At 44.9% G+C, this 71,655-nt stretch overlaps 2 long non-coding RNA genes across 3 annotated transcripts; one reads left to right on the top strand and one right to left on the bottom strand.

Moving 5' to 3' along the window:
- Positions 1 to 33,261: 33,261 nt before the first annotated feature.
- LOC146399626 (uncharacterized) lies at positions 33,262 to 68,157 on the top strand. 2 transcript variants are annotated; one of them, XR_014818195.1, is made up of 4 exons: positions 33,262 to 33,592; positions 62,300 to 65,133; positions 66,045 to 66,469; positions 67,785 to 68,157. It is a non-coding gene; the product is annotated as an uncharacterized LOC146399626 (long non-coding RNA). The 2 variants fall into 2 exon arrangements; XR_014818194.1 differs by lacking the exon at positions 67,785 to 68,157 and having other exon boundaries at positions 66,045 to 66,492.
- On the bottom strand, positions 33,351 to 57,151 carry LOC146399627 (uncharacterized). Its single transcript, XR_014818197.1, has 3 exons — positions 56,844 to 57,151; positions 43,808 to 49,188; positions 33,351 to 35,392 (listed from the first exon to the last, which is right to left on the bottom strand). It is a non-coding gene; the product is annotated as an uncharacterized LOC146399627 (long non-coding RNA).
- Positions 68,158 to 71,655: the final 3,498 nt, after the last annotated feature.

Here is a 71,655-nt window from a genome sequence, read left to right as displayed (position 1 = left end):
ATCTTTCCGCCCCTGAGTTACAGTTTATACCAGGATAGACTGAAGGATGATCAAAGGTGTAAACGCAAAATAGAGACTTAAATTTTGTGGATGGAGAAAGGGGATGACCGCTTTCATATTAATGTGACAAAAAAAGCCAAAGCCATAAATCCTAAGACAGGTAAATTTTACCCAAGTACACAATTCGAATTTCAGCATAGAAGGGAGCCTGTGCACTTATGCCCAGGCACAGAGTTAAACACAAATGACAACAGGTAGAAATATTTGAAATATTCTCTAGGGAAAGAGGGTTAATTTCCCTAGCGCATAAGGGATTTTCGCACCACGTGTGAGTGAGTGAGCACACACCCAAATACACACAGAAGGGTGGGCAGCGGGCTTAAAAGCGCTAAGGAGAACAACATCTCTGGGACGTATAACCAGACATATTACCTGTTTATAACATCCAGTTTGCTAAGATCAAAACACTTGATTTTGTGTTGCGTTTTCCAGAGGGAGGAAAACGTGTGTGGTCACCTGTCCGTGGCGGGGTTGCAGACGGGGCCTCTTCCTCGGTATTTTGGCCGAAGCCTGCTGACCAGCACTTGCTCTTTGATCCAACAAAGCTGCGGTAGCACGTGATCTTCCGGCACAGCGGCCCGTGGGAAACCAGCGCTCCCGGGCACCGCGCACGCCCCGGGGTCCTCTCCCTCCTCCAGGCCTCGCCTCTCCGTCTCCTGGTTAACTCCTCCTCCCTGGAGGCGCTGAGCCTCCCCGAGGCTTGGGAAGCAGGGCACGCTGATGAGTGTTTGGATGGCAGCGTCAGCCTGGAGCGCGTCCCTCGATATCTGCCAGTTTCTCCTAATTTGTCAGTGGGTATGGGAACTACAGCGGCTCCTAAATGAGTCTCGATACCACAGCTCACCTCCCAAGGGCGACTGACAGCTGCCCCTCCCGTGTCTCGGCTCAGAGCTTCAGGGTTCCCCGACTCCTTTCTCTTCTTCGTTTCTCCCCCTTCTCTCTCGCTTCCCATGTAGAAGCAAAGCCACGGACACCCTGTCAGTAATAGAGTAAGTTGGTCCATTCACACGTTGGAATTTACGCAGCCAGTGACGAAAGGAGGCTGCCTAGTTAGTGCTGTGACACCAGCTCTGGGCCATTTAGCGGTAAAGAATCCCATGGTGAGATATTACATAACTTCCGCCGACGTAGCCTTAAAAATAACGATGATGATGGTGACACGTCAGTGTTAAAAATCAGGCGATGGTCGGTTTTATCGGAGGCAGTATTTTCGTGGTAAGATGGCGTAAATCTTCCGAAGCGTGTGGCAAAGGAAGGATTGTGGCTACTTACATATGGAGATGGGGGACAGGAAAATGAGACGTGAGGCTTTATCTCGAATACCTGAATTTTTTCTCTTAATGTTTGTTAATAAATGTGACACGGTGTTCATATTTGTTTACTCCATTTGACATCTTTATTCGTTTTTAGTCTAAATAGCATTCTCTTTAAAGTTACTTTTCCAACTAAGGGGTAAAAGAAGACAATGATGCTGAGAATACGAGACAGTCGCAGGGCCCAGACCAGACACGCGCCTCTTCAGTTGTATGTGTATTTATTCACTCAGTAAAACGTGTGTGTCACAGCACGGCACTGGCAGAAAGACGGACATAGAAACCCGTGGAATAGAATGAAGGGCTGAGGAACAGCCCAGTGCTCACCGGGAAATGACGAGGTGCCAGAATGACACAGTGGGAGGGAAATGAATTCGACTAGGAACCAATGAGGTTGCAGGTTCGATCCCTGGCCTTGTTCAGTGGGTTAAGGATCCGGTGTTGCTGTGAGCTGTGGTGAGGCCAGCAGCTGCAAGCTCTGATTAGACCCCTAGCCTGGGAACCTCCATATGCCGTGGGTACAGCCCTAAAAAGACAAAAAAAAAAGAAAGAAAGAAAGAAAGAAATCAGCGGTGGCTTAGGGCTCCCAGTTAGGGTTGAGGATCTGGTGTTGTCTCTCAGGTAGTGCTGGTTTGATCCCTGGTGTGGCACAACTATGGTGTGGGCTGCAGCTGTGGCTCAGATTCAGTCTCTGGCCCGGGAACTTCCATATGCTACAGGTGCAGCCAAAAAAAAATAAAGTCAAAAATTGACAAAGGCTTGATTAGACATTTCTTCGAATAAGATATGCAAATGGCCAACAGGAGTATGTATGAAGGGATATTCAACATTACCAACTGTTAGGGAAATGAAAAGCCAACGCCACACTAACAGCCTGTCCCCTCACACCTGCCTCTTCAGATGGTCACTATCAAAAGAACAGGAGACAGCAAGCTCTCGTGAGAACGTGTAAAACCAGAACTCTTGTGTGTCGTCAGTGAGAACGTGACATGGTACAGCCATCATGGATGACAGTATGAAGATTCTTCAAAAAGTGAAAGTGAATCCCTGGGGCCGACCAGTGGCCCGTGGGTGAAGGATCCGGCATGGCTGTGGCTGTGCCGCAGGCCCCCAGCAGGAGCTCTGCTTTGGCCCCTAGCCTGGGAACTTCTATACGCCACGGGTGCAGACATAAAAAGACAAAAAAAAAAAAAAAAAAAAAAAAAAAAAAAAAAGTAAAAAAAGTAAAAGATAAAATTACATAAAATCCAGTTATTTCAATTCTGGACCTCTTGAAAAGAATTCAAAGCAGGATTTCAAAGAGATGTTTGTTCACCGACATTCGTAGATGCGCTTTTACGAGAGCCAAGAGGTGAAGCAGCCCACGTGCCTGTGACAGGGTGAGTGAATAAAGAAATGTGGCGTAAACAGACCAGGGGGTATCATGCAGCCTTTGAAAAGAAGGGAATTCTGCCACGTGTGTGTGTGACGGCAGGGACGGACCTGGGGGACGTCACGCGGAGTGAAACGGCCTGTCACAGAAGGACACGTGCCGTAGGTCTGCCTCCCGACGTGCGGTGTCTGCACCCCCCCAAAGCACAGAAGTGCAGAGAGGGGAGGTGGTTGCCCTGGGCTGCGGAAGCAGGGCTTGGGCTTTAACAGGGGGCACGTTCGCTTTGCAAGATGAAAAAGTTCTAGAAATCTCTCGTTCAACAGTGGGAATGTACTTAACGCTCCTGAACCCTACGCCTGATCAAGATGGTTGAAAATGTGTCCGGCCCCAACTAAATGTTGGCGATACAGTGATGACAGGACAAACACGTTTCCTTTCTTTCGAAGCTTGTAGAAGCTGAGAGTAAGAAAGCACCCGAGGAGTTTGTGAGTGACGGCAGCCCTGCACAGGTGCTGTGGAGAGATGAGTAACAGGGCCCTGCCTCAGCCTGGGCGTCCTCGGTTCACCCTGCATGTTTTCAAAGCTGAACTGCGCTCATTGCTTCTCAAGCGTACAGCATGCACCTCTGTTGCAGTTGTTCAGAGATGCACCACGCCATTGCCTTTGGGCGTGGGACGTTACGCCGTGGTCCCAAGGCTTTGATGGGGGAGCATGAGTAAAGGAGACCCTGAGAACGGTAGCTGAGCCTAGGAGTGCCTTTGACGGTAGCAGCTTCTGTTAACATAAACGACCCTGGATGTTCAGCGCTGAAGTAACAGCTGCAGGGATTCCATGGTCATGAGCACAGGTGTGCCTTCGTCTCTGCCAAGGGCTTCGGATGGTGACCGGCAGGGAGTACATGCTAGGCAAGGTGTTGCTGTCATTACGCTTTTCACTGTTAGCACTATTGTGGTTATTGTTTGTTATTATTATTACTGTAGTTTGAACCATTCATTATGCAAAGAGAGCGTTTCTTAGCATTTCCACACCACCAGCAGGCAGCCGCCCCGCCTCCCGCCTCCCTTTAAAACTGTTTCTTCCGGGAAACCCCCCGTGCACCTGCTGTGGTTTCTGCCGCGCGTTCTCACCCCGCACTTGACCGCCTCGCCAACGCCAACACATATGCTCTTTCCTCTGTGACTTGCTTTGAAATAAAAAGTAATAGCTTTGTGTACAAATTTTTTCTTATCTCACTAAGTACATAGTAAATGAATTCCTATTCAGTCATGAATTATTTGAAATTTTGTCCCTTAATTGATCAAAATCTTCTATGTTCTGGCAAAGGACCACCAATTGCTTAAAATCTTTGATATTATCTTCACCTCTGTCGCTGTCTCCGGCAGTTGGATTCTTTATGTCATTTTTTGTCACTCCAGAACACGTGTGTGTGTGGCCAGCGAGGGCGGTCCCATTGGAAAGCAAAAGCCGGGTGGTCAGAGGGGTCGGCTAAGCATAAATGCTGAGTTCACTTTGATCTACGAAAAGCGACCTGTTACATACCTGTGGAACTCTTGAAGGCATCAAAGTTGGAGATAATTTTTGAATTCTAAATGTTTCTTTACATTAAAGTACAGTTGTATATATTCTAAACATTCAGCAAAATATGCCTTGCTTCCTTGGGTACATATGTCGACTGAAAAAAAGTACACAGTGTGAGAATTGTGAGTTCAGTTTTGTTCGGGGCAAAATGAGGACTATAGCCTGGGAGACAGCGTCTCAGGAAGCTGCGAGGTTCCAGCTCTGAAGAGGTGGGGAGGGCGGTCTAAAGATAGCTTTAGTGAAGGGGGACTGTGCCGGCAGCACGTGTTCTGGCAGAGGCTTGAGGCCAGTCAGAGGAGCAGAGGTCCCCGTGAATGATTTTAGTGCTTGTCTAGATACGAGGAGATGCAAGACGTGGGCTCCTGGAATCTTCTCCGCAAAATATCGAACTACCTGAAGGCCCGTTGTGCCAGTTTCCCCAGAGCCCAGGGCACCTCACTGCTGGTCTCCACCCTGAGCTCCTCTCGGGGGTGTCGGGGTCACCCCTGACGGTCAGCAGCTGCAGTGGCTTGGGACTTCAGCCTTGGAGAGGCCGTCGGCAAGCGCCAGGTTTTAGGTGGCACATATTTCAGTTTCCGAGTTAAAGCTCAGAACACTCAACCCGTTGATTTATTTCAGTCTAATCCAGAAAATGGCAGGAAGAAAAAGAAATCAAATGGTGAGAAATTACCGCAATGACTGAACATATTTGTAGCATCGATAGAGTAATGCTACTCAAATTAGAGCAGAACTTTTGGTTAAAAGTCTTCCAGACTTTTATTTCAGGTGGGGAAATGCTGATTTATGTTTTACTTGTTCCTGTGCTTAATGAAGTAAAAATGGAAAATATCCCGGGCAGACTAGTGCTTTTCTTTTTTCCCTACTTTCCTCAACACCGAAACACACAAGCCTGTTCCACCGGAGACTCAGGGACCCCACACCTCGAAGACACTCTGGCTCGTGTCGCTGTGACACTAAGTCCAGTAGACAAGTGGACACATGGATAATTATAATTCATGAATGATCCATCTTCATCAAAAAAGCTGGGCTAAAAACCAGGTGGGATCGGTAAACAGGACAGCGGAGCCGTGCCAGGTGGCAGGATGGCTGTGTCGTTTGGCAGAGCTAGGAAGGAGGGTGCGTTTCTGTTAAAGAGAAGAGATACAAAGGGAGACGTGGACGCTCGGCACAAGGTAGCTGGCAGGACAGAGTATTTTGAAAAGCATTTTATTGCTTTTCTTTTTACTATGCACAACATTTTATAGTATTTTTAGAAAGTCTGCGATTATGACTTGTCACGTGAACATGAGTTAAAAACAAAATTCAACACGAGGTGCAAATTTAGCGCTGCAGGAGGCAGAAAAAAATCCACCAAAAATTAAATACACACAGAAATAAAACATTGCTCATCTTCGTGGGCACCGATGCCGCCACACCCTCTGACTTCCGAACCTGCCGTGTGTGTTGTTGCAGTGAATTTCTACACAGCAAGGAAGGCTCTTGGAAAACACGGGATGTTGAGTTCCGTTTTAATCTGAGGGAATAGCATCGCTTTACGTGGGACACCGTGAGTGAGTCACACCGGTGTTTGCTGTATTTCAGCTCCCAAAGCATGAGTTTGAATAAAACCATCACACTGGGGACTAAAACCATCTGGGCAGCACGCGGAGTGGCAGGTGCATCTGTGCCAGGCTGCAGGTTTAGAGCCACTTGCCGGCTCGGTCGAGATTCCCGGCCGGGGTCAGCGCTCACGGACGCACCGGCCCGGCCTTCGCGGTGGCGGCGGGGGTGTCTTTCCACGGCCACGCTCACCCCCTGATGGGTGGGAGCCTTGCCCAGGCGGACCAGACCGTAGGGCGAAGCGGACCCTCCGAGGGAAACCCAGAAGGTGCCAGAGAGGAGGTGAAGCCCCTGCACGTTTCTGGAGAGAAGGCCCGAGGATGAAACACCTGCGAGGCGAAAAGACGGTTCGGTGAAAATGGGTGAAAGATCCAAGACCCTGATGAGGACGGAACTCAGAATTTAGGCAAATGGACGCATGTTTGGCTCCGTGGATTTATTACGTAAGAAAATCACCATGGCCAAGGTTTTTTTGTCTCGTTTTAGAAAAACACGATTTCCGTCGTAACCCGAAGCATAATTCTGTCTGACGTTGTTCAGCGTTTTGCTCATATTGTGATTTCCTCCAAGTGGGAAGAAAAGAAACAGCGTGTTTCACGGGCAGGACGCCCCCGGGGGCCAGGAAGGCGGGCGGCACCGGGAGTGGGAGCCGCCCCCGCCGCGTGTCCCACCCTGGCACGGGCTCCCAGGGTGAAGAGGGCCCGGTCAGCCTGCTTTGAGGGCGTCCCCGGAGCTCAGGCCGCAAGGGGATGAGCGGCCAAGGTGCTCGGTTTCCTCTTCCTTAACCAGAGGGGGCTTAGGAGAGGAAGGGCCGAGAGAGACGGGGGTGTCTCCTCCGTCTTCAGACGAGCAGCTTCCCCTGGCCGTGGAGGGCCGGGTGTTGGCCAGGCCTTTGTTTATTGGGAAGCAAAAGACCCGGAGCCGGGCCTGCGTGAGAAGGAGGCATCTGCTCTCTGCTAATGTAATTTCTTCAGCGTAATTGCTTTCTGACAGCAGCCCATGGATTTCTCAGAAGCCTTCTGTCCAATATTTAGCTGCAGAAGATTCTCCCAGACCTCTTATTGATGCCACAACCTAATACACCCCCCTTTTATTTACGCATTCGGGGGTAGGAGTATGGGCGTAGCTATGGACGAGCCCGCATGTGTGTTCTGCCCTCAGTCTGTGAATCACCACAGGCCAAAGGCGGAGTCAGAAACGTCTCTGAATATGTGTACAAACGGGGTCCTTGCCCTCGTCTGAAATCTTTATGCCGCACACACACGCACACACATGCAGCCCCGCTGTTCCGTCTTCATTTTTGGATCTGGAAGCTCTGCTCTAGTACGAGGGCTGTTTCCCAGCGGAGAATCGAGCAACGCGGTGAAATCATAATGGAAATTATGGTCGTCCAGAGGCACTACATGTTCTCTCGTAATTAATCCCAATGAAGAAATATATAAGGGCTTTATTTCTAATTCTCTCTGTAAAGAGAATGAAAAATATTAAATTATGGAACAACATTGGTAGGGTGCAGAAGAAGTTAGATTAAAACCACGTCCCACCTTTAGAAGTGTCTGGGGGCTTTTCAGAACTGACGTCTCTACAATTGCATCACAGAAGTGTCCTCGGCCCCTGCCCGTCTGTCCTAGATTTAATTTCTGCATAAACTCAGTTATATGCTGCGTCGGGCTCATCCGTTTCAGAATGCCAGAAAACAAAACGCCTGTGTTTCGGATTTTCCGTGAGTTCAAGAACACTTGTATTCTGGTGGTTTTCTGACATTCCGTTTCCCCATGTTTGACTTTAGGAGCAAATACCGCTTTTCTTCGGTGCAGAAGGAGTGGTGTGATGATTCATCTCATCTCTTGGTCCTCCCAGAACAAACGTCCACGTAAGGAACAGGACTGCTGCCACGAGTGATGGACAGCCGCACACCTGTGAAGTTAGGAAACACACACATGTGCACATGCACAACCACAGAACTGGGAAAATGGAAAGAGGGGAATTTTTATTTGTTCCTGTCCGAAGCAGGTGGTGACCTCACACCGTCATGGGTTTGGTAATCCTCCAGCTCTTCGCGCTTCCTGCAGCCCATCGCCTTGGGTTTCAGTTGCTTCACCTCGGAACAGAGTCTGTCGACTGGAGTTTATGATCGGACGTGCTTGTGAAATTATCCCTTCCTGAAGAGCTGGGGAGAATTTCCACCGCCTAACGGGGTGGGTGAAGGAAATCTCAGAGCGAAGTGATGGGGGAGTTGGAGCCCAACGGATGGGATAAGCCGTCCATGCAGACAATAAAGAAATCATGTTTGGGATATGAAGTTCGAGACGTGGAAATCTGGGTGCCTAGTCGCCTGACCCCCTAGGGAAATGCAGCGTATCATGAAAGCGAAGGAAACAGTGAAGAAAGAATGAGCAAGATCTCACAAAAATGTCCAGACTAGGTCGTCAGTGAATATTTAGTAGCGTCTATAGGGACTAGGATTTAAGGAATTCTGTTTGGAAAATGCGGTGCTAAACGCAGGCCATTAAACCTGGGGCCTGGGGGTGGAGGTGGGCTGCGGGGGTTCGGGGGGAGAAGGCTTGGATCCCACTGATTTTACCTCTGTTTTGAAAATACCGGACCATGCACGTGGGAGATAACATAAATATTGGGCTGGTTGAAATAAAATTAGTATATGTAGAGACTGATTTTCTGATTTGTAAACTCAAGAGATTTTTGTAACTTTTTCCTGTATTTCTTTCTTTCTAATGAGGTTATATTTTTAAAAACATAAAGATTAATGACAATGTCAAATTTGTAACAGGATATATTAGATGGTAATAAAAGGCAATTTTAACTTTTTAAGAAAGCATTGTATAATGGGATACAAAGAAAATATAATCAAAGCAGAAAATAAACTCACTAATTACTTTGATAATAATTAAATTGACTACATATAAATTATACAATATAATAAGTCCAAAAACATGTTGAATTTATTGTAGTAACATGCTCTTTAAAAACTGAAGTTGAAGTAAGATGCAGACAACCTAGAAGCGAAAGAGCAGAAATACTCAAAATAATAAGAAAAGAGTTTGGCATAAGGACTTAAGAAAACAGTAGCAATAACAAATGAATGGAATTAACTTAGAAAAAGTAGAAATTTGGGAATGAGATTAATAATATTAAGAGATTGGTATTAAATAAAATGCATGATTCTCTGGAAATGTATCATGACATGAAAGAATATAGAAGACAACCATATAAACTATTTTTTTCAATATTGTCCTACCCCCCAAAATACATAATAACAGTGCTAATTCTAAACATATATGTCTGAGAAGGAAATTTATTTTTGTTTTATTATGTGATACAGTGATTTTTCTGCTTATAACTAAATTATTTGAAAATGTATTAAATTTAATATTAATTTAAATGGATATTTTGCAAAGTAAATATGCAGAGAATCAAAATGTTGTACTCTCCACAAATAGCCAGTTCAAAATTGTGAGGGAAAAAGAGCTGAGTATTAGCAGTGGAGAGAACATTACAAGAAAACCATACCTAGGCACAGTGCATTGCTGCACAAACAACATAAATCGGTCAAGGCAGAGGTATTTTAACGGAAAATACTTGCTAAGTAAAAATGCTTTTTAAAATGAAGTCTAAGTTACAGCATCTCCAAACAAGTGAAAATGGAGAGAAATTGTCAACAGCAAAACTACTTTAAAAAGATACAAAAATGCATCCTGAAGGGAGAACTAAAGCTTTCCCTGAAAGGAGGGGAGAGAGGGTGCCCGACCGTGGGGTGGGAGGTCGCTTCCTCTCTGAACAGGGCCTGGGGGGCGGCCGGCGGGGGGGTCCTCACCGCCTTTGGGCCAGTGCCCTTCGGAGGATCGCATTGCCTGGGTAGATGCACACAAGGTGGAATATGCGGCCTGTAGTTCCCTCAGGAGGGGCCCCTGCAGTTGGAGGGAGGTGTTTTGTGGGTATTAGTTGTTCTGGTCACGCTAAGAATTCCGTTTTTCTCGGGCTTCCTTCCCTAAGGTGAGAATGCACGTCTTACCAACCAGCGTAGCCACTGAGATACCTCAAGGTGTACTAGTCAATGGAGAAAAACCAAAAGTATAGCAAATGCAGTAACCAGTGCAGGCGCCCAGGGAAAGGGATAAAAGGAAACACAGGCAGCACAGTTTTCCAAGAAAGCCGCCGCACGAGCAGTTCAGCCCCAGGGAGGGGTACCGCCACGTTGTCAGCCGAGCTCAGACAGCGTTCTCTGCGCATGCGCTCCGTGTGTCCGGGCGCCAGCGGCTGCGGCAAATACCGCAGACCGGGGCCCAAACAGGACTGTGGGCTTGGTGCCATGTTGAAGACGTCTTCTCTCGTTCCTAAATCCTGAACATTTTCTCCTGTTTTCTTTCTGAAGTTCTGTCTTTAAAGCTGTAATTTTAAATCTGTGATTATTCTGAATTAATTTTTTGAAAGGAGTGAGCTTTGAGGTGGATGCTCATTTTGTGCCATTGGTTGTCCAGGTACTCCAGCACCATTTGTAAAAAGGTGTATTTTTTTTCTACATGAACTGGTTTGGCACATTTCCCAAAAATCAGATGGTTAAAAAATCCCTTGGCCATAGCCGTGTTTTCATGATTGAGTTCCCTGTTACCTTCTTATGATCTGTGCTGCTCTTCCTCTGCTAATGCAAAACATGCTGGTTATGTGTCTGGGCAATAAGTCTTAAAATGGGGTACTGTAAAATCTCCTACCTTATCCTTTGCAGACTAGCTCGGTCTATTCTCGTCCCTTTGCCTTTTCATGTAAACTTAGAATAAGCTGGTCTCTAACGCTAAGAGTTTTGCTCGGAGCTTAGTAGGAACGACATGGAAACCATACTTCAGTTGGGAAGAACCGGCGTCTTGCACTATTTAGAGTCTTCTAATCCATGGCGAGCGTCTCCGTGGAGATATTCCTTGACTTCTTTCATGAGCATTTTGTACTTTTCTTCATATTAGCCTTTCTACATTTGCTTAGATGGATACGTAAATATTTCGTTCTTTTTTGAGCCATTGTGGTGTTGAGTTTTTAAATTTGGTTCTCATGTGTGTGCATTACTAGTACATAGAAAGACAATACTCCATAGTTTTGGATTTTTAAAAAGTCATCTTAGATTTTTCCTTCCATAGATGTATTCAACCCATTAGCATCTATTGTAATGCAAGAAATACTTAGTTGTAGTTTGTAAATGCATTCAGATTTTGTATTTTAATATCTTCTTCCTTTTTTGTCTGACATATTCTGTTTCTTTGTATTTTTTTTTCCTCCAGTAATTTTCAAGAGATACTAGGTGGACATTCAAATACTATAAATATACATTAACCTTTATAGTCCTCTGAGTTCAATATGGGAAATAAAATTGTTACTACTGAATTCCTCTAAAATATGCAGAGATTTTCACACCAATACTTAATACCATCTACCGCCTCAGTTATTTTTCCTCACAACGTGGTGTGATTTTTCTCAATTATTTTTATTGTGAAATTGTTTACGATGGCATTATGTCCTTGATTTTTTTTTTTTAATTTTTAAGCACTTGGACTGTTACATAGAGCTGATTTGAACAGCAAATGAGTTAATCTTCATTAAAGGCCTCTAACAAGAGCCCACCTGTGGCAGAAACTCAATATTATTACCAAACATATGTGGAATTTGTTCACAGTTATCCCCATCGGTGGCAATACCGTAATGCCACTAAACTCAACCAGCCACCCAGCAAAGCAATGGTAAGAACCGCAAACTCCCGACTGATCCCTCGGCCAACTGGAGTATAACCTCCGATGCGATGCGTGTTCCAGAATGAGTCTAGACACAGTGTACAGATAAAGCCTAAGCTATTGTAGTTATTTTATACAGTTTTTAAAATATGGTTTATACTATATTTTCTACTAAAGGATAACAATTATATTTTTATCTTATAAAACAGATGAAAATATTAAAATGTTTATAGTTTTATGCAGTATTATGTAGTATAACTTATATTACAATTGATATAAGTTGTACTATCTCATTATTCTATAAATATCAGTCTGTGGTCTGTCATCTGTCATCTAAAAATGGGCAAAAACACCCAAAAAAACCTGAGGCCAAACTTTTTTTTTTAGTTCTAAGGTATTGGTAACTAAAGTGTTACCATAGCAGAGAAAAACAAAACAGGGCTTCTCTCTTGGTTTGGTAATACAGCTTTACTTAGTATGATTTCACAACATGGACTGAATATATTTGTCTGTCGATTCATTAGGGAGTGAGATTTGTGTAATGTGAACAGCTATTAGTCAAAATGCAATTGAAATCAGTAATTAATACTACCATCTGGAACCAGCCCCAATTACCATGAAACAAAAGCTTCTGTTCAAGGAACACAGCTGCTGCGTTTGAGTGGATTTGTACTTTATCCTAACAAAGGGCACACATTTTGAAAGGAAGTTTCAACTCTACTGTGCTGGTAACCCGGTAGTGAGCAGAGCAGAAAAGACGTCGAAATGAGCAGAGCCTCGGTGGACAGAAAGACAGGGTTTATCGGAGTTGTAAGGCCATTAGCTATAAATTGTCTTTATTGAAATTCCTGCCTTATAAACTGAATTTGGGGTCCAAAATTTGCTAGGATTAACCCCGGTTTTACCATTGAAGCAATTGTTTTTATAAAACAGTTTTTCATTATAACATCTTTATAATGTATTACTTGCGTAATTTCAAATAATTTATGTGTCCGTTTGCACACTTGTGCTTACTGCCTAGTTCCCTTGGCTTTGGAAAGGGGGTGGCTTTCCTGCTGCCGGAGGCACCAGAGCTCGAGGAGGAGCTTTCTTAGATGTCTTGATTCGGGTTGTTGCTCCAGCCCAAAAAAGTTTTCTCTCTTGATATGTGTTTTGTTTTGTTTTTTTTTTAAATTCTTCCTTTTGCTACATTGAGCCTAGAAAGAATGCTGGTATTCCTATCACAGATTGGAGCATCTGCAGTGTGGATTAATCTTTTGTCGTTGATGCCGTGTATCCCCTTCATCCTTGCACTGCTGTCACTCGTGCTTCATCTCAGCCTGTGGCTGCTGTAGGTAACCCGTCCTTTCCTGTTTCACAGACCCCCTTCCTTTCCCTCCTAAGACAGGGCATCTCATCATGCCTTTTATGATAGAGTCTCTCCTAATACCCTGGCCTTTGGGGGGGGCTCCTTTTGTTGTATTTCTCTCTCGCCGTATTTGAACTGAGAAAATTTTTTAAAATATTAATGTTTATTTCAACATGACCATGGATTTTTATTTTTCCATATTTCCCTAATACTATTACACTTTTCTCCTTAGATTTTATGTTTTATCCTGATTGATGTCAGGGTAATAGTCCGCTTGGGCTGCCATAACCCAACACCACAGACTGGGTGCCTTAAGTAACACGTTTATTTCTCACGGTTGCAGGGGCTGGAAGTCCAGCATCAAGGGTTCACAGGGTCAGCTTCTGCTGAGAGCTTTTTCCTTGACTGGCCTCCTTGCAGTGTCCTCGAGGGAGGAGAGAGAGCTCTTCGAAGGCCCCTGATCTCAGCATTAGGGCCCCTCTCCTGGCCGTGTCCAATTCCTCCCAGGACCCCATCTCCTAACACCAGGAGAGGTGTCAGGCTGTTAGGGCTTCAGCAGCCAGACTTTGTGGGGATGGGTGGGGAGGGGCAACAGTCACATTCAGCCCACACGAATAAATTTTCTCCTTTGGTAGAATATAGTTTGGAAAGGAGTGAAAACTAATTTTAGTTTTGGATCGTTTCCAGTCTCTGTTCTCAATAAAGTCAGTTTCTTTGTGGCCTCTCCAGGCTTACTGTCCGCCTTTCTCTGGGCAGAAGCTCTGAGCCATTGATCTGAGCTGGGGTGGGGACGGTGGCTCCCTGAGGACATTTCCCACGGCTTTATATCATTGTTTGAAAATGATTTCTGCTAGTTATACTTGTTTCTCAAGGGGCGGGGGCGGAGGCGTCCATGCAAAAGTGCATTTCCACTGACATTTATGAAAAGGGGTTGGCAGTGCTTTCGTATTTTCATCTTTCGGAGAAGTCCCCAGGGACCATTTTAAAAACTTACGTCTTGGAAACCTTCCAGAGATAGAAGGTCCTAGAGGCTGTGAGAAATCAGTGAAGCTGACGGTAAGAACTCGGGCCTTCATGGATTTGTGTTCTTAGCGTGATAATTTTGTTTCTTGAGTCATATAATATAGACAAATGTGGGTATAAAACTTCATTCATTAAAAAATTGCAATCTAAATAAAAAATAGAATCCATAAGCTGTGTCTCCCTTTCACACCTGTTTCACCCCCCATTTTTACATACGTGTTTGAAGTGTGACTTCTAATACACCTTGGTTATATCAACACATGCCTTTCCTGTTCCACATTCCTTTCCCAAAATGTTTTTATTGTGTTAGTTTTTATTTTGTCTTTGTCACCACTTTATTCATAAGAACACTTTCATAAGCATTTCGTTGACCTACATGTTTTATTAAACTTGATGACATCACTGGTTTCGTGGATAAAAAAATGAACATTTAACCAGTTTCTTGATCTTGGTTATTGCAAGAGGTGCTGCAGTGACACAGGCATGCAGGTGTCTCTGAGATCTTGATTTTAATCCTTTTGGAGACGTACCCAGAAATGGGGTTTCTGAACCATGTGGCAATCCTATTTTTAAGTTTTCGAAGAATCGTCATACTGTTTTTCCGTCACCCCTGCACCATTCCGCATCCCCACTGGCTGTGTCTGACGGCCCCCCTTTCTCCACGACTTGCCAGTTCTGTGGTTTCTTGTCTTTATGATGATGGCCATTCTTACAGATGTAAAGTGATAGCTCCTTGTGGTTCTGATTTACATTTTCCCGGCGATTAGTGATGTCAGACATTTTTTCATGTCCTCATTGACCGTATCTGGGTCTAATTTGAAGAAATGTCTATTCAAGTCCTTAGCCATTTTTTTTAAATTGTGGGTTTTTTTCTCTTGAGTTGTAGGCATATCTTATATATTTTGGAGATTAATACCCTAGCAAACATATGATTTTATTGCAAATATTTTCTCTCATTCCAAAGGTTGCCTTTTCACCCTATTGAATGTTTCTTTAGCTGTGCACAACTTTTAAAATTACAACGGAATTCTGGAGTTCCTGCTGTGGCTCAGTGGTTAGCGAATCTGACTAGGAACGTGAGGTTGTGGGTTCGATCTCTGGCCTTGCTCAGTGGGTTAAGGATCCGGCGTTGCTGTGGCTGTGGTGTGGGCTGGCAGCTGTAGCTCCGACTTGATCCCTAGCTTGGGAACCTCCATATGCTGTGGGTGTGGCCCTAGAAAAGACAAAAACAAAATTACAATGGAATTCCACTTGTCTGTTGTTCCTTTAATTGTCTGTGGTTCTGATCATGACCATGAAATCATTGCCAAGAGGAATGTCATGCTTTTCCCCATGTTATCTTCTAGGAATCTTAGAGTTTCAGGGCTTGTGTTTAAGTCTTTAATTCATCTGAGTTAATGTTTGTTAATGTGTGGTGTAGGAGCAGGGTCCAAATTCACTCTCTAGCATATGGATACTCAGTTTTCCCAACAGCATTTCTTGAAGACGCTGTCCTTTCTCCATTATGTATTCCTGGCACCTTGTTGGTTGACTCTATAATCTGACTTTATATCTGGGCTTCCTATTCTCTTCCATTGGTCCATATGTTTGTCTTTCCCCCAGGATGCTGTTCTGTTTGATATGGATTGGTAACATATTTTGAAATCAGGAAGTGTGATGCTTCTAGATTTTCTCAAGATTCACTTGGCTCCTCAAGATCTTTTGTGGTTCCATATTAATTTTAGAGGTTTTTTTTTCTCTACTTCTGTTAAAAAAATACCAATGATCATTGATATGAATTGCATTGAATCTGTAGGTTGCTTTGGGCACTGCGGGCATTTTAGCATTATGTCTTCCAATTCATGAACACTGGATATCTTTTCACTTTGTATCTTCTTTATTTTCTTTCATCAGTGTTTTATAATTTTCAATGTCGAAGTCTTTCACCACCTTGGTGAAGTTTATTTCTAAGTAATTCTTTTAGCACTGTTGTAAATGGATGTGTTTTTTACATTTTCTTTTCAGATAACTTTCATAGCTGTATAGAAATGCAAATGATTTTTGTCTAAGTTAATTTTGTATCGTACAGCTTTACTGAATTTTTTATTAGGTCTAACAGTTTTTTGGTGGAGTGTTTGGGGTTTTCTATCTAAAACATCATGCTTTTTGTAAGCAGGGACCATTTTATTTTTTCCTTTCTGACTTGGATGACTTTTTATTTCTTTTTCTTTCCTAATTGCTCTGGTTAGAGTGCCGGGTATTATATTGAATGGAAATGGCGAGCATGTACTTTCTTGCCTTTCTCCTGATCTTGGAGGAAAAAACTTTTATTTATTTTTTTAACGTTGAATAATAATTTAGTTCTGGGCCTGTCGTATGTGATGTTTATTATGTTGAGGTTTTGTTTTCTTTCAATGATTTGTCAAGAGGTTGTATTATGAGAAGATGTTGAATTTTGTCACATGCCCTTTCTACATCTTAAGAAACGATCATGTGAGTTTCGTCTTCCATTCTGTTAACGTGGTGCATCATGTTTATTGATTTATGTATGTTGAACCATCCTTGCATCCCAGGGATAAATTCCACTTGATCATAGTTTTTGATCTTCCTAATATGCTCTTGGATTCATTTTATTGGCAGTGTGTTGAGGATTTTGCATCTCTATTCATCATGAATGTTGGCCTGTAGCTTTCTATTCTTGTAATATTTTTATCTAGCTTCTGGTATTGGGGTAATGCTGGCCTCATAAAAAGAGTTTGGAAGTGGCCTCTCTCTTCAGTTTTTGGAAGTATTTGAGAAGGATCGTTGTTAATTCTCACTTTGTTGTAACCAGAAATTATTACAACCTTGCAAATCAACTTTTAAAAAAAAAAATAGATAAAGCTTGTAAGAATTCACCAGTAAAGTCATCAGATCCTGAGATGTTTCTCTCTTGGGGAGATTCTGATTACCGATTTAATTTCCACGCAGTTAGAGGTTTGTTCAGACTTCCCTTTTCATGGTTCAGTCTTGTGAGGTTGCATGCTTCTGGAAGTCCCTCATTTCTTTTGGTCCAGTTTGTTGGCCGACAGTTGTTTATGGTTGTCTCATCACCTTTTCTTTTTCCTTGGTGTAAGTCGTAATGTCAGTTCTTTCATTTCCAATTTTATTTATTAGTGTTTTCTCTCCTTTATACTTACTCCAATTAAGCTGTTGAAAATTCAGTTTATTTTTTCAAAAAAACACTCTTAGTTCAGCTGATTTTTTTCTATTCTCTGTGTCTTTTATTTCTACTCTAATCTATGATATTTCCTTCCTTCTGCTTTTTTGGTCTTAGTTTGGTCTTTTTTTTCTATTTCCTTGGGATATAAAGTTAGATTGCTTATTGGATATATTTTCTCTTTTTTTAATCTAGACTTTTATCATAAGAATCTTTCTTCTTAGTATAACTTTGTGGCATCCCATCAATTTTGGTATGTTGTGTTTTGGAGATTTGTGTTTTTTGTTTTTTGGCCATACCTGTGGCATGCAGGAGTTCCCAGTTCAGGGATCAAACCCATGCCATAGCAGTGACCCTAGCCATAGCAGTGACAATGCCACATTCTTAACTGCTAGGCCATCAGGAAACTCTGGTATGTTGTGTTTTCATTTTTAATTTCTTGAGTTTTTTTTTTCTAATTTCCTTTTTTTATTTATTCTTTGACCTCTGGGTTTTCAGGAGTTTGCTTTTTAATTCCCACCTTTTTAAATTTTCCAGATTGCCTTTTGCTTTTGATTTCTACTCTCATTCCACTATGGTTAGAAAATATGCTTGGTATGATTTTAATTTTATTAAATGTATTAACACTTGTTTTTTGACCTAATGTGTGGTCTATACTGGAAAAGCTCTCTATACACTTGAGAAAAACGTATATTCCTCTGATATTAAATGCGATGGTCTGTGTGTGTCTGTTGGGTCCACTTGGTTTACAGTGTAGTCCGTTGTTTGCTTATTGATTTTCCGTTTTAATGTTCTATCCATTAAAAGACAAGGAAGCATATATAATGATGAATGGATCAATCTGCCAGAAAGATACAGTAATTATCAATATATATGCATTCAACATCAGAGCACCTAAATACATCAAGCAAACATTGACAGAACTGAAAGGAGAAATAGGAAGCAATACAGTCATAGTAGGAAACTTCAATACCCCACTTACCATAATGAATACATTTTCTGAAGCCTTTTATGTCTGAAATAGTGTTTCTTATGGGTGATAATTTGGTTTGATATGGAATTCTGTCTTGAAAATTACCCTCCCTCTGAAATTGAGATAATGTTCCTTTACCTTAAAGAATGAATATTGCCAGTGTTGTCAGTCTATTTTTCACTCTTTTGAAGGTAAGTTTTTCTTTTTTTCTTTCTGAAAAGCTTTTAAGAGCTTCACTTTGTTTTTGGCATTCTGAGTGTAGCTCATTAATTCATAATGCTTGTTGCTGAATATGCCCTTCAACATACTGAAAACTCATGTTTCTTTAGCCCTTAAAAGTGTTATTTTTATTTAAAAATAGTTTAGCCGTAATGATTTATTCTTATACTTTCTCCTTTCTCTCCTGGCATCACTTGAAAAATGTGTATTTCCATTCTATGAGTATTTTTAAATTTATAATGTGACATTCTATTGATTTTAAAATTTTGATAATTATCTTTCCAAATATAATTTTGATTTCTCACTAATCATTAAAATCTCTGCGTAGTTCCTTTCTTAGCACAATCTATTTTTATTTATTGTATGTTTACCTTCCTCAAGTTTTCTATGAAATATTAAATTAAAATTTTAAGAATTCTCTTGATTCCTTGGCGACAGTTTTTCTGACTTCAGTACTTTTTGCTATTGTTTGTTTTCATGTTTGTCTGTTTGTTACGATTATTACCCTAAAATTTCTGGTGATAGATATGTCCTCACACCTTAACATAAGCAGCTTTTAAGTTCGTGTATGGTGCTGCCCTTTATTTCCTTCCCCGCCCACAGTCTGGTAAATCAGGTATTTATAATAAATGGGGAGGCATGGGGACACTCTCTGGAGAGAAGTTGCCACGCGAATTGAAAGCTTCTGTACAGTTGGCTACACTGGGGGTTGGTGAGTTGGCTGAGACCTCTCTCACGAGCCAGGTTAAGGAGTGGTCACCTCCCCTGGGAACAGAGCCCTGCACAGCAGATGAGCCAGTGCTTTGAATCGTTTCTTGATCATGCATGCTCGAATTTGAGCACTGAAAGGCATGTGTATAAAAGAGAACCTCTACTGGCCTTCTGCAAACAACCCACTCATTAAGTAACCATCCTGATTACGTCTCTACCCTCTCTATACACCAGAAATAAGTTGGAAACTCTGAGTTTTCATTTATTTGTGAATATTTGAGACTGATTCTCTCTTCTCTGGTTGATCCATTAATATAGTCTAATGTTCTTTCTATGTCACACAAATTTGCCAAAAACTCTAGTCTACCCAATACCCATTCCCCTGTTCTCAGAGCCATGAAGGATGCAGTCCCATTTGTACATTTTATTTTTATTCCAGTTAGCTTTGGAAAAAGTCAGGATTGGATGTGTATGATGAATTGTTATTTAGGATCATTGTTTGTTTACTTTCCTAAAAACTCTGACATATGTAATACATTTTTATATGAACCCTAGTCACCATGTTGCGCGTAACTCCCTAGAACTTACTCTTCTTACAACTGGAAGTTTGTACCCTTTGGCCATCATCTCCCCAGCTGCCCGTTCCACCTTCTGTATCTGTGATTCTTTTAGAGTCCACACGTACGTGACATAATATAGTATTTGTTTTTCTCTGCCTGACTTATTTCATTCAGCATTATGCCTTCAAGATCCATCCATGCTGTCACAAATAGCAGGATCCTTTTTAAGACTTAATAATATTTCGTTGTATATACACCGCATTTTCTTTATCCATTCATTCAGCAGTGGACACTCGGGTTACTTCCATATCTTGGCTGTTATGAATAACTCAGTAATGAGCGTGGGAGTGCAGATATCCCTTTTAAATAGTATTTTAATTCCCTTTGTATATTACCCAGAGGGCGCCATGCTGGATCATATGGTAGGTCTATTTCTAACTTTTTGAGGAACCTCTGTGTTTTCCATAGTGGCTGCATCAATTTACATTCCCACCGACAATGCACTAGAGATTCCTTTTCTCCACCTCTTATCAGCATTTGTCTCTTATCTTATGATGATAACCATTCTGACAGGTGTCAATCTATGTCTCATTATGGTTTTGACTTGCATTCACTGATGATTGGTGATGTTGAGCATTTTTTCCAAGTACCTGTTGGCCTTTTAATGTCTTCTTTGGGATAAAGTCTATTCCAGTTGTTTGCCCATCTTAAACCAAATTAGTTTTTTGTCCATTGATTTATATGTCTTCCTTATATATTTTGGATATTAAACCATTACTAGGTGTATGGTTTGCACATATTTTCTCCCACTCCAAGGTTACCTTTTTTATTTTGCTAATTGTTTCTTTTCCTATGCAGTAGTAGCTTTTTAGTTTGATGTAGTTTAACTTGTTTATTTTTGCATTTTTTTGTGTGTGCTTTTGGTGTTATCCAAAAAAATTTTCTAAGACCAATGTCAAGGAGAATTTCCTGTGTATTTTCTTCTAGTAGTTCTGCAGTTTTGGATCTTCAATTGAAGTCTTTAACCATATCAAGTTAATCTTTTTGAGGGGTGTCAGGTAGTGGTCCAGCTTTATTACTCTGCATGTTGTGTCCAGTTTTCCCAGAATCTTATTGAAGAGACTGTATTTTCCCCTTTGAGTCTTCTTGGCTCCCTTGTCAGGTATTGGTTGACCGGATGTGCATGTGAATATTTGTAGGCTCTATTATAGCTTCTCCATTCGTCCATGTGTGTGTGTGTGTCTCTCTCTCTCTCTCTTTTTTTTTTTTTTTTTACTATTTACAGGCTGTTTTGATAATTATAAGTTTGTAAAAGTTTGAAATCAGGAATTGTGATGACTCCATCTTTCTTCTTCCTCAAGATTGCTTTAGCTATTTGAAATCTTTTCTGGTTCCACAAGAATTTTAGATTTTTTCCTATTTCTGCAGAAAATGTGTTTGGAAATTTGATAAGGATTGCCTTGAACCTACTGAAGGCTTTAGGTAGTATGGACTTTTTAACAATATTATTTTCTTCCACTTCATGAATAGGAGCTATCTTTACATTTATTTGTGTTGCCTTCAACTTCTTTCAACAATGCCTTGTAATTTTCATTGTATAGATCTTTCCTTTCTTGCTTATATTTTTTGTATTTTTAAAACTCGAAACAAATATGAACTGTTTCTAATTATAGTAATAGAAATATAGCTATTTAATGTTATTTGAATTTGTTTTTATATTTTTCAAATTTAACCTCCAAAAACCTCTCCATATTGCTTATAAAGGTTATTTATTTTTCTAAGGATTTGAAATAAATCTTAATTTATTTTTTAATATGTGTGTTGTTTTTGTTCATAGTTGAAATTGATACTAGGTTGCTATGTTAGTTGCCTGGTGTATTTTCTCTTCATTGCATCAATAAAGTGATAAAGTAGAACTTAGTAAGACGATGCATTTAAGCAGATTTCCGTTAACAAAAAACTGAACTGTTACAGAGAAAGAAAATGCTATCAAAGTACACGTATATGGGCTTAAATGATAATGAATTTATTAAAGAAGCAGGTATTACAGTCAATGCCTAACACCTGAAACTTAAACGAAGCTTTCTTTACAGAGGCGTGTTGTCATAAAGTCGTCTTTCTGGCTCTTGAGTGTATTTTCTATCCAGAGACAGGAAAAGAGTTGATCCGTATGTGGACAAAGCTCTTTATTCTCTTTTGCCCGTATTTGCATCAACCCGAGTTAAGTACATCGATGGAGAATTCTGCAGTGTTAAAAGCATTCACAGCATTCAAGGCCTGCTGTGGAGAGTCACAACGTCCCGGTTTCTAACCTTCTTTCCAGAAACACCCTGACATAGCAACTGGGTCCTTTTCCAGGTGTGACAGGGTGCAAATCCCTGTGACTGAGCGTTATCACCTCCCAGTGCTGTCCAGCCCTCCTGGAAAGACCCAAACACAAATTTGGTGTTCCAAGTGAACCGTTCCACACAGGAGCGGAGATGCTGGCAGCTTTATTTAAATTCACAGGACATAACTATCAGATCACATTTTAAAGTGAGCATTTGGGGGGAGTAGCTATTCTTCTGCCTGATTTCATAAATTCCCAAAGACAGTGAGAGACAATGCAGATGAGCTTAATTATTATCTGCTGCTGCTTGGGCATGCCGTGAGAAAAGATTAAGGGAGGGGGAGTGAGAGATGAAATATCCATGACACAAATTAGTGTTTCGCGTACATTTGAATCATGCTGTCTCTGCCAGCGTTAGCGCTTCTCTCTCCGGACACAGAGCAGACCCAAGCTCTTCGCTCCTAGCACGACTGCGTTACCGCCTACTTTGAAAGCACAGTTTCCCCCGGACTACTGACATCTCCAGATGTCTTGCATTATGTAATTCTGCAGGAAAGACTTAAACATGATTAGGGCAAATCATACTGAATCCTGCTGTAGGGGCTAAAATATACCCCTTCCATGCTCACCACTGTGCTTTGGACATAGCGTTTCCTATGTTTTGAGCTTAGCAGTTAACTAGGAACTATGATGTCATCGAATTGCCACATTGAATAAGAAGTCTGTCCATACAGTATGCAAAGCAGGTCGCTACATTTAGAGATCTATTTCAAATCTCATAGAAATAACTTGATGAAAGCACGCTGTTTAGTGCTAAAATCTAAGAATAACGCAGAGGAATGCAAGCCAAAAATTACACACATTCGTGTCAACAGGCATATTTGGAATCAATGCACTCTTTCAGGACTGAACGTTTCCTAAGAGTGGCTGAGGTTCACACAAGCTGTGTCCAAGGCAGAGGCAGGAATGCGCCAGAGTCCTCCCTGCAGCCCTGTTTCTGACCTGAGCCTTTGTCCTGAAACCCCTTTAGGGTCTGCAGTGCAGGGACCTTTTCTCTGTGTGTCCTGCCAGATTCTTTGTATGTCCATGACCCAAGGGTCCGAAAGACTGAAGAATAAGCCTGTGCTCAGGCCTTGATAGCGACTGCAGGAGTTCAGACTTGGGGTCTGGAAAGTCATAGTAGCTGAAGTTATTTCAGATGTTGGTTGAGTTTCTGTGACTGGAAGGAAGACTCAAATGTGCCTGAAGTAAATGTGCGACCTTCACAATCCATCCTCATACCCTCCTCCGGGACCCTCCAGTTGAGAAAGTGACTCATGCAGAAAGCTGAATTTTTTGCTTTGGAATTAACTGCCACTTACACACCATTGTTGTCTCTCTCTCGCTCTCTCTTTTTTTTTTTTTTTTTTGTCTTTTGTCTTTTGAGGGCCATACCTGTGGCATAGAGAGGTTCCCAGGCTAGGGGTCCAATCAGAGCTGTAGCTGCCGGCCTACACCACAGCCGCAGCAATGCAGGATCCAAGCTGCATCTGTGACCCACACCACAGCTCATGGCAACACCGGATCCTTAACCCACTGAGCGAGGCCAGGGACCGAACCCACGTCCTTATGGATACTAGTTGGGTTCATTAACCGCTGAGCCACAACGGGAACTCCTATACCTTGGTTATCTCTTTTATCCAGCACCAGATCCCTTCCAAGCGGCTTCTTGCACACTGCTCTCTATCCGGGAGCAGGCCAGTGAGTGGACCGTAGGAACTTGAGAGATGGAGCGAAGCATGTATGTGGCCATCCCTCTACCCCTCTGCCCCCTTGGGGCACCTCCTGTGACAAGGCAGCCGTGCCATCTTCCCTGATGTACAGGAAGCTGTGCTTCTCCTTGGAGAAGGAATTGTAGAGTTCTGGGAGTTCCCATTGTGGCTCAGCAGTAACTAACCCGACTAGTTTCCATGAGGATGCAGGTTCGATCCTTGGTCCTGCTCAGTGCATTAAGGGTCCTGCGTTGCTGTGGCTGTGGTGTAGGCAGGCAGCTGTAGCTCTGATTTGACCCCTAGCCTGGAAACCTCCATACGCCATGGGTGCAGCCATAAAAAGGAAAAAAAAAAATGAATAATTGGAAGTGAAAATAATTACACTCAGAAATTCACCCAAGGTAGTGATTAGCTTACAGACCTTGATAAGATTTTAAATACCGAGTTAGGAGACCATACGGGGAAATTGCTCTGTGACATAAAGCAAAATTATTAAGAAAAGTGAATGTTAGGAGTGAAACCTGAAGCCATGGAAGAGAATAAAGCAGGGCGGGTGAAGATGGAGTAATCAGAGAAGTGGGAACACAATGAGAAAGCAGCTTTCTGGGGTAAAAGCACCCTGGGTTTTCCAAACCGAAAGGGCTCACTGAGGAGAGGGGAGATTTGGAAAGAAAACTAGACATACGTACCCTAGAAAAGTGCCTCATTTTACCAACGAGGAGAGAATCAACAAGCTTCCACAGAGAGAAAGCAAATTGTGCACAAGAGGAAGAAGATCAGCTCAGCATCAGGCTTCTCAGCTCCGACGACAGTAACACACGTTGCAGGAAACCACAGGGGCTGAATGTGTGTCAACATCCCAGCTCATGGACTGGCAAACCCACGAACCTGCGCAAGCTCTGTGTTTATTGTTGTTATGAAGAAGGAGGAATTGCCGCGGCAGAGCGAAACGGGTTCCGTACCACCCGGAGATGGCGGAATTGTGACCTGAGCATAAATTTGGGAACAGCTTAAAGTGTTCTTCATCTCTTCGTAGGAAAAAAGACATTTCAGACAAACAGGGAACAGACACACCTTCAGAACAGTAGACACTTGGGAAATAAGCATCTGAAATCTGTCAAATTACAACTGAATCAGGAAAAAAAAAAAGCCACAGGGAAGGGCTGACATGACAGAGTAAGAGCGACGGGATGAGTGCATTTTCGATGTTAGATTTAGAAAAATTGGTAACAGTAATCTTAAGCCTAATGAGGTTGTTGGTGAGAAGCTCTTACATTTTCGTAATAAATACATTATTAAGGTGAATAATCACCCGGCACTAAGAGTGTGAGGAAGTTTCATAAAGTGAGGCTCTGAGTGTGGGAGAATCTTAGCATGAGATCTGCTGAAAGGCTCCTGATGGTATGTTACGTATTTATATCTATTTCTGGATTTCAACAATTGTGTTTATGTTTAATTATGGTTCACTCAAATCAAAACAACCCAGCAGTGAAATAGAAAGAGTAAAAAACACTTATGGAGATATTTAACAACTCAGCTAGAGCAAGGGAAAGAAAAATGAAAACACAGAAAAAATGATAAAAAGAAAATATAAAACACGCATGAACAAGGCCTAGAACCAAAAAATGTACAAAGGGAATTTTCTGAATACAGGAATAGGAAGATTTATAATGTCATATTATATCCCAGGTGAGGAGGGAATTGTCTTTATGCATCAAAGACAAAAGGACAAAACTGTTGCTGTTATGTTTTCCTTCACTAGTTCTGGGTGGAAAATAGTCTATTTTATTTTTATTTGTATGCAGTTTTATTGAGATGTGATTAGAGTATACTAAACTGCACCTATCGAAGCTGTCCAATTCGATCAGTTTTGTTTTTTCCTGTAAAACCAGCACTAAAATCAAGATAACCCAGTCTGGGCATTCCCGTCGTGGCGCAGTGGTTAACGAATCCAACTAGGAACCACGAGGTTGCGGGTTCCATCCTTGGCCTCGCTCAGTGGGCTAAGGATCTGGCGTTGCCATGAGCTGTGGTGTAGGTTGCAGACGTGGCTCAGATCTGGCATTGCTGTGGTTGTGGAGTAGGCTGGTGGCAACAGCTCCGATTCGACCCCTGGCCTGGGAACCTCCATATGCCGCCAGTGCGGCCCTAGAAAGACCAAAGGAAAAAAAAAAGATAACCCAGTCGGTTCTGTCTCAGGGCGTAAACCGCGGTGCTGCAGCCATAAATCCCTCTGCCGGGATGGGACGCGCCGTCCTGCCTTTATCCCGTCAGGCGCATCAGGTTCGCCGTTCCCGGGGCTGCCTCCGAGGGTCCCGCGGGCGGAGCCTGAGCCGCGGGCATCATCTCAGTGCCCAGCTGGAGCCGGGCCCAGCCGTCAGGACGGCTCCTCCTGAGCCTCTTCCCGCGGCGCGAGGCACGTCTTCTCTGTGCCTGTCTCTGTGTCCTGTGGGCACAAGCCTGTAGGCTCAGGACCCACCCTGATGGCCTCACCCAGTCCCCCGTGGAGACGCTGTCTTCAGTGACGCCCATTCCGAGGTCCCGGCGGTTAGAGATTCACCTGCGACTTTGGAGAGGACACGGTTAAACCCGGAGCCGCAGAGAGTCCCCGAATCCCAGTTCTTTCTTTCCACCGCTCAGCTTCATCCCCAGCGACTCTGATGAGAACTACACGTCACCCACTCATGTCTGTAGCCTGCGTTTAAGGCTTCTTGTGCCCTGTGTCCGAAGGTTGCTGTGGGTCTGGGGGACGGTGGACGCTGAGGGGAGGGATTTACACTTGGACCCTGAAGTCAGACCCCCTCTCTGCAGCGGGGAGCGGCAGGCGGGGAGCACCCCCCAGTGCTGAGAACCGGCCGGGTGACTCAGCCCTTGCAGTCAGAGGCAGAATGCTCAGTGGTGCCGACCCGGGTCCAGGGAGCGAGGTGTCGGCACGACTGAGGCTTTCGCGTGCGGGCCTGGCTCTGGGCCTGGAGAGGAGGATGGAGGAAAACCTCTGAGCAAGTTGTTGGGACCGCCGAGGAAAACGTGGAAGGACTGTCACCAGAGGCTGCAGAGCAGTGAACCCGTGATACGCTTCTGTCGTTTGGATTAACTTAGAAGACGGCAAATATACCTAATGAACTTTTAGAGTTGGCCAACAAGACCTGCAGCCAAAATACTGAAAGAGCTTGATTTCAGGTGATGATTAGAGGATTGGAAAAGCGAAGATGAGTGAAATCGGGAACGGGCCGGTTTTCGATTCACATTTAGAGGGGTGTCTAGAGGTCTGGTCTGGAGGGTTTGAAGGATAAAGCAGTTCCTCATCTTTCATCTCTCTGCAGCCAGCGAAGGGCTCTCAAAATAATATATAGCCTGGGGGCACGGACCAAATCGATGGTGTGGCAGTAAGAACCTTTGTTAGGGTCTCTGAAAGATGTGAGGCAGGCCTAATAGACACTTTCAGCTAAACAAGAGACTTCAGAGGGCTGACCCCAACAGCCCGATGAATCCAGAAGAGCACAGATCAAGACGAAAGAGAGAAGTTTGTTTGGAAAAGAATTGTGAGTTTGTCTTTTTTTCAGATGGATTGAAACTGAATCAGATACAAAGAAGTCTGCAGGGTTTTCATGGGAATTTCACAGGCTCAAGGGCCACAGACATGGACTGAAAGGCACTAAAATTGTCCAAAACCAGAAAGATCTCGGGCTCCCAGCTTTCCTTGGGCAGGAAGCCCACTGAGAAGTGTACTCGGCCACCAACATGACCCACTTCTTTAGAATTAGCCGTTTAAGGCGATGGGGAAGGGACCTCTCAAAGACAGAGTTCAAGACCCATGGGGGCCATGTCCAGGGCCAGCAGGACCCAATCCAGGCACACACCCGCCTAGAAGGGGGACGGTGTGGACATGTGCCCTGCAGGGCTTCCGAATTCCTGACGACCAGAGACGGCTTTCTGTGATTTTTCCCTGTCCTCCTTCCTCCTTTCAAGCAGGCTCTTGAGTCGGGCACATCCCCGTGGCTGCTCTGTCTCATCATCATGTGTTTGGGGTGCAGCTTATCCTTCAGTCTCCAGGCCCTTATAGACCATGGCATGTCTCCAGACAGCAGGGCGCATGGGTCTTTTCCCAGCTTTGTTTTCAGGGACTCGTGCCTTGAAATTGGCCATGGCAGGGATATGTCCATCCCAGAGACCCGCCGATGCTGCAAGTCAGGGTTGTTTTCCCGCGGAGAATTCATTGTGCGGTGGCTGAACCTGCTGAGGGTTGTGCGAGCTTCCCCTCCCAGCCCAGCAGGGATCGGGTGAGATGTTGGAAGGTCTTGGGAGCGTGTGTTTACAGGAGAGGGAGTGCCTAGTTGAAGCCAGGGGGCGGGTGACAGTAGAACGTTGGCATTGGTGGCTGTCGATATGGCCTCCTTGTCTCACGCCCCCCCCAGGCAGAGTCTCTCCCCCCCCGCCCCGCAGGCCCTGCTCTCTTCTGTGGGCTGACTTGCTGGGTCTTGATTTCCGCTGGAAACCTTTCCTCCGACAGCTCCCAGAGGATCTGCTGGAGAAGGTGTCCCCACAGGTATGGCCAGGCCATCTCAGCTGAGGCTCCTAGAGGACCCTTCCAGTGGCCTGCCGGGCCCAGACGGGGTCAGCCAGGGTCAGCCAGGCCAGACCCAGACGAACAAAACAAGCTGACCCACAGAATCCTAAATTTGTACAGATAATAACATGAACATTCTTGGATTCTTGGGGTAGTCTGTGTCTAACTGGATCCCCAGTTAGTATATTTTAATGTCTATTACTGATGTCACTCATGTTGTGGAAAATTGTGAGCTGTGTATGCATTCACAGAGTTTCACGTGTGATTTGCAGGAAAATGGAGAATATTCTGAACCGCATTTGAAAGTTTTGGAATTTTGTACTTATTAGGTTTAAATGTTAACATTTAAATGTTTTGATACTTATTAGGTTTAAATGTTAACATTTAAATGTTTTGATACAATGTTATAAGTACAGTATTAAAACGATTAGTTTTTTATCTAATTTGTGTATTTTCATTAACAGTTAGTGAGTTAAACTTACCTACCTATTCTATTTGCAGCAAACAATAACAGAGAAAAATATAGCACAGATGTGTGTGTGTGTGTGTGTGTACACACAGATCATGAGCTGGACACGGACATGCCGTGGAGAGCACAGAGGAAGGCATGGGGCAGGAAGGCTGTCCCGGCTCTTGCAGAAATTGATGATTTCAGGCTGCCTTTAGGGAAATTTTGATATACATAAGAAAAACCTCAGTTCATTACGGAATTTTTTCTTTTTGTTTTTTAGGGCCGCACCCGCAGCATATGGAGGTTCCCAGACCAGGGGTCAAATCAGAGCCGAAGCTGCCAGACTACACCACAGCCACAGCAACGTGGGATCCTCAACCCACTGAGCAAGTTCAGGGATCGAACCCCAGTCCTCATGGATCCTAGTCGGATTCTTCACCCGCTGAGCTACAATGGGAACTCCTATCATGGAAGGTTTTCTAGGAGATTTAATGTTTCTTGTCCCAACGTGAAATTGTATCTTCTAAAATGTGCGCTCATTAGCACCACAATAAGCAACATCTTTTATTTGACTCATGAAATAGAGGACTATTCATATACAAAAGTTTAAGTTCTGCCACGTGAAATCCTCTCTTTAAATAGGCGGGATGGTATCGTTACTGCCACTGCCAGTAGCACGAGCGCCGGCACTAGTGTTCTGGTGACAGTGCACGCTGTTACCCAGGGGAGCACCAAGCACGACCACATCACTGCACGTTGTTTCTGTGTGTAATATAAAGCATCACATGACCACATCAAGTTCCCTTTCTCACAGGGATGTTCTTAGTGTCGGGGTTACAATCACACGTTTTCCAGCAAAACTGAACCCAGAGGGTTTTTTCCCCTCTTTTAGCTCATTGTTACCTGTGAGTGAATTACTTCAAATCTATAACCCTTATTTTGTATTTGAAGTCGTTGAAATAATAATAATAACAGCTACATAGAAGAAACGTTGAGTGATAAATTACATATATAAACAAGATAAAATATAGCAAAGTATTTACCAGCAAGGGGTTGAAATAAAAGCCCAAATAGGTATTTTCTCAAAAAAAAAAACCCACTAATGAAATTGAGAATAGTGAAAAACAAGAATAGAGTAAAAGCGTATAATGCTTTGTATTTAAACAAAAAAACTCACGGCCTAAATATACATGTTTTCCCTTGAATTTCTTTGTAAGAATGGACTCTTAGGACATATCTTGTTATGAAGAAACACTTCCCTGAAGTTCAACTATGCTTCCAGTTTAACCTAATTTTTATCTTAGAGTGGACTTCACGGACGATGAAGTGGCGGTGTTCACTGCCACCCAGACCCGGCTCCACCTGCTAGTGGAGGCTTCCGCCCTCCCTCTCCGACACTGTCCAGCTGCCCCGCAGGTGCCATTTACACAAACTCGAACACGCAGGAACTGCTTGATTAATAATGACCTAATAAAATTGTAAAACTCGTACTGGAATGGGGGTGATTTATTATTTCTTGCTTATATTTTACACATAGCTTGAATCTCTACAAAGAGTTTATGTCCTTTTTTTGAAAATAAAGGCTGCTTTTCTAATAAAAATTAGGTGGCGGTTATTATTAAGACGTAAGCGTCAAGTTAGTCATTTGGGAAGGGTTCTTTTTTCCTCCCTTCGTGCTCCTCAGTGTGGCGCGGAGTCCTCCTCCTTCTCTCCCTCCGGTGTGTCGTCTGGTCTCACTCCTGCCGCATCTGTGCGGAGAACCGAGGTGACGTCAGGAGAGGCAGGAAATACAGTTCGTGAGATGAAGGTGGCCGAGTTTAGTGACCTCCTTGCTTCTCAGCCTACTCATTCCATAGTTTTCAGGATGACTTCTCAACACTTTCTTTTCTTAAGTTCTGTTTCTATGGCAACATTTCTCCTAGCTTGCCATCTATATGCCATTTATTATTCTATTACCTACATTTACTTGTTACCTGCTATTTTTTTTAACATCAGTCCATTACTTCTTTTTATGTTTCATCTTACCTGACTCCTGGGTCAGGGTTTGAAGAATCTGGCTGTCTGCACTCCCGTAGTTCCGTCGTCGAGGTTTCTAAGTGGGGCACATGCTTCTGTTGGGTCAGATTCTTCTCTCCTTTCTTCTCCAACTTCTCCACTAATAAAAAAATATATTGTATCCATATAATTGGCTTCAATTTAATTGAGCTTGTTGCTAGCTCAGTTTATTCTCAGTTTATTCTCTTTTGAAAAAGAGTCCCAGCGTAGACACCTAACGACAGCACCACCTTTCTCCTCGTGGTTACTAAGAAACACAGCTCTGGATTTCATGTGGTTCAATTCTTGACTCTCAGAGAAATTATTTTCTGCTGAGCACTCTTCTCTTTTCCAAGAATAGGGTTTTTAATGTTTCCTTTTTTTCCCTCTAACATTTTGAAGAAGAAAAGCTCCTCGTCTGTGACAGATTTCCAGCTCTTCGAGTGAAGGCATGTCAGTGAGTTCTCATTAACCTCCCGCGGTCTGAGTCTATGCAAATGGCTTAGCGTGACTCATGATCTTGAACTTTCACAGGGTGAGGTTGTTTGGGACCATAACCACACATGCTAAATATAGTCAAAGCTCTTGTGCGTCCATTACAGATTCAAGCATGAACACATCTGTATCCTGTTATTAGATGGTGCCGGTGAGTGGAGGCGTTGAGAAGAGAGCTGACCTGGTGCTGAGAGCCTCCGAGAGACCCGGCCTGTCGGGAATCTGCAGACAGAGGTGCGACCCCGGAGGGCAGTAGGTGATCACTGTGCGTGGCAGGAATGACCACACTTAGGACAGTTATGGCCAAAGAAAACGCCTGGGGGAGAATGGCCCCAAACGAGAGGCGATGATAAAATCAGCCCACCATCCGATGGGTTACAGTGTCCAGGAAACAGCTCCCGTCACTTCAGCGACCTCTGATAGCTGAGCTTGTCTGCATGGTTCTTTTTAGATTCAGGTCTTACAGTGACAGATGGGTAAGCAGTAGTGGGTACTGCTGGGCAGCCCCCGTTTTCAGGAGGCTCAGATAAGCAGGGGGAGTTTGTGTCCCAGGAAGTACTGGGCACATGCTGTTACGAATGATTTGTCTTTCTCTTGACTCTTCTGCCTTCCATCGTCAACCTGTCGTCTTTTATAAGTGATGGGAGGGGAGGGGAGAGATGGGGGAAGAGGGGGGAGGAGAGAGTTGAGGCTCCTCATTGAACCGGGTCTGGGCTGTTGACAACTGTGCAGTGACACCCGCCACCTGGAAGTTAGGGGCAGCCGTGGGAGCCGCTTGACCAACTATACGTGAACGAATACGAAGGCCGTGACTTTCAAGGGGTCACGTTAGAGCTGCCTAGTGTTTGCCATATTCCCTTTTCTTGGTTGACAGTGGGACTCGTGTACTGAGACACATACCCTTTCGTCGTATAAACCCATTGGGATTTGGGGATTGTGACTGCAGCCAGCTGGGCATATCCGGACTGCTCCATCATCTTAGGTTCTCAACTCACAATTGCTTGTTCGGCCCCAGTGGGATGCTCTGACCTCAGTCTGGTAAAGGGAGACCTTAACTGCAGCCCCCCAGAGGCACCCCTCCCCTCCTGTTGGCGGAATCCTGGTCTCATTGGGTACGTGCCAAGCCATCGTCTTGACGGCCTGGCCCGGTCTTTGAGAAAAAAGTGGCTGTGCCGGAAGGAGAGTTTTCTTCCACTGTGACGCGGTGAAGCGCAGCGCGCGTTGGGACGGAAGAAGGCAGAGGTCCCGCCAGGCGTCCCCGTCCTGCGGCCTCACCTGGCTGCTTTCCTCCCTCGCGGGTGCCGGTGCTGCCAGGCCTGACGTCTGGAGCGCGGGTGTGCCCTGTGGGCAGCGCCCGTTCGGGACAGGGCACGCGGCCTCCGTCCGCCCCGAGAGCCAAGACCGGACTTCTCTCTGGCAGCTCCCTCCTCCGGGTGCCGCTGGCGCATTTCCTTTGTTGGGTGGTTTTCACGGTGTTCTTACTCAGACAGCAACTGCGAAGCATCATGAGCAGCAGTCTGAGGGAGCTGAGGGGGAGAAGACATATCTGCCACGATTCCAGTGAAATTATTCCGTTAGTAAAAATCCAATCCGCTCTTATGTAAGGTACGCTAAATTCATCAAATGTGGTCTTTTGCTATGTGTCCGAAGGAACCGCAGTGTTTTCAGGCTGGACCTCTCCTCTGGATGCCTTATCTGCCGCAGTTGGCTTGGCTGGAGCCACGTGTCCTCACTTCCATTTTAGGAGGTGTCATTTATAAAATGTGCAGTTCCCTGCTATTTGGGAAAACTTTATCAGGGGATTATTAATGTAATTTGTTCTGTAATAACACCTTCGGATGGGTACAACATGCATTTTCTGTGCGTATTAGCAGCAATGAGGAACAGGCATTATAACGGTGCTCCATCAGGGACAGATAAAACGCCCCATTGGGCTTTCAAAAGGAGCCCAATACAAATGTGGCATTTGCTTAACTGTAGAGGCGTGAATGGTGTGCTCCAATTATGTTAAGAGCCGGAGAAGTGTTATTAAAATCTTCTAAAACAGCCAGTCTCCCACCCTCTGGCTGTTGCTTTGTCCTTCTGCAAATCCTTTCTGCTGCAGAGTGGCTCTGGCTGCAGCCGCCAGCCCCAGGCCAGGTGCTGCTGGAAAAACTGGAGACGCTGGCAACGCCGTCGGGAATCTGAAGCAGTTGATTTCCAGGAGAAAAATCAAGTTCCTTCTAATCCGTGTTGAGGAGCCATGCGTTTCTTTGTCCACGTCTCTACCGCGGCGATTGTTTGCTGTTCGCAAAAGCTGGTAAACATCCCTCTTTGTCGACGTCGTTTGGGGTGTTTGCTTTGCATTTACTTTGATAATTTTTTTGGTTTGCTTTTTGATTTGCCAGCCTTATCATTTTATAGTACAGATAATCCAAGAGGGTCTTTTTATTTTGAATATGGCGTCTAATGGCAACTGGATATACTCCAAATATCTTCTCATGAAGAGTCACCAAAGTGAGCAAAAAATACAACCAAGTCCCCTTTCGTTGTGTCTCTGGCTGGAAAGTGCAGCCTTGTTGAGACTTTCTCAGGGAGTGTACTGGGAGTAGAAGAGAGACGGCAGTGCGCAGCCTGCGCATCCACCCGCCACATGATTGCCCTACGTTATTTAAATTAAAGTTAATGGTCATTGGCCAAATCAAAATTTTTGAATGAGTGAGGAGCATTAATTTTTATGTTTGTGTTTTACAGTTAGTTTTGCAAGTTCTGAAACCACTTGTAATATTTCTCTCTTATTTGGTCCTTTCAGGAAATAATATCTTGTGTTTGCATTAGTGGGATTCTAAGATAATTTATTTTCAATAACACTGAGAAACAGGGTCAGTATTGCCATGTGTTTGTTTGTAGGTTGGTTTTCTACATTTATAGGAAGAAATTTGACTGCATTAAATCAGTCTAATTAGGTTTTATCTAAAAGAGGGAGCAGTGGGGGGGTGTACACATTATATTTCTCTTTGATTTAAAGCGCAGTGTCCCCAAGAGCTACTTCTGGGTTTGTATTTTATCAACTTTGTGGTGTTTTAGGTAAATGAGGATTTCCAGTGGTCACTGTAGACCTTAGTAACAAAGAAGATAAAACACCCCAGAAAATCAATACCTGAGCATTCCTCTCAGCTAATTTTAGACTTTACTAATTTCAGTCAATCTCAGATTAATATCACTAATAAAGGAGCCATTACATTATAATAGTAGTAATACCTATTGTTGTAAAATTTTTGAAAAGTTTTTATTTTTTCCTATCAATATATTGTGTGTGGCCTATGAGATCTTTGAGGAAAGTGAAGTTTTGACCTCAAAATGAGTTAAAAGTTATAAATGCACTTGCTTGCTTGTTATTAATAGTTATTAACTGATGATAACTCTGTCGTCCCAAAGTGTGAGGTATTGAGATGACAGGGTCCCCAATACTGTTCATTTTCTTTTCCTTAGGAAGGACAGGTGACACCGAGATGAGGCCGTTTGCCAGGCCAGGAACTCGGCGTGTCTCAGTTCCTTCCTTTCTGAGGCCAAGCCTTCATAGCCTTCATTCACGGCTGGGGCCCCCTTCCTGGCCTCTGACCGGCACCCCGGGAGAAGGAGGGCTGTGACGGGCCCTTCACCCCCCGGGACCAGGAGAAGCAGCACCGTCCTGGTTGGACGTGCGTTTGCTGCAGGCCTTGGGAACAGCCCATGCCTAGGCCTTTGAGGAGCAGATGAGAAAGGAGGCCCCTCTCCGTCCTTGAGGGGGGGGTATGTGCGTCCCACTCGGCTGTCTCGGAATGAGGCTGTTTCTGCCTGACGGACAGTGAGAGGTCGCCCTTGCATGGGCCTCGGGATGCTCTTCAGAACTTGGTCCGGATGTCCTGTCAGCTCCGTGGAGATGTCCTGATCTGGCACCCGGATAACTGGGTAACTTAGCAAACAACGGGCGACCATTGTCTCACTGTTCCTATCGTCCGTACTTACAGCCTCATCATCTGCATCGGTATCTATCTGTCTGTCTAGACCTGTATTCATCTACCCGCAGATAGACAGATAGACAGACACACACTCTCTGTGTCGATTCAGAAACATTAAACTATTTTTTTTCTTTTTTTTTTTTTTTTAATTTTATTTTCCCACTGTACAGCAAGGGGGTCAGGTTATCCTTACATGTATACATTACAATTACACTTTTTCCCCCACCCTTTCTTCTGTTGCGACATGAGTATCTAGACATAGTTCTCAATGCTATTCAGCAGGATCTCCTTATAAATCTATTCTAGGTTGTGTCTGATAAGCCCAAGCTCCCGATCCCTCCCACTCCCTCCCCCTCCCATCAGGCAGCCACAAGTCTCTTCTCCAAGTCCATGATTTTCTTTTCTGAGGAGATGTTCATTTGTGCTGGATATTAGATTCCAGTTATAAGTGATGTCATATGGTATTTGTCTTTGTCTTTCTGGCTCATTTCACTCAGTATGAGATTCTCTAGTTCCATCCATGTTGCTGCAAATGGCATGATGTCATCCTTTTTTATGGCTGAGTAGTATTCCATCGTGTATATATACCACATCTTCCGAATCCAATCCTCTGTCGATGGACATTTGGATTGTTTCCATGTCCTGGCTATTGTGAATAGTGCTGCAATGAACATGCGGCTGCATGTGTCTCTTTTAAGTAGAGCTTTGTCCGGATAGATGCCCAAGAGTGGGATTGCAGGGTCATATGGAAGTTCTATGTATAGATTTCTAAGGTATCTCCAAACTGTTCTCCATAGTGGCTGTACCAGTTTACATTCCCACCAACAGTGCAGGAGGGTTCCCTTTTCTCCACAGCCCCTCCAGCACTTGTTATTTGTGGATTTATTAATGATGGCCATTCTGACTGGTGTGAGGTGGTATCTCATGGTAGTTTTGATTTGCATTTCTCTTATAATAAGCGATGTTGAGCATTTTTTCATGTGTTTGTTGGCCATCTGTATATCTTCTTTGGAGAAATGTCTATTCAGGTCTTTTGCCCATTTTTCCATTGATTGATTGGTTTTTTTGCTGTTGAGTTGTATAAGTTGTTTATATATTCTAGAGATTAAGCCCTTGTCAGTTGCATCATTTGAAACTATTTTCTCCCATTCTGTAAGTTGTCTTTTTGTTTTCTTTTGGGTTTCCTTTGCTGTGCAAAAGCTTTTCAGTTTGATGAGGTCCCATGGGTTTATTTTTGCTCTAATTTCTATTGCTTTGGGAGACTGACCTGAGAAAATATTCATGATGTTGATGTCAGAGAGTGTTTTGCCTATGTTTTCTTCTAGGAGTTTGATGGTGTCCTGTCGTATATTTAAGTCTTTCAGCCATTTGGAGTTTATTTTTGTGCATGGTGTGAGGGTGTGTTCTAGTTTCATTGCTTTGCATGCAGCTGTCCAGGTTTCCCAGCAATGCTTGCTGAATAGACTTTCCTTTTCCCATTTTATGTTCTTGCCTCCCTTGTCAAAGATTAATTGACCATAGGTGTCAGGGTTAATTTCCAGATTCTCTATTCTGTTCCATTGGTCTGTCTGTCTGTTTTGATACCAGTACCACACTGTTTTGATGACTGTGGCTTTGTAGTATTTCTTGAAGTCTGGGAGAGTTATGCCTCCTGCTTGGTTTTTGTTTCTCAGGATTGCTTTGGCGATTCTGGGTCTTTTATGGTTCCATATAAATGTTTGGATTGTTTGTTCTAGTTCTGTGAAAAATGTCCTGGGTAATTTGATAGGGATTGCATTGAATCTGTAGATTGCTTTGGGTAGGATGGCCATTTTCACAATATTGATTTTTCCAATCCAGGAACATGGAATATCTTTCCATTTTTTTACATCTTCTTTGATTTCTTTGATTAAGGTTTTATAGTTCTCGGCATATAGGTCCTTTACCTCTTTGGTTAGGTGTATTCCGAGGTATTTGATTTTGTGAGGTACAATTTTAAAAGGTATCGTATTTTTGTATTCCTTTTCTAATGTTTCATTGCTGGTATACAGAAATGCAACTGACTTCTGAATGTTAATCTTATATCCTGCCACTTTGCTGAATTTATTAATCAGTTCAAGGAGTTTTGGGGTTGAGTCCTTAGGGTTTTCTAGGTATAGAATCATGTCATCTGCATACAGTGACAGTTTGATCTCTTCTCTTCCTATATGGATGCCTTTGATTTCTTTTGTTTGTCTAATTGCTGTGGCTAAGACTTCCAAAACTATGTTGAAGAGCAGTGGTGAGAGTGGGCATCCCTGTCTTGTTCCAGATTTGAGTGAGAAGGCTTTCAGTTTTTCCCCATTGAGGATTATATTTGCTGTGGGTTTATCATAAATGGCTTTGATTATATTCAGGAATGTTCCCTCTATACCCACTTTGGCGAGGGTCTTGATCATGAATGGATGTTGAACTTTGTCAAATGCTTTTTCTGCGTCTATTGAGATGATCATATGATTTTTGACTTTTTTTTTGTTAATGTGGTGTATGATGTTGATTGATTTGTGTATGTTGAACCATCCTTGTGAACCTGGGATGAACCCAACCTGGTCATGGTGTATAATTTTTTTGATATGTTGTTGGATTTGGTTGGCTAAGATTTTGTTGAGAAGTTTTGCATCTATATTCATCAATGATATTGGGCGATAGTTTTCTTTTTTGGTGGTATCTCTGCCTGGTTTTGGAATGAGGGTGATGGTGGCCTCATAGAATGTCTTTGGGAGTATTCCTTCTTCTTCAACCTTTTGAAAGAGTTTAAGGAGGATGGGCACCAATTCCTCTTTATATGTTTGATAGAATTCACCTGTGAAGCCATCTGGTCCTGGGCTTTTATTTGTAGGGAGTGATTTTATGACCTCTTCAATTTCATTTCTAGTGATTGGTCTGTTCAATTGGTCTGTTTCTGCTTGATTCAGTTTTGGCAGGCTGTAAGATTCTAGAAAATTGTCCATTTCTTCCAGATTGTCAAACTTATTGCCATATAGTTGTTCATAGTATTCTCTTATGGTTTTTTGTATTTCTGCTGTATCCGTTGTGATTTCTCCTTTTTCATTTATAATTTTGGTGATTTGGGTTCTTTCTCTCCTCTTTTTAGTGAGTCTGGCCAGGGGTTTATCAATTTTGTTCACCTTTTCAAAGAACCAGCTCTTGGTTTTATTAATTTTTTCTATTGTTTTCTGAGTCTCTATTTTATTGATTTCTTCTTTGATCTTTACAATTTCCTTCCTTCTGCTGACTTTAGGACTTCTTTGTTCTTCTTTTTCTAATTCATTTAGGTGGAGGGTTAAGTTGTCAATTTGGGATCTTTCTTCTTTTTTGAGAAAGGCCTGGATTGCTATAAATTTCCCTCTGAGCACTGCTTTCGCAGCATCCCATAGATTTTGAGAGGTTGTGTCTTCATTATCATTTGTTTCAAGATAGTTTTTAATTTCCTTCTTGATTTCCTCATTGACCCATTGGTTTTTTAGTAGCATGTTGTTTAGTCTCCATGGAGTAGGTTTTTTCTCTTTCCTTTTCCCATGGTTGATTTCTAATTTCATGGCATTGTGGTCAGAGAAGATACTTGAGATAATTTCTATGCTCCTAAATTTATTGAGATTCGCTTTATGTCCCAATATGTGGTCGATTCTTGAGAATGTTCCATGAGCATTTGAGAAGAATGTGTATTCTGATTTTTTTGGATGTAGTGTCCTGAAGATATCAATTAAGTCTAACTTTTCTATTGTTTCCTTTAGGATCTCTGTTGCTTTATTGGTTTTCTGTCTAGAGGATCTGTCCATTGATGTGAGGGGGGTATTTAGGTCTCCTACTATGATTGTATTCCCATCAATTTCTCTTTGTGTCTGTTAATATTTGTTGTATGTATCTGGGTGCTCCTATATTTGGGGCATATATGTTGATGATAGTAACATCCTCTCCTTGGATGGATCCCTTAATCATTAAATAGTGTCCTTCTTTGTCTTTCTTTATGTCTTTTGTTTTAAAGTCTATTTTGTCTGATATGAGCGTTGCAACTCCTGCTTTTCTGTCATGTCTATTGGCATGAAATACTTTTCCCCAGCCTTTCACTTTCAATCTATATGTATCTTTTGTCCTAAGGTGAGTTTCTTGTAGGCAGCATATTGAAGGTTTTTGCCGTTTTATCCACTCAGCCATTCTGTGTCTTTTGATTGGGGCATTCAGTCCATTGACATTTAAGGTGATAATTGATAGATGATTATTTATTGCCATTTGATCCTCGTGTTCCAGTTGATTCTATGGTTCTCCATTCTTTTTTTTTTTTTTTTTTTTTTTTTTGGTTGGATGGTCTCCTGTTATTATCTGCTTGAGTGTATTTTTTTTTTTCATTTTTTGCAAATGCAATATTTGGTTTTGGCTTGTGGTTGCCCTGTTTTTTAAGTATGCTAACCCCTTCCCATAATTGTGTGTTTTAGCCTGATGGTCCTGTAAGTTCAAACACTTCATTATTATATTAAAATTAAGAAGAGAGACATACATACAAACAAAAAGGATTATTTACCTCCTAACATCCCTTGCCCACATTTTATGGTTTTGATGACTCTTTTATTTTTTTCTTTTTAATTTTATTTTGTTTGAAGCATGTTCATGATTAAATCTGTATGCTGGCTTATTTGAGTGACTGCTCTCTGATTGCATCTTCCTCAGTCCTAGTTCTTCCTCTTCTTCTTCTTCTTTTTTTTTTTTTCTTTTCTTTTTTCTTCCCTTTCCTTCCTTTCTTTTTGGTTTAGAGAAGCCCTTTCAATATTTCCTTTAACCTGGGTTTTGTGTTGCTGTATTCTTTAAGTTTTTGTTTGTTGGGAAAAATTTTTATTTCCCCTTCTATTTTAAATGATATTCTTGCTGGATAAAGTATTCTAGGTTGCATATTTTTTCCTTTGAGCACTTTAAATATCTCTTGCCATTCCCTCCTGGCCTGTAGTGTTTCTGTAGAGAAATCAGCTGATATTCTTATGGGGGTTCCCTTGTAGGTAACATTCTGTTTTTCTCTTGCTGCCTTTAGGATCCTCTCTTTATCACTAACTTTTGCCATTTTTATTATGATGTGTCTTGGTGTGGGTCTGTTTGGGTTCAGTTTGTTTGGGGCCCTCTGTGCTTCTTGTATCTTGAATCCAGTATCCTTTAGATTTGGGAAGTTTCCAGCGATAATTTCTTCAAATATATTTTCCATTCCCTTATCTTTTTCTACTCCTTCTGGAATTCCTATTATGCGTAGATTGGCCCGTTTTACATTATCCCATAGGTCTCTTATATTGCTTTCCAATTTTTTGATTCGGTTTTCTGTCTGTTGACCAGATTGAGTGATTTCCATTATTCTATCTTCCATATCACTGATTCGTTCTTCTGCATTATTCATTCTGGTTTTTACTGCCCCTAGTTCAGTTTGCATCTCTGCAAATGAATGTTCTAGTTTTTCTTGGCTCCTCCTTATATTTTCTAGCTCCTTTCTGAGGGTATCTGCATTGCTGTTCATATCTTCTCTTAATTCCTTCAGTATTTTCACTATTTCTCTTTTGAACTCCAGGTCTGTCAGACTGCAGAGATCAGTTTCATTGTTGACTGTTTTAGGTGAGTTCTCCTGTTGGTTTGACTGGGGGTGGTTTCTCAGCTTCTTCATCTTGCTTGTTGTCTTCTTTCTCCTGAGGGTGTTGTACTCTCCTTTATCGGGTAGTGTTTGCCTTGTCACTGCCGTGGAATATTTCCTGAGGGCTGTCGTTGTTGGTCAATCTTTTTTGAGGCAGTGTGGCTTTTCTGGAGTGTTGATGGGACTAACAGTGTTTCTTTGAAGCAAAGGAGGACTTCCTGAGGGCAGACAGGACTGGGAGGTCCACCCCACGATGGTAGCAGATTTCACTTGGTTCTCAGCACCCCCTGGGGTCTTGGGCGGGTAGCAGGGCCCTTGGAGACTCAAGACGTTCCTCCCCAGGGCAGCCCGACTCAGAAAGACCGTCTGAGATCTTTTCCCGATTCGGCCAGGCTTGTTGCAGCTTTTCTGGGCTGCAGGGGGTCCTGCCTGGAGCTGGCAGTCCTATGCAGCTGGTCCACTAGGTCTCAGCACCCCTTGGGGTCTTGGGCAGGTAGCAGGGCCCTTGGAGACTCAAGAGGCTCCTCCCCAGGGCAGCCCGATTCAGAAAGACCGTTTGAGATCTTTTCCCGATTCGGCCAGGCTTGTTGCAGCTTTTCTGGGCTGCAGGGGGTCCTGCCTGGAGCTGGCAGTCCTATGCAGCTGGTCCACTAGGTCTCAGCACCCCTTGGGGTCTTGGGCGGGTAGCAGGGCCCTTGGAGACTCAAGAGGCTCCTCCCCAGGACAGCCCGACTCAGAAAGACCGTCTGAGATCTTTTCCCGATTCGGCCAGGCTTGTTGCAGCTTTTCTGGGCTGCAGGGGGTCCTGCCTGGAGCTGGCCGTCCTATGCAGCTGGTCCACTAGGTCTCAGCACCCCTTGGGGTCTTGGGCGGGTAGCAGGGCCCTTGGAGACTCAAGAGGCTCCTCCCCAGGACAGCCCGACTCAGAAAGACCGTCTGAGATCTTTTCCCGATTCGGCCAGGCTTGTTGCAGCTTTTCTGGGCTGCAGGGGGTCCTGCCTGGAGCTGGCAGTCCTATGCAGCTGGTCCACTAGGTCTCAGCACCCCCTGGGGTCTTGGGCGGGTAGCAGGGCCCTTGGAGGCTCAAGAGGCTCCTCCCCAGGACAGCCCGACTCAGAAAGACCGTCTGAGATCTTTTCCCGATTCGGCCAGGCTTGTTGCAGCTTTTCTGGGCTGCAGGGGGTCCTGCCTGGAGCTGGCAGTCCTATGCAGCTGGTCCACTAGGTCTCAGCACCCCTTGGGGTCTTGGGCGGGTAGCAGGGCCCTTGGAGACTCAAGAGGCTCCTCCCCAGGACAGCCCGACTCAGAAAGACCGTCTGAGATCTTTTCCCGTTTCGGCCAGGCTTGTTGCAGCTTTTCTGGGCTGCAGGGGGTCCTGCCTGGAGCTGGCAGTCCTATGCAGCTGGTCCACTAGGTCTCAGCACCCCTTGGGGTCTTGGGCAGGTAGCAGGGCCCTTGGAGGCTCAAGAGGCTCCTCCCCAGGACAGCCCGACTCAGAAAGACCGTCTGAGATCTTTTCCCAAGTCGGCCAGGCTTGTTGCAGCTTTTCTGGGCTGCAGGGGGTCCTGCCTGGAGCTGGCAGTCCTATGCAGCTGGTCCACTAGGTCTTAGCACCCCCTGGGGTCTTGGGCATGTAGCAAGGCCCTTGGAGACTCAAGAGGCTCCTCCCCGGGGGAGCCCGTCTCAGAAAAACCGTCGGAGAATTAGTTCGATCTATTCACGGCCTGGCTAGGCTTGTTCTAGCTTTTCTGGGCTGCAGGCCTTTTCTCGGGGGCTGGTGGTGTTTGGTGCTGCTCTGTGGAAGTGTAGCCCCTCCAAAGGGCAAGCAGGCCTGTGCAGGGAGAGCCCCTGCGGTGGTAGGCTTCAGGCAATTGTTGAGGCCAGCCCTCCTGGATGGCAGGCAGCCCCAGGTTCGGCGAGAGCATAGGGGGTGGCGGGGGTGGGGGGAGGGAATGCACTGGGAAGCACAGCTTTCTGCTAGCTAGCGGGCCTGTAAGCTTGCTGTGGCGTGGGGGGTATTCTATGGGGACCCACCCCTTCTTCTCTCCCCTCCCCAGCACGGGCGCAGACCAGGCTCTTCTCCCAGGTTCCCTCTGAGGCGGCTTTCCACTTCCCCGCCCCTAGAGTATTGCTCCCTTCCTCTGCGACAGCTTTGTTTTCTAGTCTCCCAGGCAGTCTCTGCCCCGTCAAATGGTTTAGAGACCTCCCAAGCAGTTTCCGCTCTTCCCCGCCCCCCTAGCCCGGGGACTAATCTCTGGAGCCGAGGTCTCGGTGCCCAGCCCCCCCCCCAGGCGTCCCCCGGCCCTTTCTTGGGGACTAACCTTCGGAGGCGAGGTCTCGGTGCCCAGCCCCCACCCAGGCGTCCCCCGGCCCCCTCTCGGGGACCAACCTTCAGAGCTGAGGTCTCGGTGCCCAGCCCCCACCCAGGCGTCCCCCGGCCCTTTCCCGGGGACTAACCTCTGGAGCCGAGGATTCGGTGCCCAGCCCCCACCCAGGCGTCTCAATTTTTGGTGACTGTGCCCGTAGTTCAGATGGTCCGTTGGGTTCTTGATCGTTTTTCCGTACTCCGACTTACTGCTACACTCTTCTCTGCATCTGGAGATTCCTCCGGTTCGTTTGATCTTTCCCCCGGTAGGAGACTTTCCAGGGTGCGGGATCCCTTTCTCCTCCGCAGTTCCCTTTCGGGAGCGCCCGTCCCGCTCGGATTCACCTTCTCTCACTCTCCTCTTTTCTCCCATTCTGCCCAATAATGTCACGAACTTCTTGCCGTTATTGGAGTTTAGGTTCCTCTGCCAGCGATTGGTTGTTGTTCTGTGCGAGTCATTTCTTCTGTAGATGTGCTTTTTTTGTTGTGTTTGTGGGAGAGGGCGAGCGTGTCCCCCTACTCCTCCGCCATCTTGTCCTCTCCCTAAACTATCTAATGAATCCAGACATGCACACAATCTTGTGATAACTCTGCTCTAAGGAGAACTTTCTTTGCACGATTTGTCTTGGGTTGCCTACCTCTGGGATTCTAATTAATGTATGTTGACATAGGATAGTCATACATCCTGGCCTCTGCCTAATGTCTCAATATCTTCTCTGGTTTAGAATCTGCTCCGTTTTATTTTAAAAATTGTTTTAATAAAATGTTGTTTGACGTTTCATTCAAGTAGGTAGACCAGGCCTACTTGAGTTCTACTTTGTCGTTCTGGTTTCCGCTGGGAAGACAGATCTTACTCTTAATTCTTGATGCGCTCTCTGAAAGAGCATCAGTGCTGGGCTCGTCCCCCGCTCCTCAGATTCCACAGTAACTTTCTGTGCGTGACCCTCGTGGAAGCCCGTGCCGTGCATCCAAGGGGCAGAGGAAACCAGGAAATCAGGGGTAAACTTATCTTAAAATAGGCAAGTGGAAGCTTAGCCAGTGTAGATAAAACAATCTGACATTCCCAAGACAACAGCACTGCCATTTATTACGTGGTATAAATCTGTAATGACTAATTTAAAACGCTCTTTGGGCAGCAGTGAGCTAAAAATGAAAGCATATGTTTAGGCGGACATTACGCACTGTGTATCTTCTCCTTAAAAAGCACACAGGATAAACAGCACCCTGCAAAGAATGTTTTTTAGCAGTTGTCATCCGCCGTTACACACAGTGACCCACGGAGCCCAGAGGGCGTAGGTCTGCGGACGCCGTGTCAGGGTGGATGGCAAAGGCCACCCCTTCTTAGAGGAGCTCTGCGCTCAAAGGAGGCCGGTCAACGCGCGCGGCTGCAGAAGACGCGCAGGTGCCATCAGGCGGCGTCTCTCTGTAAAGCGTGACTCCGCCCGCGTTTTTGAGAGTTCTTGTGGCCGACCGTGGGCATCCCGATAGGGGATTCCAAATATCTCTCGCGAACTTCTCCCAGCCTCTCTCAGCCTCTGTGGAAGGTCCCCTGAAGTGTGTCCTGAGCCCCGTGCCCCTCCCCGCCCATCTCGGCTCAGGCCCAGCCGGAGGCCAGCCTCCCGCTGCCTGGGGTCGTTGATGCCCACTCCCGTTCCTCCGGTTGTCAGAAATCTGTTTACTTCTTCTACCTCCATTCCCGTGAGAGTTCATCAGGGTTGGGGCAGTAATCTGAGTTTAGTCAGTTGTCGTGAATTGAAAGCCTGTCTGTCTGTCTATCTGTCTATTGAAGATTCTCTGATTTGTTTGTTTGTTTGTGTGTTTTAATTTAAACTTCTTGGATACAACATACATGCATTGAAGTGCACAGTCCTAGCCGCTGGGCTGCATGGATTGGTCCTGCAGGTAAACCCACGCCACTGCCACCCAGATCAAGACACAGCTCCTTTCCAGAACCCCAGAGGGTCCTCACGTCCCTTGGCGGAGGTCACGGCGCAGGCAGAGCCACAGCGGCAGGGACGGGAAGTGGTTTTCCATTAACCCCCATCTGTCATCCACCAGGGCTGCTTCTCATGGATAAAGCTCTGGAAATCTTGGCAGACCAAGGATTTCCTTCAGCCAGAGAAGCCCCTCAGGCAGGGTTGCAGGTGCTTTTGGGGAGATGGGAGCCAACAGCTTGTACGGAGCAGTGAGGCCTGCAGGTGCGGGGGCAGAGCACCAACCGAGTCGGCTGGGGGCCGCCCACTGCGCTGCCGGGATCCAGGCTTGTCCCATGTTAGAGTCACTCGGCCTCCTTACTGATTCTTTAGGGAGGTAAGAGTAACATTATTTTTTTTTTACAAGACAGCAGAAGGACTAGGGTGACAAAATGATAACCCCCAGCTCCCGTTTAACCAACTCCGTAAGTCACGTCTCCTTTGGTCATCACCGGCTGCAGCAGCCCCTCGCCTTGGGCAGCAGCTGCACTGGCCTAGGTCACATGCCCAGTGGGGCCGTTGGAACCTCGTCCCACAAGGGGAGTCCCTGGTTAGGGGCCAGGTCAGACTGCAGCTGCCAAGGTTGCCTGTTGGCTGGATCCCAGGAAGTGGAGGCATCCGGGCTGAGGCTCCTGGGGGCCTGAGTCCACGTGCTCCTCCAGCCCCCGCGTGCAGCAGAGGCAGCTCCTCAGGGACCAGGCCCCTTACCCCACTGCTCTAGGAACTCCTTTCTGCCAGTGAGGGTGTTTATATCTTCTGAAAACTCTCTGGTCTCTGAAGTGTAGTGAAATATTTAAGAAATTCTACAAATCAAAACATGACAATTTGAAGATTAAGAAGTCAAGTCGCTGGCCCATCCCGCTGCTGGACTCTCTGAACTCTGCCCTGCCCCCCAGGACCTCAGAAGTGACTGCTTTGGGGGGGGGGCGGATCTCTAAAGAGGTGATTAAGATGGAATGAAGCCTTGTGGGTGGGCCCTGATCCAAGCTGACTGGCCTTCTGAGACGAGGACGTGAGGACACAGACACGCGGAGGGAAGGCACGTCCACTCCAGGCGCAGCGCACGGTCCCTTCCCAGCGAAGCCTGGCGCGCGGTTTGCCCAGGTCCCCGAGCAATCCCGGGAGAGGCGGGGGCGCTGTGGCTGCTGTCGCTTCTCGCCAGGGGAGCAACCTGCTTAATGGGCTTCGCATTGCTTTTCCCTTAGCACTGTCCCCGCTCAGTGCACCAGCTCTCCTTGTCTTGCTTCGCAGCATCCTAAGGCTCCCCTTGGCTTCTGAAGACAAAGCAGGAGACAGACGTGGTTACTGCAGTGTCCTGGGAGGGGGTCTGAGAGGCTGGAGCGGGAACGGTCCATTGGTGAGCCGATGGCCGCTGCAGGCCCCAGACGCCGGTCTTAGGGATGCCCTCTGCAACACCGCAAGGCGGGGACACTGATATCTGTATTCATTATGGTTATAATTGGTGCTGTGCAACATTCGTTGTTTTTATATTGCAAATATCATGAAAATAACTGAAAAAATGCCCGTCTTTGTACTGCCTTAGATTCTGCGCATTAAATGTTTGATAGCCTTCCTCTGAGACATAACCGAGATAGGGTGCTTTTCCAGGTGGGGGGGTCATACTTTGATAAACATTTCAGCTTCTTCTATAGCAGTTGATTTGCTCATTTTATCTCTTCATGGATCAACCTTGGAAGTCATTTTTCCAAAAGAATATTCAATTTCATAAAGTTTTAATATGCAATGTATAATTTTGCAAAATATCTTACATTTTTAAAGGTATCTTAGTTCTGAAATCACATACCACTTATGATTTATTTTGTGGTGTTTTATTTTCATTTTTTTCTTGAATTTTTATGCTGGTTGTTTATATATTCATCAAAAATTTTTTTGAGAACCAGATGTTTTGATTAATATATTAGATCTTCTATTTTGCTGTGCTCTGGTTTTCATTAATTATTTGTTTCTGTGTCTTGTCTTAAGTTCACTTTAGCATACCTTTTTTCAATCATTTTAGAGAGTACTTAAGTAATTTATTTCATCCTTTTTTTATTTGTGTTTTCTCTTTAGCCAAAGAGTGCAGGTAGCTGTTTTCTTTGTTTACTATCTTGTCGAATGATCTGTTTTCTGCTTTTTAATTCGTTCCATATTTGTATCACGTTGTAATCTTCTGTAGTGCTTCTGTTTTCGGTGGGGTGGGAACTATTGAGATTTTAATGGCCTGATTTATGGTCATTTTTCATAAATTTCCCATGAGCTCTTAAAACATATGCCCTAGAACACACAGAGGTCTGCGTCTCTCAATCCCTGTCTGCCTCTATTACCCGATCTCCCCTCCGGAAGATGACGCTTGTGTTAGACCCCGTGTTCTTACTGCCTTTGTCACATCCTGCCCCGGCGAGGGTGCGCTTCTGTCCCTTTCTCCCACTGCTCCTGGAACGTTTACCCTGGGAGTGCCTGTGCTGTGCGATTTCGTGCGTAAGGCCCTTCACGGTGGCTCCGCCTCCAGCCCAGGGTCTCCCCAGGCTCCTCGAGCCATTTCTGCGGAGGGCAGTGCATGCTGAGCCTTCTGTGGGCCTCCCCCGCCAGTCAGCTCGGCAGGTGCGGGGTACGCATGCGCAGAAGAGCCCGTCCTAGAGCGGCTCCTCCCCGGGGTGGCACCTGCTGACCGGCGCACCCAGGCCCCGCGTCCGGCCTTCCTTCCTCCCCGTGGTCTCCCGGGCCTGTGCTGTTGCCTCCAGTTGCTTTAAAAATGCTCACACACAACCCGAAGTTCGCGAGTTTTGATTGTGTGGAATACACAGGTTTGCTTTTGCTGTGCTTTTTTTCTCGTTTGTATACCTTCCAGGAGAAAAATTTAAACAGTTCGGAAACCAGCTGCCCTGGTTCTGCGTTGGTAGTCATTCATTTCTAGGGCCTCGGAGCACGACCTCACCATCTGAGAGTTTGCGTAGTTGTTCTTTTCCCCAAAACGCACCTTCCTTGGGTGGTTCTAGCTTTGTTCTTTCTAACTCTGATACCGTGTGTCTAATTGCAGTCAAACTTTTACTGATGGCAAGAGAACACAGTTGATCCACAGGAAACGTTTATTGTAATGTAAATGCATTTTATGTGTTTTTCTCATGCTTCATTATTAAAATGAAATGTAAAAACGTGCCCAAATCCCAAGAGTGGAACTAAATTAATTACACACCTATCCCCATGTAAGCCCCACACAGACCAAGATACATACATCTCTGCGCCCCCGAGAGCCTCAGCGCGCACACACCGCTAGCGCCCTGCCAACCACTGGCCGCTAAGCCGATTCCCCGGGCCGGCTTTGCCTGTTTTTGCGCCGGCGGAATGGAATGACTGCGCGCTTTGGCCTCTACCGTCCGTCACTCGCCCGGGGGCCATGCGCTGCACTGGGCTGTCGGGAGTCCCTGGAGTTCACTTACCTCGTGGCTGCATTGCGTTTGGGTGCGTGACCGCATCACACGTTAGTCACCCTTTCTGTTCCTGGTAACGCTGGCGTTTTCCCGGATAGTCAGCTCTCGTGGATAAGCTGCCGTAGAAGGCATCCTATGTGCCTTTCAGTGATGCGAGCACGCATCTCTCTACGCACAAGTGCAGATGGAAGTATCAGGTGACAGGTGTCCCCAGGTACTTTTCCGGGTGTTTTCCACGACAGGGACTCCCTGGTACCTGGTGTTACCAGTCACCTTGCTTCTGTGGACTCATGGTGTCTCTCTGGAGCTTTCACCTTTATTATAATGATGGTAAATTATGTTCAAGACGTTTAAAAAAATTTTTTTCCGTGACAATTGAGTATTATTTTCTCAAGAAACAATACAAGCTTTTTTATAGGAGTCCCCATTGTGGCTCAGCAGATGGAGAATCTGACTAGTATTCATGAGGATGTGGGTTCAGTCTCATCCCTGTTCTCACTCGCTCGGTGGGTTAAAGGACCCAGCGTTGCTGTGGCTGTGCTGTAGGCCGGTAGCTGCAGCTCCAATTGGACCCCTAGCCTGGGAACTTCCATATGCCACAAGTGCAGCCGTAAAAAAAGCCAAAAAAAAAAAAAAAAAAAAAAAAAAAAAAGATTTGTCCTTATTTAGTGAATTTGAGTGGATTTTCTTTGTCTTTTATTGATTTGTAAAATTTCCTTGTATGTCCTGGATATGAGTCATTTATCACACAGTATTTTGAAAATGGTTTATCCATGCTTGTCGGTCATTCTCACACTCCCTTAATGGTGTCTTTTGATGGGCCTGAGGGTTTTAATTAAGAAAGTCGAATTTTTCTCTTACATGGAGTAATTCTTGTTTGCTGTTTAGAAAAATACAGCTCGTGCATGGCCACCAGGGTATTATTCCCGTTTAGAAGCTCAGTCATATGGGATGAGGAAGAGGTGAAACTACATTTTCCAAACATGGATTTTCAGTTGGCCTGATTCCATTTATTGGAAAGATGATCTTTTTCCCACTACATTTCTCTGGAACCTTTGATGTAAGTCAGACGGCTATAAACTCACAAGCCCTATGGATTCTTCAGTCAACTCCATTAGTCATGTCAGCTATCTTAAGAAAATAATATATTGTCTTTCTATGGTAGCTGTAGAGTACTCTTGGTAGCCAACAGTTCATTCCTCCAGTTTGATTTATTTGTCTTGAATATTGCCAAGATGAATTTCAGTGTCTGCCACTACAAAGCAGTAGGCATCAGATTTGCCCTTGTCTGTGGACAACTAGGAAAGTGAACAAAACATGTGAAAAGCATCTGTTACCAGACTCGCGATGTAATTAATATACACATATAAATCCTTGCTTTGTCAGATCGAAGCAACACCACCCCAGTTTAAACTAGCACACCCAGCACCCAAATCTTGGTTTCTAATACCTTCCCCAATTAAAAAAAAAAAAAAAAAAAAAAAAAAAGCAGTCAGGGCTTCTTTGAGAAATGGCTGATTCTAGGATCTGAACAAGAACTGTACAAAATGCACCCGGAGTATCTTGTGACAGGAAGGAAGGGCTACACACACACACACACACACACACACACACACACACACACATCCTTTGAGTAAGTTGGAAAGATTAGGAGCTCCCTCTGCTCAAAGCCGGAGCAGTTTAGGCAACAAAATAATTAAAGCTGTGTTGCTTTATAACCAAATATGAAATAATACCCATGTTTCTGAAGAGATATAAATGGTCGAATAATAAAGAAAGAGGGGTAGGAGATTCAATTTCCGATGAAAGACAAAAATCCACATCCTGCAGGAAGCTGCTCTCCTCTCAGCGGGAGAGCGGAACCCTGCTCCTGGCCCGTGGGCCCCGCTGAGCAACTGCCTCCCAGGCCTGGATGGAAGGAAGGGGGTGGCGGAGTAAGCTCACTGTAGAACAACCAGGCCCCCTTGCCAGCGGGGGGCCCAGGTCAGCATCAGCAGTGACAGGCCATGGGGACTTGATGCCACATCATAGAAACGGCATTTGATCTCTCTGGGTTCCTTCGCCCCCCATAAAAACAAAACAAACAAAACCCAGTTTCGTCATGAAACAATCAGAAGGATTCCGCAGAGGGACTTTCTGCAAAATGCCTGACAGCACCCTCCTTATCGGCGTGGTCATCAGCAAGCAGGAGCGTCTGAGATGCTGTCGCAGCGGAGACCAAGGAGACAGGACAGCTGGAGTAACAAGGTGTCCTGGGTGGGCTCCTGGGGCGGGAGGGGGCGCTGGAGAAAAACGAAGGGTTCTGAGGTACCAACATGGCCTGTCCTTGTGGCAAACACAGCAGACTGAGCACAACGGATGCCAGCCAGCACAGGGCAGCCCAGGGCGGCGGGGGGGCTTCTGCACCCTTCAACCTAAGCTGCTCTTAAAGCCCATGGAAAGGAAAACCACGAATGAACGAAGCCGACCCCCTGGACTCTCTGTTGGTGAAAACAGCTGTACACTTCCCAAGTAGGCATCTTACCCTTCCTCTTTCCCAGGAAGCTGAGAATGCAGTAACTACACGCTTGGCGTGTGCCTTCTTTAAATTAGTGCATGATGGACATATACTTCAACGACTGAATTACATTTAAAATTGTACCAAAATATATTTCATAAAATTGGACGTGGCATTAACTCATTAAATTCTGTGTTTCTGGAACGATAGCCCATAGTCACCACCTCTGTTTTCAGTGTCATTAAAAATAAATCATTTCCAAGCTGAGTTAAACATTTATATTCTAGGACGAAACATGGCTTTTTCTTATACGGCTGATTCTAAGCAATGGCTAAGCGGGTCAAGTCAGAAATCTGTAAAATGGGTTAGTTGGTGTTTTACTGTCTTAGCCTATAGTAAAAGCAAAATGACTTGGTCTTTTACTTTCATGTAGTGACACATTTCACGTTTCCTCAAGAATCGCATTGTCAGGACGCCTCCGTAGCAAAACCGTGTTTACTTTTTGCCTTTGGCAGGTCATGTAGGATGTGCCAGCGCGAGTGACTGAGAACGCTGCGCTCCGAAGAATTCAAAGAGAGCGCCTGGAGGCAGCAAGAGAAGAACAGTATGTCCAGGGAGAGAGGGATGCTCAGGAGGGCGAAACGGATTCCAGGCGCTTTGTCTGCAAAGAGCTACAGGCCTGCCTGGCGCGGCTTTTCCAGACAGGAGCCTCCGCGTGATGCCACCTGAGAGCCAATGACACGTTCGCCTTCCCGTCTTTGGAAGGGCAGGGCTTCACCTTCAGTTATCACTGGGAGAGGACAGACAGGCCTGAACTCCAGTTGAGAGGAATCGTAATAGACTGCAGCACGGTGTAAACATAGCATTTCCATGCACTCGGAAACTGGAGAACTTGCGGGAAGCGCTTCACTGTGCAGCCGAACCTGCAGTATCTCGGGGACGTGCCTGTACACAGTGTCGCAATGACAAAGCCACAGATTTATAGGGTTGAATCATTAGTTTAAACAAAGGATTCATAAGAATAAAGAATAAAAATTGTTTACTGAAGTGTAATTGACTCACAGTACTATATTCGTTTCAGGCATACAGCCTGGCGCTTCAGCATTTTTACACGTTACAAAAGGACCACCGTAGCAAGTCTGGCTGCCATCTGTCACCTCTGTACCAAATTATTTGTCATCATTGTTATTTAACCGACTAAAATATCACGATGCTCTGCAAGCTACAATTTTAATAAATAGTTTTTAGCACTAATGCAGGGATATAAAGCTTTAATTTAGAAACAGTTTTTTAGAACAGGTGTTATACCTAAAACAAACGTTTTTGTGAACACTTTTTTCAACTAGTGCTATACAGTTTTCTCTGAATTTAGTTTATGTTTTTTTTTTCCATTATTAAATACCCCGAATACCTTTAATATATTTAGAATTTCTTCTGAATCTTTACAAGGACCAGGCATTTGTTCTTCATTTTTCTAATCTCCCTGGAACACAGATTTAGACTATCATACTGTGGTACAACCCAGAACACTCTGGTTTTTATTAGCAGTGAAATAGTTATAGTTCACCAATTCTAAAATAAATAGCTTGCTTCTTTGGTCAAAAATTAATCTAGCTCTGTCCCACCTCTTTATGGCAGTGATGGATTTCAGGGAATCAAAGAGAACAAAGTCCTCCTTTATTACAAAGAGGCTGCGGGCGAGCCTGGTAGGGAAGCCAAGTTTCATCACGCCACTGTGCCAGGCAAGGCTCAAGGAACTCTCATGTTTTACTCCACTTTATTTATAAATAAACTCCTTACAAGTGAGAACTCCAAAATATCTCCAGACAACATACATATATAGTCAATAAGTATATATAGTCAATAATTATATGTTTGTTAGTCATGGAAAGATGTGTAGGAGTATTTGTCTTTCCAGTATCTGTTTCCTGTGTTATGTCCTTATCTTTCTGTGAAGCAAATTAGGCGTAATCAGGTATCTTTAGTATTTAAACTCTTAAGGGGGAAAAAAAAAACAAACAACCCAGTGTGAATTCCAGTCGCTGTCTAGGAAATAGTTGTCGCTCAGGCTTTGGCTACTTGACCTCAGGTACTTTTGTGCGAAGTTCACTCTTCCGGGCGTCCAGGCCCGGGGCAGTTACAAAGTGCCGGACGGGTGGTGGGCTCCACTGGGTCCCCGCAGGCACCACGAGGGACTCTGAGGGCCCACCTGGAGGGCAGGACTGCTGAAGGAGGGACATCAGCCCTCCTTCCAGAAGAAGTGAGAGGGGATTCCCAGCCGCGCGTGTGGCCAGTGTCCTGTGGCGCAGCCTGAGGCTGTCTGTCAAACACCCATCCAGAGCGAGCCTCGGCCTCCTCAGTCCTCTTTCCTCCTTAAACAGGTTAAGAAAGTGTTTTTATCTTTAAATTACATAAGGGGATTGGGTCGTTTCAGTTGTTGGTGACACGATCAGATCTGCGTCTGAAGCCATCACTTGGCTTGGGGCGATGGGAGGGGCGGGGGCGTTTAGGGGGAAGTCCTGACGGCCAGGATGAGGTGACGGCTGCTTCCCGGGGCCGCTGGTGCTGGAAAGGAGAGGGCCAGACCAATTTGGAGAAAAAATGAGGAGGCAAAAACCGTAGCGTTACCGCTGACACCAGCTGATGGACCATCGCTGTCCACTGGGCGTGGAAAAGACAGAGGGAGGCGGTGGCCGGACGGCTGTGGGCGCCCCTCCTGGACGGACGAGGACCTGGGGCGGGCGGGGCTGCGGGCAGGCGGACGGATCCCCTTAAGTTACGGGCTGACCTCGGCCCACAACGTTCACTGTATCCCGGCACCTGTTCTTAGGGTGCGATTCGCTTTTGCTCCCTGAAATTCACACACGCAGAAGGCATTCTTCCTTGTACAACTTTTTCAGATGTATGACCACACCGGTTATGTTTTTTTAAACATAAAACACTGCCTCATCCAAGAAATGATGCTAGGAGCCTTCCCAGCTGTGCGAATCACCTCCGACGCGAGGTGCGGCGACTTTCCTAGTTTATGCGGGTGTTTCCTTGTGCCTCCTGCTGTCACAGGGTAGGGTTTTCGCTGGCGGGCGTTGGCCGTGGGTGGAGACTTTGAGGAGCGTTCGTTGAACGTGCCCTCTCTGAAGCAAGGACAGCGGCCTGGGCCTGAGAGCGAGGGCCTGACCCGGGTTGAGATGTTCCTTCCCCCGCAGTGCTCTTTGTGACCCGGGCAGTAGGTTAACCTCTGAGGCTTCTACGTCTCCATCTGTCGAGTGGGGATAGTCCTTGGACGAATAATGGAGAGAGTACAGATGAAACACTTCGAGTACTACCTCACCCGAGGACGGCAAGAAGCAAGCATCAACCATCACTGTCTTCGCGATCCCTTGATTGCGATGTAATGGAATTTGAGAGGCAAAAAGGATACAGGATTCAGTTGCCAAGGCAATGACATGAAAAGATTTAAAACCATCTTTGTCTAGAAAATACAGTTGTTCATGCGGAAGAACTGGAATGTTAACAAGTTTCTGCATTTGAGGCAAATTAAGGACACATATATTGACATTAAAATCGCAAGAAAAAGCCCGACAAAACAAATTGTTGGTTTTTCCACATTATATTCCCTGAATTTGAACTTCTGCTTTCATGATTAAAAATAAACTCATTTCCTTGCCCAACACTATTTTTTAACACAAGAGCTTAAGGAAAATAAATTATTCAGGTTCCAGTTAATCTCATACGCAAATTCTATAAAGTAATTTCTAAATGAAAGCAAGTTCTTTGTGAAGCAAATGCAGAGTTGCTTTGAGAAGAGGAAAGGCAGTTCGCGCTTCCAGGGGCCGGTAAGTGAGGGTATCAGTGTTCTCCAGACGCTTTGCCCGCTTTCTTGGACTTTGAGTTAATGTCATGTGGTTATGCTGACACTCACTAAGACGTAAGTCTCTTACCCAGATTAAACTTGAGTTGATTTTGAGGTCCTGCGCTGAATGTCCTCTCAAGACGCTGCCGCTGGAAACCGGGGGCTCTTCCCACCAGTCTCGGGCCTCAGGCCTCAGGCCTCAGGTCACAGACCCCTGTGAGGCACCAGTTGCAACCGCCCTCTGGTTTGAGGGGCCGCAGAGGAACCCCACGCAGGAACGAGGGGCCCCCTCATGCCTGCGGCTCGCCCTTCACAGCGCAGGTGTCCCCTCTCTGTCAGGATTTCCCAGTCAGGATGTGTCACGGGGCAGCTTCAACGTCTGAGTCCATTCCTCGTGACCTCTGACCTTCAGGTTATCTTGGTGTCTTGATTTAAATGTCCCTGGTGCCTGATCTGTCCCTCTGATTGTTTGCTATTTCCAAATCTTGATCTCAAAAACCCAGCTCCAGGCACCTGCCCCGGTTTGCTCATTGTTTCTCACACTTGACACGGTGCTTAGTGGGTAAAGCCGAAAGTATCACTAGCACAGGCGAGGTAGGGAGGCTCTGAAGGATGTTTAAGTCCCTACTGTCATGTGTGCAACATATATGTTCTTGTAGTCATGGAGAAAGAACTGAACCCTTCGCGTCTCCACTGCTTTGGATCCAGATCCTGTCAGTTGTATTTTGCTCCGGGTGCATTTGTGTTTCATCTGTGCAGAGCTGTGTTAAGTCAGACACGGCAAAGGTCTGAATTCTCCCCCACCTGTAAACTGACAGGATCGCCCACTGCAGTTGCCTGGGGACAGGGGACCCCGGGGCCCGGGTTGGCTTGTCGTTTTGTCGACTGCTATTGCCCGGTGCTGGCCTCGCTCTGGAGAGAAAGACTACTGACCAGCCTGGAGCACGACCCGGTCCCCTTCACAGGAGACAGTGAAGGATCCCTTGGTTTGGTTTCCCGGGAGATCTCCAGCAAAGAAGACAGACGCACGTCTCCTAGGGGCTCACGACCTCTAGCTTGTGTGCCGTTCCGGAAGCCAAACCTCGGGAGGCTGGGACCAGGCAGGAATGCAGAGGCCGTGAGGTGTGGCCTCCACGCAGTGGAGCCCAGTCATGGCTTCTGTGACGGCCCACCCTGGCCACCGAATGAAAGTGATCCACTTGTGCAAACCATCCATCAGAGGTGTCGTTCGGTCTGGAGATCAGGATCCCTCACCAGGATACGCAGCGCAGCGGGGTGTGAGACCCAATTCCGTCAATAAGAGCTGCTTTTTGCTGTAACCAATGATGTGTCCTAATATTAATAACAATTAAGTTAAAAGGTTAATAGATTTTCCAATGCACCACGTTAAGATTAAGTGTTTACTGGAGCACACGGGAACTTCGCTTTATCTTTATACAAGACTCCAAAGAGTTGCACTATAATGAAGGGAGCCTGGGTGGTGCAGAGTGAGGATTTTCTTTAGACAAATATATTAAACAGTAATTGTGCTGTAGTTATTGCTGACCTATACTGAGTTGATTTCAGTATTCAGAATTAGTCTATCTGAGAGTGTACTGAAATTAAAAATTAAGAATATCCTTTGAACAAAAGAGATTGAGAATTCAGGGCTGGGGTTATAGCACCACCTCCATCTGTAGAATTAACATGCTAGAATCAAAGAGGTTCTTTTTAAAAAGCATTTGTGAGTCAGGATTACTGATTATTTTATTAGACTATTCTTTTTTTTTTTTTTGCTTTTTAGAGCCACACCTGCAGGATATGGAGGTTCCCAGGCTAGGGGTCCAGTCGGAGCTACAGCTGCTGGCCTACACCACAGCCACAGCAACTTGGGATCTGAGCTTCATCTGTGACCCACACCACAGCACATGGCAACACAGGATCCTTAACCCACTGAGTGAGGCCAGGGATTGAACCTGCAACCTCATGGTTCCTAGCAGATTCATTTCTGCTGCGCCATGACAGGAACTCCTAATTTCTATATTTTAATACAACTACATTTAAAGATTTTTGTCAGTTATTCAGTTATCTCTTGTCAAATATGGAATGATGTTGCTCATTATTGAAGAAGAAGAAAATAGGGAAAAACTTAAAAAAAATAAAAAGAGAGACTGCCCTGGAGAAGGAGAATGATAGATACGTTGAGGGAAAAAAATGGAAAATTTTAAATACATTTCTACATCTATGTTGATCCTGAGTAAAAGTAGAGAATGTGAAGTTAGGTTGGGCCGTTGTTACACAGTCACATGGAAACAAGAAGTAGAAAAAGACCTGCCCAGTATAAAGAGTGTAAGATGGGGCTGGCTTATATCTTTGTTATCATTTCAAATAGAAGAATATTCTATAAACTGTGAAGCTTTAAGAGATCATGAAACCAATCATTTATGATCATGCGTCTGTACTTTACCCATTACTTTTTTAAAAGAAAGTGGGAGTTTTGAATAGTGATGTAAAATTGATTTTATTTTTGGTGTCTTTAAATTGCATTGAAGTGGAGTTGATTTACAATGTTGTGTTGATTTCTGCTGTATAGCAAAGGGACTCAGTTATTCATATATCATATTCTTTTCTCTTACGGTGTTGAATATAGTTCCCTGTGCTCTACAGTAGGACCTCGTTGTTTATTCATCCTGCAAGTACTAGTTTGCCTTTACTAATCTCAAACTCCAGTCTTTCCCTTCCCGCCCCTCCCCCCTTGGCAGCCACAGGTCTGTTCTCTATGTCTGTGAGTCTGCTTTTGTTTTGTAGATGTGCAGATTTATGCCATATTTTAGAGTCCACATATAAGTGATATCATATGATATTTCTTTCTCTGATTTATTTTGCTTAGTATGATAGTCTTTAGGTCCATCCATCTTGCTGCAATAGCACTATTTAAATTATTTTATTCTTTTTAATGGGTGAGTTATATATATATATATATACATATATATATATATATATATATATAAATAAGTACACATCTTATTTATCCACTCCTCTGTTGATGGACATTAGGTTATTTCCATGTCTTGGCTTTTGTGAATAGTGCTGCTAAGAACATAGGGGCGCCTGTGTCCTTTCCAATTATGTTTTGTCTGAGATGATCATGTGATTTTTGTCTTTTCTTTTGTTTCTGTGATATATCACATTGACTTAGTTGTGTATGTTGACTCATCTGTGTAACCCTGGGAAAAATCCAATTCAGACATACTGTATGTTCTCTGTTAGGTGTTGTCAGATTCGATTTGCTAATATTTTGTTGAGAATTTTTACATCTATATTCATCAAAGATGTTAGCCTGTCATTTTCTCTTTTCTGATAGAGTCATTGTTTGGTTTCAGTATCTGGGTAATGGTGGCTTCATAGAATGTCTTCAGAAGTGTTCCTTCCTCTTCAGTCTTTTGAAATAATTTAAAAAGGATCAGTACAAATTCTTCCTTGTATGTTTGCTAGACTTCCCCAGTGAAGCCATCTGGTTCTGGACCTCTGTTTATAGGAAGTCTTTATTTTTATTACAGATTACATTTCATTTCTAGTGAGTCTTGCTCAAGTTATCAATTTCTTCTTGATTCAGTTTTGGTGGGTTGTGTATTTCTAGAAAGTTGTCCATTCATTCTACATTGTCAAATTTGTTGGCATATAATTACTCATAATATTCTTTTTTTTTGTATTTTTACAGCATTAGTTGTGATTTCTCTTCTTTCATTTCTTATTTTATTTATTTGGATCTTCTCTCTTTCTCTTGTGGTGAGTCTGGCTATAAGTTTTTCAGTTTTCATTACCCTTTCAAAGAACCAGCTTTTTGTTTTACTGATTTTTTTTCATATTGTTTTTTAAATCTACTTATTTTCTCTCTGATTTTTATTATCTCCTTCCTTCTGCTGACTGTAGGTTTTGTTTGTCCTTTTTAAAATTATTTTGGGTGGTGGATTAGATTGTTTAATTGATATTTTTCTTGTTTCTTAAAGGCTTGGAATTTGTGTTGTGACTCAACAAGTTAAGAACCCACCGTAGCATCTGTGAGGTTATGGGATCAATCCCTGGCCTGGTTCAGTGGGTTAAGGATCTGGTGTGCCACAAGCTGTGGCATAGGTTGCATGTGTGGCTCAGATCCAGTGTTGCTGTTGCTATCGCATTGGCCTGCAGCTACAGCTCCAATTTGACCCATAGTCTGGAAACTTCCGTATGCCACAGGTGTAGCCATTAAAAGTAAAAAAAGAGAGAGAGGAGAAGAAGAAGGAGAAAGAGAAGGAGAAGGCTTGTATCACTATAAATTTCTCCCTAAGAACTGCATTTGTTGCCTCCCATAGATTTTTGTCTGGTTGTGTTTTCATTGTCATTTGGCTCAAGGTATTTTTAAATTTCTTCTTTGATTTTATTGTGACCCATTTGGTTTTTTACTAGCATGTTATTTAGTCTCCATGTAAATTTTCTCGTTCTCCACCATGTCCACTGTGGTTGATTTCTAGCTGCATGTCATTGTGGTCAGAAAAATGCTTGAAATAATTTCTGTACTCTTAAACTTGTTGAGGCTTGTTTTGTGCCCCAGTATATAGTCAATCCTAGGGAATGTTCCATGTACACTTGAAAAGAATGTGCATTCTGCTTTGTTGGATGTAATGTCTTGAAGATATCAATTAAGTCTAACTATTCTACTCATTTAGGATCTCTTTTGCCATATTGATTTCCTGTCTGAAAGATCTTTCCATTGATGTGAGTGTAGTGTTAAATCTCTTACTATTATTGTATTCCTGTCAATTTCTCCAAATCTGTTAGTATTTTTTTTTTAATGTATTTAGGTCTTCCTATATTGGGTACATGTAACTTGACGGGTGTAATATCCTCTCCTTGAATTGATCTTTTTATCATTATATGGTGTCCTTCTTTATCTCTCTTTATGGCCTTTGTTTTAAAGTCCATTTTGTCTGATATGAGTATTGTGACCCCCTGCTTTCTTGTCATTTCCATTTGCATGAAATATATTTCTCTGTTTCCTCACTTTGCCCTACAGTGTGTTCTTTGCCCTACAGTGCTTCTTTATTTTACTTATATTTTTCTTGCTCTGTGACTTTAGGAGAAACAAGTATCTATGTGTGTTCTTTGCCCTACAGTGCTTCTTTATTTTACTTATATTTTTCTTGCTCTGTGACTTTAGGAGAAACAATTATTACTGTGGTCTTAGAGGGCTATTTTTATATGGGAACATCCCTGTGTAGCCCGCTCGGGTTTAATATTTTTTGCTGTGAGTGTTTTCAGTATGGATGCCTGCCATCTCTTTCCTCAGTGTATGGTGGCCGTTATCCCCTTGATAGGAGGTGTGACTGATGTTGTGGTGACCAGAGCCTGCTCAGGATATTGAGCAGGGCCTCCTCTTTGCTGTCAGGGACTGGGTCTGCTCCCTAGTTGTTGGAGTGGAAGCTCCCAGCTTCATTTTTGAGGGGCATTTCTGAGCTACAGTACAAGGTAGGGGGGATTGGAGTGCTCCCAGGGGGAAAGAAGCCTCTGAATAGTCCTGCACTGGAGCCGCTCGCCTGGGATTGTGTCTCTTGTGTTAGCCATCACCTCTCATGTGGGCTCACAGTGTAAACGGTCCTCGGCCCCATGTCAACCATGTTCAAGTGCTGGCAATCAGCCCTGGTGTCCCTTGGGTGTTGCTTTCACAAAGCCACCAGCACAGACCCACTGAGGTCATGTCCCAGGACTGCAGTTGTCGTCACTGGACCCACTGGGGGACTTTTGCAGGCAGCTCAGACCCTGGGCCAGCCCAGCCCCGTGTTTACACAACCACAAACCCACAACCGCTAAGGCCAGAGCTATCCTAGCCTCAGGAGTACCCACTGTCCACTCAGATGTCCCACAAAGGCTGAGTTTACAAAGCCAGTGGTGGAGGTGTAAATCCAGGCTCACGCAACTTCCCAGTCATGCGGCCCCTGGGGCTCAGCTGTGGTTTCAGCTACACCTCTGCTCATGGGCAGCCCACTGGCATCTGCTCCCAGGGCCCACCAGGTGGCAGCTGGGCCTGGAAGCCTCTCCCAGAGCCTGGGGAGGCAGGGACTGGGGTGTGGAGAAAGGGTCTACACAGGTGTCTTGTCCTTTCAGGTGCCGGAAGTCCCCTGCTAGTGTTGAGTGTGTGTTCCGTGAGAATGGCTCCCTCCATAGAGGATTTTGATGTATCTTCCATCCTTCTACTCTGCCATCTTGATTTTCTCCTCCTGGAAATTTTAATACAAGAAAAAACATTGTCCAAGATGTTTCTCCTGCTCTCCTAATGCTCAGTGTCCCTGTGTTTTCCTGTTATAACATCCATGGCTGTCTGCTTCTTTGGGCATCTTTTCAGTATCAACGCATAGACTATTTGTACACTCCACCCAGTTTTAAGGGAGCTGGCCCTGACCTTTTCACTGCTGTGGTCCCTGATCTCAACACTGCCTGGCTGATGTTTGGAGCCCTGTATACATTTTCTGAGTGATTGAACATGACTCTAAATCAGGCTGCTTTCAAGTCTCCACAAAACTGTTCTCTGCTTCACTTTGGCCAGTGAAAACCTGAAAAGCAACAGTGCAGCCAAGGGATTAGAAGTGACGTAAGCAAACTGCAGTCATGATGCCCCCTGAGAAAGTAAAACTTGCCTGTGTCCCTCTTCATGTGTCCAGGTCAGCTCTGTGTGAGGATGGATTGGCTTAAAATCACCTAGGCGTTGAGACCAAAAGATGCATTAAGATCACTGGTCTTGCCTGACTTTCTTTTCAGATTATGTGTTTCCTGATTTGCTGTGAGAACCCACAAGTAACGTACCATCGGCCGCATGCCCAGCTGTAAATTACTCTTACTTCCTTTCCACAGTCTCAGAAAGGTAGAAGCCGAGGTTGTCAAAGGCGGCTGCCTTCCTGATGGAGTCTATTTTCCTCCTTTTATTTGTATTTGCTAAATCTGCGTTATTAAAAACTAGCGTTTTAGATGTTCTGCCATGTCGACTGCCTGTGGATGCCATGTAATGAACTTGGAGCATGTCCGCACCAGCCCCTGCAAATAGGCGTAGCATTCTAAGATTTTATTTGTTTGTTTAATTCCAGCAAAAGTGTAGCAGTTTAATGACTTAGACAGCTTACTATCGTCTCTGCTCTACAAATATTCTGATTACATTTCCTTTCTTCTTGTAACTAACAGACATGTCTGTGCTCAGGAGTGACAGGCCCATTTGTACCAGGGTAATGAGAAGCGAGACATTCCTTGGTTCTTTTTCTTACTCTTAATTTCCTTTTTCTTTTCCAGTTTCATCTTTCCTTCTGCCACTTCGGTAAGAAACATCATCAAGCCATTGAAGTGGTTCTTTTTAAAAATAACAATGTCCTCTTAGATGAAAATATTTCGAAGCAATCAAGGAGTTCGCTATTACTCACCTTTTTGAGGAAGATGAAATACAGGGTCCCTCACTGCTGGCTATCAGTGAGCACGGAAGTAGGATTTTTTCCTTTCCGATGGTACTTTTCACGGCCATCTACCAAAGAGGTCTCAAGGCATCGTCTCACTATTTCAGACTCTCTTGGCGTCCCTCCCTTTTACGTTTTTCATTCAATAAGAGGAGCAGGAGATTTGGGGGACGCTTGTGTTTATTGCTGGGGTGGGACTTTTCTCCATGATGCTGTCAGTTTCAGGAAGCTGGAGCTGTTCCTCCTCCGCTTTGGAAACGAGTCCTAACATCCTGAACGGGCGAGATGGGAAGCTGCCCGCAGGTCAGGTAGACCCAGTGACTGGGGCTGGGGCGGGGGCTTTCAGGAGTCCCATGGTTGGCACAGCAACTCAACCTTTCTGATAACACACAGAGGTAAGGCGTGGCCACCCCTCTGTCCCCACAGAGGTACGTGAAGGTTCTGAGTGCACAGCTGGACCCGCCTCGCCGGGAGGGGGGCATCTGTTCTGGGTCCCGTGGTCACCTTTCTCCACACGTGCCCGGCCAGGTGTGAGTCTGTAAAGGAGGTCAGCCTGCGACAGAGACGGCGGTGTAAAGGCCCCCCTCTCTGCTGTAATGTGGGTGTGCCGGGGTCTTCTGCCCCACGGGATTCTCTTGGACAATCCAAAGAAACACTATATATAATTTTAAAGAAATCCTGTCATCCTCGGAAGGATATTTATGCTAACGAACCCAAGAAAAGGTCTGTTAAAATTGTCCCAACTTTCAAGAATCTCTCTTGCAAATAATTGATTTGGGTATAAAACCTGTACAGCTCAAAATGACATTTTGTTTGGCATTTGTGTATCACTGAAGGGGTGAGGGGTCCCCATTTTCCAGCCTTTCCATATGGGTCGGCAAAAGGCACACTGGAATGTGAGGGGCTGCGGGAGAGGATTCAGCTGACGGAGATGCCTTTAATTGTGTGACTCGTGAGCTGAGAGTGGGTGGCCTCCAGCCCAGGCCATGTCAGGAGACGCTCCAACACGCATTTCCACAGGTTCTTACGATGAGCCTGCGTGAGTCCCAGGCACAGGGCCTGCTTGCTGATTCCACTCCTTCTCGAATAGACGCACCCCAGGGAGCCCTTCTGCATCGTTTCAAAGCTGGAAGGTGCTCCGTCTTAGCAGGTCACCACGATGGCACGGCCTTGCCATGAGTTAAAAACAGGTGTGAATGTGCCATAGGAGGCAGTTGTGGCTCGGTGTTTATGTCTGTGATACAGAAACAGCGTCCTGCACTGCACAGCTGACCCCAGCTTTTCATGTCCCCTGGATCTGCCCCTCTGCCGTGTGGCTCCAGCTCCGTAGCACATGGCCCTGTTGGCCACCAGACCGACCTGGTCAGTAGAAACAGGGGACCCCAAGCAGCCAGTTCCAAACCTTGGCCACATATGCTCCCCTTGGCACATCCTCACGCCTGAACGGCTTGGGCTGGCCCCACATGCTGGAAAGGGGAAGAGGCCTGTGTCCCCAAACTCCGTCCGTCCACCTGAGCCACCCAGCCAAGCCCACGTGAGATCGGCCACGAAACGTGGATGCTTGTTGTTGCACCGCACCGAGATTTTGTGGCTGATCCACAGCAGATGCACACCGAGGCAGGTGACAGTGACTTCCTCAGTCTGGAACTCCGCCTTTGGGTCTCCGCGCCCCCTCCTTCCTCCGCGGAGCACTGCCATCTGCAAGATGCTGGCCTTCTACTCGGCGGCCTTGGGCAGAGGTGGCCGGCGGGAGCTATACTCGCAGAGCAAAGGCACACTTGCCGTGCAGACCTCTGCCTTCTGGGGCTCAGTGGGGCCGCGCGGGCCTGAGCGAGCGAGGGGTTCCTAACAGCTCTGATAACCGCACCCGGTAAACAGATCACGGCGAGGGGACGGGTCTGCCCATCCAGAAACAGCCCTTCACTTGTACTGCTCTTTAGAGACTCGCTGGGCTTGAAAACTGCTCCCCGTTCTGCCTACAGGCATCACGGTGAAATGTCTCTTCTTTAATTAAGTGATCAAGACAGAGGCCTCTTGGAGTCTCTAGAGAAGCTCTGCGAGGTGCCGTAAACGTCATCCTTCCTGCCGCCGGCCCTCCCGCGGTGGTGTTCTGTGAGTACCTTTGCGGTTTCCGTGCTCCGGCAACGATGGCAGAGATTCGTGTCTTTTCTCGAAGGCTGGTGTGAAGGGCTTAGCATGTTGCAGAATCAGGTGGGGTGATTTCCAGGAGGCGCCTGTTCAGATGGACGAGCGGGGCTGTGGCTCCTCGGCACAGCGGCCCCCTCGGCTCTGCTCCCTTCCTGTGGGCCAGCAGATGTCAGCGCTCTGGGAATTCTTCATGGGCTTCCCTTCCTCTCCTCGCGAAACTCCTAGGACTCTAGGCGCGTAAACAAGAGAAGCCTGAGTTGAGAAAACCTGCTGTCCGTGTCCACGTTTCAGTAAAGCGAACGAAGGAAACAGTCTCCCATCCACTGTGAAGGTGGAGCTCCTCTGGGCCGGGCTGGTCTGCGCCATCTGAATCATGAGTGGACATCTCAGTGTCCTAGCGCGTCGTATGTTCCTGGTGCTGTGTCCACAGGTTCGCCTTAATCTCGAAGTCTCTCGTGTGGATGACCTGACACATCTGACTCCCCCATCTCGTCTGACCTGAATGCAACAGACATTAATGATCCACAGGCATGTGTCCCATTTCCCTGCTTTAACTTTGTTTGGGTATTACCGTAAATTAATTATTCTTCCCAAATATTTCATGTTCAAAAATAATTATGGAATAATTCCTAGGTGAATTATTTGGTGAAGCAAAACAAGGGATGACTTCTGGGAACAAAAATTGATGGCCCATTTCTTTTTAAAGACTTTTCATAGAGTATAGTTGATGTACAGCATTGCATCAATTTCTGCTGTACAGCGTAGTGACCCAGTTATGCATATACCTTCTTTTTCTCATACTATCGTCCATCATGGTCTATCCCAAGAGACTGGATGTAGTTCCCTGTGCTGTACAGCAGGACCTCATTGCTTCTCCATTCTAAATGTGATAGTTTGCATCTACTAACCCCAACTCCCCATCCATCCCTCTTCCTCCCCCTCTCCCTTGGCAACCGCAAGTCTGCCCTCTAGATCTGTGAGTCTGTTTCTGTTTCATAGTCAGGTTAATTTGTGCCATGGTTTAGATTCCACATATAAGTGACATCACATGGTATTTGTCTTTCTCTTTCTGACTTACTTTACATAGTATGAGAATCTCTAGTTGCATCTGTGTTGATGCAACTGTCATTATTTTATTCTTTTTTTTTTCCTTTTGCTTTTTAGGGCTGCACCTGTAGCATATGGAAGTTCCCAGGCTAGGGATTGAATAGGAGAAGCTGCTAGCTGACTCCACAGCCACAGCAGTGCAAAATCCTTAACCCACTGAGTAAGGCCAGGGATAGAACCTGCATCCTCATGGATACTAGTGGGTTCATAACCCACTGAGCCACAACGGGAACTCCCTATTTTGTTCTTTTTTATGGCTGGGTATAATGGGTATTCCATTGTATGTATGTACCACGTCTTTTTAACCCATTCATCTGTCGATGGTCATTTAGGTTGTTTCCAAGCTAACATCATTCTCAGTGGTGAAAAACTGAAAGAATTTCTACTAAGATCAGGCACAAGACAAAGATGTCCACTTTCGTCACTGTTATTCGACATAGTTTTGGACGTCCTAGCCACAGCAATCAGAGAAGAAAAAGAAATAAAAGGAATCCACACTGGAAAAGAAGTGAAACTATCACTGTTTGCGGATGACTTACTATACCTAGAATATCCTGAAGACACTACCAGAAAACTGCTAGACCTCATCAAGAGCCCATTTCTTTCAGACTCTACCACTTTTAAAAGCAAATTGAGAACCTGGAAGCTTTTTGCCAGATCAGGAAGATAAAAACCTGCTCTACAGTTTAGAAATAAAACTACTGATTTTGACAAAACTTTTAAAGACAGTCTCTTCTTAAACATAAGAAAATTAACAGTCTCTTCTTAAACATAAGAAACATAAGAAACAACTTGTGTGGGAGACAAATCTGCAGCATTAAGCCTGTCACATCAAGAGCAGCATAGCAGTGCATTTGCAATGATAGTGACATAAGAGACCAAATGATTCAGGCCTCTTTGCAACTGTGAGCCCAGGGTGAGCCCAAAAGCCAAGTAAACTTTCTTACAATTGTTGTTAATTTTCTTTTCATGGTCCAGCCAGCTACACTTTCAGATAATCCTGCAGGCTGCTATTTCTTGCCTGGGAAAGCCTGGATTCTGACTTAATTTTTTTTGAAGGGCAGACAAATTATTCCCCAGATCGACTAATGGTGGCAGAACATATTTGACAAGTAGCCACCTGATGGGATCAGAGGCTCCAAGCATGTTTTCAACTTAAACTTTAAAAACCTCTCTCAGCTGGAACTTTCCCTCCTGCTCAGAGAAGTCTGGCCAACACCACTGGCTGCAGGCAGCCCTCTTGACTCCAGTGAATTGAGCTTTTTAATTACTGAGGTAACCCAGCTTTCCAGCTTAATGACCAAGACAAAGCATTCGTTTTAGAGTCCTCAGTGGTAATCACTGAGCTTCCAGGAAAAGACAAGCACCTCTGAAAAGATAATTCACCAAAACCGTTTATGCTTTCAGCCACATAAAACACCATGCTTTGCCGTAATGGATGGATGGCTCAGATGAAAAAATTTGAGAAAAAATGTGCATCATGTCAAGATAACATCACCCCGGTCATCAAATGGGATTCCGTTTTCTGTTCAAGTCTGTTCAACTTACTACTGAAAAATGTGATGTTTTTTTAATTTTAATTTTTTCTCATTGTCAAGAGAAATGAAATGGCCTTCACTGAGAAAGAGTGACAAAGACAATCTGTCTTACCCATCTTTAGCAGCTATAAAGCATTGCCTTTTTATGGAAGGATGAAGAACTGTTTCTACTAATGAAAATTCCATTTATTTCCATGTAAATCAGTAAGTAGGTATTCAGAATTAACCATGACATTCATTTAACTGAGTTCCAAATAAAGAAGTATAAAAGAAATAAGATATAATTGCAAGTATAAGCAACAATGATTAAAGATATACTAGAGGTTTATAGTATCTTAAACAAATACGAGTTTTCAAAGAATATACACTTTGAAAGCCACAGCCTTGAAAACAATTGTAAGAAAGTTTACTTGGCTTTTGGGCTCACCCTGGGCTCACAGTTGCAAAGAGGCCTGAATCATTTGGTCTCTTATGTCACTATCATTGCAAATGCACTGCTATGCTGCTCTTGATGTGACAGGCTTAATGCTGCAGATTTGTCTCCCACACAAAACACACACCCTCCTGAGTTTAATGAAACAGGAATTCCTGACGGCAGTGAGAACTGTTTCGTTGAGTTTTCTCCCTGATTTTTATTTGGTCTCTTGCCTGAGTGTATTAGGTCCACATGGCCTGAAGATCCAGAGTGTGTGACCTTAAGTTGACCTGGAGCTTGTCTTTATGACTAGCAGCCTGCCTCACCCAAAGTGAAAGTAATGTAAGAAAAGTCGTACAACTGCCTTTGCAAAAACTGAGTAGCAGAATTGGTGCTCTGCCCCTGGACCCCAGCTTTCAGGTCTTGGCATGACCATGATTCAAAGTTTTAACTCATCCATCTTAACTGCTAGAATGAGCAGGAAAAAAAAAATTTAATACATAGTAGATTCCAGCAGCCCAGTTAGTGTGCTTCACCTATTTGATATATGTGGACACTGCATTCAAATGTACAATGCATGTTCTTTCCATGGCATGTGAAACATTTACCAAAATAGATCACATGCTAGGCCATAAAATAAGCTTGAGTGTATTTCCAGGAGTTGAAACTTTGTGGGGTATGTTCATTGACCATAGCATGGCTCATCCAGAAATCACTAATGCAGGATAAACAAAAAGCGCCTAAACAACTGGATTTCAAACAAGATACTGTTCAATAGTTTATTGATTAGATAGACCTTCAATGATACTTTGAAAATATTTTGAATGGAATGATAGTGAAAGATGATGTCTGAGTCAGAATGATCCAGAGGGAGAAGCTGGGCTCAGAGAGAATGAGCAAGGGCCTGCGCATCGTCCCAGGAAGTTCTGGAGCTGGGACAGCACCTGGGGTGGAGAAGGGCAGGGCTTCCTCGTGCTCTCACCCCAGACCTCCAAGAAGGGCTGTGACTCTGGGTTTCTGGCTCCCCTCATGGAAAGAGTCCTTCTTTGGGAATCAAGGCTTGAGTGTGCAGCTTGCTGTGCTATTTTCTGGAAAGCACGTAAGTCTCCACTGCAGATGCCACAGAGCCTATGGGTCTGGATTGCATTTTGACAAGACAGGCACCCTCCAGCCCTCAGCCAGCAAAGTATCTTCCGTACCGCAGAGCACACTGGGGTGGACGACAAGGCCCCAGGGCTGTTTACACTGAAGCTTGGACCTCATGTTGTGAACCACATTGCAAGCGGAATCCTCTTCTTCACCTGAAATACAGCTGAAGCAGCATTTTGTGCATGGAATATTGCTGCCTGCAAATCCGCAGAGACCTGCCAGGTTCTGAAGATGCCCAAGGGGCCAGGAGCCAAGGATGCCAGGGGCTGCCTGGAAGCTGGGAAGCAAGTGGGCAGTGGGTGTTCTCCTCGGTCCCAGAGGGAGCATGGACCTGGAGAGCTGTGGCTTCAGCCAGGTAGAGCTGACTCCAGTTTCTAGCCTTCAGGGTATGTGATGGTATATGAGCCATGGTCTCAGCACCAAGTCGGTTGTGGTCTGTCTGTCCCTGCGGCACTGGAACTCTGATGCACACGCCTGTTCGCTGCAGCCTGAGCAAATCTCCGAGGCTTTTCATCACTTCCCAGTGACTGTGCTGCACTCGTGCTTTGACTGTGGGCGAGCCTGGTACCTTCACTGTAAGAGCTTTGCTGGCAGTGTGCTGGCCTCCTTCTTGGTCCCTGCCTGGGGCTTAATTCCACATCCTGGGGAGAAAGTTCTTAGCCTGATCCCCTCCTCACACCCAGCGTCACGTATGCCTCATGGGAACCCGTGTGCTCAGCATCTGGCCCCACACTTTTCTCAGCCCGACCATAGGACCTCTGGGCCAGTTTAGCGGTGGTCATGGGCCCAGGCACGGGTTGGGTGGTTGGGGAGAGGGCTCTGTCCTCTCCTCGAGCAAAGGGGGATGGTGAGGCACGGGGCCACGCCTTCCTGGACAGAAGGAGCCTGAGACAGAGCAGAGCCTGTAGTGTGGCGAGCCTGAGATCCAGGTACTTCTGCTGCCGTGTCGTTTTGTTTGTCACATACACTAATAAAGTCTGTAGCGCGAGGCACGCCGTCAATTGAGGTGCGATGAATGTATATGTAAATAAAGGAATATGAAAGTGGCTGAGAGCCACTGTGTATGTAAAGAAACCCTTAACTGCATCCTTGCTCTTCCTTAGCAAATAATCCGCAAGACTTATACTCACCCTCTGCTCACCTATGTTTATCATCATACACTCTAGAAATTATCCTTCTTTTCGCATATATAAATGAGCATTTCCAAACGAAACAAAAAGCATGGCCAACTCGGCAGGCCATGTTTGCCAAGCACTCAGCTTAAAAACAGTATGTAATTACATAGTGTTTTTATTATCTCACTAAAAATATTGTTCCTTGTAGAGAATCCTGCCTTTCCCAATTGCTGAAATTAAAGAACCTGGAGGCTGGTTTCAATGTGATAAGAAAAAGCCATGTTCTTCAGCATTCATCTTTGTGTATAATTACCTGCAAAGCTGTAGCGTGATCACTTTATCACACTTCTTTTCAATGTTCTGCTGAGTCTACAATGTGTGTGTCTGTGTGTGTGCACGCACCCATATATATACATAAATGTACTTTTGTTACGATGCTCTGGAATATAAGATCTTATAAAACCATCGCTGTTTGAGAACTCTGTGATAAAAATGCACCCATACTGCAGTGGATCCCAATTCTATGCCGTGGCTTCTTCTCCACACGGATTTTAGGTGATTTCTCACTGATGCGTAACATGAAAACTTACTACGTTTCACATAGTAGAGTGTTATTCTAACTTTGGTGCATTTATGCTGTAATGTGTTCGAAACTGCAGCTGACTTCGATTTTAGCTATTTCCAAATACAGTGGTAAAGCTGTGCCGTTATTTCGAGACCTACGCAGTTTTATGTCCCAGTGAAATGTTTAGGGCAGGTATTTCCCCTTCCTTAGAAAACTGCAGCCTTCATTAGACAGGTAAGCATTTGGTTCCTTTGCAGGTGACAGAGATTTAAGGCACATTAAAATGTAAATCTGAACAGAAAGGTATAGAAAAAACCCCAAAACTCGAGCGGCCGAGCGCTGCTTTAAGAAGTCTGTGAATATACCCCTCTGCTCAAGAACAGGGTGCAGCGAGACTTGAATGATTAGCGTGCGCTTCCAAAAGTAGGGGCTTTCTCCTTTGCAGTAATAAAATCTGTGAATGAAGATACAAATTTCCAAAATAGCCTGTAGAAGTGGCTTTGCATCCACGTCACCAGTCATCACTTCATGGAACTCGTCCTCACTGCCAGCTCTCGTACGAAGCGGCTTGTGTTCGCCAGCACGTATGGACCGCAGGCTCTCTGCGGGAGCCAGGCTCTCCTTTTCTGGGGAGGCTCCTGTTGGGGGGGGCGCCGTCAACGCCTGCCCCCCCAGCTCGCAGATCTCTCCGCATCCCCTGGGCTGCCGCCCTGTCGCGATGCTCCCCAGACAGCAGTGCCCTTTCGTTCACCACCTCGAGGAGCGCGGAGTAAAACCACAGAGCGGTAAATGACGACGCTTTGTTACGTAAAAAGGGAATTGGACAGTGTCACAAACCCTGTTTTTGGTTTTAGAATAACGTTGAAAACCCTGATTGGATGGATCCAAACCCCGATATTTGCACAGTTGGAAAGTGCGTTCAGTCCTCAGGGGCACGAGGTGCGGAGCTCCAGAAACGCGCGGGCTGCCTGGCCTCTTGATGTCTGGGTTCTTTGCCCAACAGGCCACAGCTGTTACCGCAGGTGTTAAACCCTGTGCGTGTGGCGGGGAAACAGCTGGGCTTCCACACAGTCAGTGACGACCGGCTCACCCGTAAGGGGTCAGCGACGACCGGCTCACATCTGAATTCCTGGGAGCTCATCAGCCTCCTCCTGGGATCCG

The sequence above is a fragment of the Sus scrofa genome, chromosome 10, assembly GCF_054392235.1.
Source record: "Sus scrofa isolate SSC_HxYL_T2T_F1_AM1 chromosome 10, Sscrofa_HxYL_maternal_Yorkshire_Landrace_v2.0, whole genome shotgun sequence".
Taxonomy (NCBI): domain Eukaryota; kingdom Metazoa; phylum Chordata; class Mammalia; order Artiodactyla; family Suidae; genus Sus; species Sus scrofa.
Note: the sequence above shows the minus strand (reverse complement) of the source record. Positions and strands in the feature narration are given on the sequence as shown.